At 35.5% G+C, this 72,089-nt stretch overlaps 4 protein-coding genes and 1 pseudogene across 7 annotated transcripts in view; 1 reads left to right on the top strand and 4 right to left on the bottom strand.

Annotated features, from left to right (window-relative positions):
• The first annotated feature begins 775 nt into the window (after positions 1-775).
• LOC122303296 (probable protein S-acyltransferase 19) lies at positions 776-15,616 on the top strand. Of its 4 annotated transcripts, none has more exons than XM_043115009.1 (10): positions 776-1,028; positions 1,383-1,495; positions 2,945-3,058; positions 9,147-9,475; positions 11,789-11,857; positions 11,968-12,039; positions 12,116-12,244; positions 12,344-12,424; positions 12,664-12,864; positions 14,310-15,616. In XM_043115009.1, the coding sequence occupies exons 2-10, from the start codon at positions 1,468-1,470 to the stop codon at positions 15,390-15,392; spliced, it is 2,106 nt and encodes a 701-aa protein (XP_042970943.1). In that variant the 5' UTR covers positions 776-1,028; positions 1,383-1,467; the 3' UTR covers positions 15,393-15,616. The 4 variants fall into 4 exon arrangements, with proteins under 4 accessions (XP_042970943.1, XP_042970942.1, XP_042970941.1 ...); XM_043115007.1 differs by having other exon boundaries at positions 777-1,028; positions 9,062-9,475; XM_043115008.1 differs by having other exon boundaries at positions 776-1,495.
• Positions 15,617-18,092: 2,476 nt separating this feature from the next.
• Positions 18,093-18,769, bottom strand: LOC122305632. The gene is made up of 2 exons (XM_043118216.1): positions 18,613-18,769; positions 18,093-18,485 (listed from the first exon to the last, which is right to left on the bottom strand). The coding sequence occupies exons 1-2, from the start codon at positions 18,666-18,668 to the stop codon at positions 18,227-18,229; spliced, it is 315 nt and encodes a 104-aa protein (XP_042974150.1). The 5' UTR covers positions 18,669-18,769; the 3' UTR covers positions 18,093-18,226.
• Positions 18,770-30,254: 11,485 nt separating this feature from the next.
• LOC122303297 (wall-associated receptor kinase-like 8) lies at positions 30,255-33,857 on the bottom strand. The gene is made up of 3 exons (XM_043115010.1): positions 32,875-33,857; positions 32,110-32,232; positions 30,255-31,748 (listed from the first exon to the last, which is right to left on the bottom strand). The coding sequence occupies exons 1-3, from the start codon at positions 33,773-33,775 to the stop codon at positions 30,553-30,555; spliced, it is 2,220 nt and encodes a 739-aa protein (XP_042970944.1). The 5' UTR covers positions 33,776-33,857; the 3' UTR covers positions 30,255-30,552.
• Positions 33,858-57,872: 24,015 nt separating this feature from the next.
• Positions 57,873-62,483, bottom strand: LOC122303928 (annotated as a pseudogene).
• Positions 62,484-71,544: 9,061 nt separating this feature from the next.
• Positions 71,545-72,089, bottom strand: part of LOC122303298 (wall-associated receptor kinase-like 22) — a 3,131-nt gene continuing 2,586 nt past the window's right edge. The window contains exon 3 of the mRNA XM_043115011.1: positions 71,545-72,089. This exon is cut by the window's right edge and continues 937 nt beyond it. Coding sequence (XP_042970945.1) covers positions 71,831-72,089 — 259 coding nt within the window. The 3' untranslated portion in view covers positions 71,545-71,830.

A 72,089-nucleotide genomic window follows, 5' to 3' on the forward strand; every position in this document is an offset into this window, starting at 1 on the left:
TTAAAAATATGGGCTATATGTGGGGAATTTTTTTTTTTTTTTGACTCTACATTGACTTTGATCCATTTTAATGAAGTCAGATTGGATTCTAGGTAGGCTAGAATTAGAATTGGATCCCATATTTGAATTTGGAGTCAGAGTTGGATTTTCTAGATACTAATTCCGGCAAAATTGGATCTCAACCCTAGCTAGTTAAAATCTCTATAGAATTGGGATCAAAGGAAATATAGGTGGACCTATGACCTTCAATGATTCCATTTCCTTCAGCTTGCTTTCCATGTTCAACACCCAACAAGGCCACACAAAGGATGTCGAGTTGAGGCAATCATCTCTTGTTTTGGGACTCCACGCAAGTTGGTCGGCCAATCATCAAAAACAATTTCTAGCATAAACTTGTTGGGCATCATCTCTCCACAACACTTTTCGAGTATCGTTCTTCGCAATCTCTTCTCCATTTTGCTATCTTGTTTAGTTATTGATGTGCGTGCATGCATGCATGCTATCTCCGTTCCTTTTACTTCCTTTTGTATTTGCCATTTGCTCGAGAAATGAAGGAAAGAATGACTGCGGACAAAAACCACGAAGCAAAATAACAAATAGTAAAGAAAAGTCCAAACACAAAACACAAAAAGGAAATTCCATTGGCCCTTTTCTGCTGTATGTATGGACAACAAATAAAGAGAATAAAAACAATGGATCATAGCTTTCATAGCTTATATATAGCCTAAAGACCAAAAACAGGACCACAAGAGAAGATAGCAACTTTAATTGATGGCACCTTCTTTTCCACCAAAAAGCATACACAATGCTCGACAGTCCACACACAACCCATGCTCATCATCTTGCCACTCATTACTTCATCACAACAATGGACATAAATTCACCTGTATTTACACTGATCTGTCAAAGTTGTCAGCGTGTCAACGCTTATACGCTTTTGTGTTCCTCTCTCTCTCTCTCTCTGAGGACTGTTTTTCTTCTTCTTGTTTTTTTTAATCAATATTTGGACTGGTTTAACTCCTTCAACGGTAAATGGGTTTTCATTTTCCGTCGAATTTTGTTTTCTTTACGTTACCAACTTCCACTAATTTTTTTTTTTCCTCTTTCCGCTTCGTCAGTCCCCCGGGCCCTCTCCCTCTTTCTCTCTCTGGACCGATTGAACTTCTTCCATGACATTATTCTTCCACAGTCCACTACAAATTTGTTTTCTGAGACTGATTGAGTAATGGCTACCATAATATAAAAATGGATGATCATTTTTGTTGGGTTTTCTTGAAAAGGAGTTGATTGTTTTTCGTATGTTTGGGATGCAAAGAAGTAAACACATTTTCTCTTCTATCTTCCAAAACTTTATTCTTTCCGTTTTGTGCTGATGTCTCTAGGTGGGTAGGCGTTTAGTGCTTTGGTTCCTTCGTAGGGTGGGTGTTTTTGGGTCTAAATTGGGGCAGTTATGGTGAGAAAACACGGATGGCAACTCCCTGCTCACACATTTCAGGTATCCGCATTTAGCAACTCTGTTTAAATCACTTAGCGTGCTTATTTCTTTGTATCACTCTTCTTTTCTCGATTAGGGTTTGTTGAACCACTAATTTCTTGATGTGGGTTTTTCCCCGAAATGCCAGATAATGGAATATACTCAATTTTTTGGCATGTGGGTCTGACTTTTTTCGTGAGTTTTTTATTGCTGAAATAATGTAAACGGTGCATTTCTTTTTTTTTTTGAAAAGTATGTAAATGGTGCATTTCTTTGCCCAGTATTGTTCTCTGATATTCTGCGGGTATGTACTTTGTGGTTTCGTGGCAAGCTTTCTAGATCAATTACGAGCTATTTTATTTCCCAGAGTGAAGGAAGTAAACTCTAATCTGGAGAACCTTTCTGTTACAGTTTTTTGTTTCTTTTTGGGTTTATCGTTTAGTCCTGTGTAGGCTTGGTCCGTTGTGTATTTTTTCAATTGTTTGTTATCCACTGTTCACTATTTCTTGTCAGCCAATTTCTATTTCTGTTATCCAAGAGGTAATTTACCTTTAGGAAAATGCTTTTAGGATATAAAGTAAGATAATGAACGAGAAGTATATCTTTTTTTCAAAAACATTTAATCTTAATCAATTCCCCAAATGTGCCGAAGCCTATAGTATCAGATATAGCTAAAAAATTTCATGTGGTATTGAGAGCACCATTGGGCTAGAAGCTGGGTAGAGGATGTCAATTGGCCGCTTTAGCCATTAGGTCTGCCTATTTCCTAGAACAGGGTCAAGCCAGCACCTTTAGGCATGTGTAACACCCCAATGATAAAGGTAAGGGTATGTGGTATACGGGATTCCACATTGTTTGGGAATGAGAAGTTCTTGCTCTTTATAACGTTTCAATGGGACTCCAATTGTATCATTGACTAGTCCTTTTGGAGTATTAGCCATGCGATTTGGGCCTTCTATTGGGACGTTACAGCATGCTACTAACATTTTTGCTCATTATTTTCCCGTGACCTTTGTCATTTGACAATTTTATGGACCAATATTCTCTCGTTACATTACTACCCAAGTCTAACCTGTGAATTGTATTATTGAGGAACTTATCAAAACCCAAAAACAAAAAAGGGATTTTTGAGGGAGGAAACCGTGGAAAAGAAGCTTACGACGGTTTGCTAGGAAGTGTTGAGTTGGGACCCTGAATCTTTGTTTTTTGTTAGTACATGCCCACAGTTGTTATTATTTTATCAATTGAGCTATTACTATAAACAAATTGTCAGTTTTTTTTTTTTTTTCCTTTTTTCTTTTTAGGATGTGTTGTATCATTGCATTATTTCTTGTATTAATGTTTAGACTTTGGTAATGGTTCCCTGTTGAACGGTTGATGTTTAATTTAAATCCTTTTCTCTTTAGCTACCCATATCTTATTATCGCATGTACAAAAAATGTTTTGATCATTTGGTTCTTACTTGGATAGGTTGTTGCAATTACTGTATTCTGCCTGTTAGTGGTCGCATTCTATGCTTTCTTCGCTCCTTTCCTTGGAGGCCGTACATGGGAGTACATTCTGGTTGCCACTTACTCTCCAGTGGTATGTGATTTCGTTTGATTCTATATGTTAAAGCTTTTTCTTCCTTCCCTTTCTCCGTGCACCCTACCTTCCTCTCCTTATGAAAAGTTTCATTATACTATTTTCTAAGATGCATATTCTAATTGGATGAGTAACACAGCCATGGAAGAAAAGTCAAGTTGCTGCCTTTATAGTGGTTTCAGTTTTGGCAGCTTAAGACCTTTTTGTATGTGAAGCCATCATGTGATGCCCAATTCAAGCAAGGTCCATATACTTTCAAAACTAAGTGTCTTAGGGTTAAAAGAATTTTATAAATCAAGTCATCGGTTTATCGGTCAATAGCATTTTTACATTATGGATTAGATCTTGAATTTCGGAAAATTCCCACACATAATTTGTGCTTGGTCTAAGGTTATTCTACTTCTAAGGGCGTTGAGGAGTTTTTATAAACTTTTTGATATCTTTTGATTCTTAGTTAAATAGGAGTCCTAGCTTATTAGGTGAAGTAACAGTCAACTAGTGTGTATAATTATGCTTTATGAATTCGAAGATGAATAATAAGAATTGAGTACTTTGAGTTACAAGATGTATGCGTGTGGTGTTTTTCTTCCTCTTTTCTTCTCTTTCTCTTGGGAACTTTTCATACCAAGTAATAGTCAACCAGTGTATATAAATATGCTTTATGAATTCAAAGATGAATAATAAGAGTTACTTATAAAAAAATAGATGAATAATAATAATTGAGTACTTAGAGTTACAAAATGTATCCGTGCCCTATTGTGGTCTTTTTCTTCCACTTTTCTTCTCTTTATCTTGGGAACTTTTCATACCAAGTTTATTGCAACCATCATCTTCCTTTTTATTTCTACCTTTTCAACCCCAAACCATATCCCTTCTCTCACACCTTTTGAAACCCTAAAAATTATAGATTTCTCTCTATGTTTCACATCCTTCCAAACCTATAGATTTAAAACTTCTAGTCTGTTGCTACCAGAAATACACATGCAAACGATTTGCCTTAAATAAATAGTCCTCTTTACCTTTAATGCTATCCTTTTCAAGCCTAATTCTTTATACAAACCTGAAAGACATCTGTACTATAATGATAACTCCATGAACAGACATCTGTACATATTCTGGCTTTAGCCTACCACAAAATCCGTGAACAGATATTTCAAAATCTGTCCTTTGTTGATAACTAGACCAGACCTTAATGATAGAGGCTTTCAGTAATCTTGGTGATGTAGGAAAAATTACTCCCAAAAATTTAAATTGCAGCAGAATTAGGGAAAATTGAAGAGAAGGATTGTGACGCCCCCAAATTCCGTTTGGGATCAGACGGACATTTGAAGCGTCGAGACATGCAACACAAGGTTACCTGCCCCCGTTCATGACATATAAGATGCAATAATCCTAACATGCATCTAACATTATGCAATATTCGCAGCGGATAATTTTTTTCTTTAGCAATACTATGCGCCAAACTGAAAATATCCCAATACTTAAAACATACTTCATACATAAAGATTCATTGAATAACTAAGATCACAGCACTATTCCAAAATAGTTATGATCCAAAAGTACTGGAGATGCAACTTCATCGTACAAGTAGTAGTTTAACTACTATATTAACATTAACGACGCACCGTCGTTCAGTCGACTGTGTCTAGTTGGTCAGCTCCTGATCCTCCTTCAGGTCCTGTAACAAGATCTACCATTCGGGAGGAATGGTAGTTGGGACTACCACAGTGAGATTTGATTACAAATCTCAGCAAGTTAACAAAAAAACTTTCACACAGACTAATGATGCATGGATGACAGTAAAAGCATAAATGCATAATCAAATTCATAAATAATTAAAGCATAACTTGGCGTACAACATAGCATAATTGACATAACTTAAATTGAAACATGAACTGAACTTGACTTAGCATGAACTTGCTCTGAAACTTGAATTAACATGAAAAATACATACTCCACAGTTGTTGTGGCCCCATGTATTCTACACAAACTTGACTTAACATTAAAAATACATACTCCACAGTTGTTGTGGCCCCATGTATTCTACACAAACTTGACTTAACATGAAAAATACATACTCCACAGTTGTTGTGGCCCCATGTATTTTACGCATCACAATTGTAGTTAAATACATACTCCACAGTTGTTGTGGCCACATGTATTCTACACAAATTTGACTTAACATTTAAAAATACATACTCCACAGTTGTTGTGGCCCCATGTATTCTACACAAACTTGACTTAACATGAAAAATACATACTCCATAGTTGTTGTGGCCCCATGTATTTTACGCATCACAATTGTAGTTAAATACATACTCCACAGTTGTTGTGGCCCCATGTATTCTACACATCATAATGTACTCAAGATGAAATGTGACTGGAATACGAAAGGACTGAAGTCCTGACGTAACATAACGTGACTTGAACATAACTTAGAATACATGACCAACTTGATATAGAAACATTTCGTAACATGGCATAACATATAATAGACAACATATTTAACATGACATACTTGCAACAGTGAATATTACATGACTTGACTTACATGTAATAGATGACATACTTAGCATGACATACTTGTAATGTACAGTAATACATAATAGAATATATTATGTAAGATAAAAATTGATGACAGAATAAATTTTGTATAATAGACAATTACATGATAACTTGACATGGCATGACACATATGATAACATACATACATACACTGTAGTTCTTTTACTTAGCACACATACACAGTAGACTGCTAGTAAGTTAAAAGCTAACTTACCTCGATCTCCGCGTTTCTTATAAAACTTCAAGTGCGATCACGAGGAACTGTAATTAGTAATTCTAAAAGTTAGAACTAAATCACTAATAATTTGAAATATGAAAAATACTAACTTAAAGAGTAAAATTTTCATTTTACTCTCTACATGTGGAAAAATGACCGTTTTACCCATAACTTAAGGATTTTGCATACTAACTCTAAAAGTTTCTAAAATTTACATGCCTCATGTAAATTTTATCCTAAACTTAAATATCAACTCAGAAAAATTTAAAACAAAACACAACTATGAAGAACACACTATGGTTGAAACATCCATAGGCCATTTCCCTTTATTTTTGTTGCAATTCCTTCCAACTTCAAAACTCATGCTTAAACCAAAATTTTGCAACAAACATCTTCCAATTCTAAGTTCAAAACCATACTTAAAACATCCATTTAGAAAAAGCTAATAATCAACACCAAACTTTTTTGTAAAAAGATCCAAGCACTTGAATCACAAGTTTTGACCTTAAATCAAAACATCTCCAAGAATTTCAAAAATCAAATCTTACTTCTAACATATTCATAATATCATCCTAACATCAACCATGCTTTAAATCATCAAACTAAAGTCACCAAAATCACAAAATAAAATTTGGAGTTTTTGGTTTTACACTTAGTCCAAAAACAGAAACTTTTTCCTCAACTAGTTTTGATAAATCTCTTGATCTATGACTTATAAATATATGATCTTCAAACCAAACCATTACATGGTTTAAAAAGATGTCCTAAAACATATACAAGCTTCTAATTCAAGATCACATGGTTAGAAATTAATCAAAACATAAATTTAGCCAAGAATATCCACACTTTGGCTTATCTGAATATCTCTTTGCATAAAATTTCATATCTTTGAAACTAACATCAAATATCTTCAAAATAATAATATAACATGTATATAAGATGTTTAGGATCCTCCAATAAAATTATCAAAGTCATTAGAATAGGTTTAGACCACCAAAGAGTTAAACTTTCTCAAAACAGAAACTGTTTTTCCTATTCCAGTTTCTAAGTTTCTAAATCTAAGAAAATCTTTCATCAAAACCTTTAATCATGCAAAACTCCTCAACCAATAGTCATATATACATGTTAACAATACTCCATAAAAATTTCGGACCAATATCTATCCATTAGCTTAGTCAAAAACTCCAAACTATAACATACTCTCCAGATTCACGCCCAGAATGACCTTTCTATGGTTAAAAATACTTTTGACCGACCAAATGACCATGGAATGATACGAAAAATACATCTACGGAAACTAGACTAAAAAAGGAACAACTTATATGAAGGAGACTTTATGATAAAACACTTACAAAAGCTTCGAAATGGGTGTGCAAAAGAACTCCTAAAAGCTGTCCGAGAGAGAGTGTTTGGTATTCTTTCAATGGAAAGCATAAATGAAGATAATTTCGTGGGGAGGGATGGCTGGAGATATTTGTGGATAAGATATGGAAGAGATGAGGCTGGAGTGAGAGTTAAGTGTAGGACTCTCTTACCCGAAGTGAGAGTTAAGTGTAGGACTCTCTTACCGGAGTGAGAGTGGAGTGTAGGACTCTCTTACCTAATAATATCTACAAAAATCAACTCAATATATTTTTACCCAATAATATCCACAAAATTAGTTCAAAATATTTTCTAAATGTGGAGTAGACTTGGAAGAGTAAGGTGGTTAAAATCTTTCCATGTGTATTTTAAATCTATGTTCTTAAGATATTTTCCAAATGTGTATTTTGCTTAGGTGTCATGATCTCACACCTTGATTTCCTTCACAATTCCATCTAATGGTTTCTCTTTGTGCTAAGTATCTAATACTATTCATTATGTGTGGTTAAGATCTTGCCAAGTATCCAAATAAAATTTCGCTAACCTAATTTGGACATTTCACACTGTGATTTTGAAAACACTGCATTTAGTACGTTTACCGAGATTACTATTCACTGCAAAAATAAACGTAATAAACTTAGTACTGAAAAATCCTAAATATTCAATTAAGCCTAGTGGTGTAGACTATAATGTATTCTGACACTTCTAACTATCTCAAATAATTAAAATCGCATTTCTGGCACCATAGTGAGTGATAACACTAACTATGTTGACAGGCTAAAACCTATGCGATTAGTCGATTCGTGTAAACTTACGGAATTTTCACGAGGTTCTTAAGGTCAAAAGAAATTCCACAATTGAATTTCTAGCGGGCTGTTACAAGGATACTAAGAAAAGAGGGAAAAAAGAAGCTAAGAAAGAAAAGTAGAGAACTAGTAGGGAACATTGTAATAGATTTTTAAGGGCATGAATATTCATGACTTTCTTGTATCTCTAGACAATCATGCATAGGTTTTGTTCTTGTATATGTTACCGACGTATCATGTACTTGGGCTATGCCTACTTTTTTTCATCCATAAAATTCTTACTTACGGATCAGGAAACGAATGAAGGGAACAAGAAGATGCCAAAGAGGGAACAGACAGAAAGAAGAAAGGGGAAGAAGAGAATGAGAAAAGGGGGAGGGAGAGAAAAATATCATTTTCTCATAATTTTATTTTATTAAAATATGTCTCCATTGGTTCTTATCAAAGAAATGTTTCCATTGGTCTATAAAAATGCTTAAATAGACTCATTGATGTCCTAATACAATTAGGAATTTTATTTCAAATAAACACCTACAGAGAAAATTTCAAATATAACTCCTATACAAATAGAACTCCTTGAATTCTGAGGTTAATAGATTCCTAAATCATGAACCCTAGGTCAATGCCAATTTGTTGAAGTATAAAAATTTACGCTTAAGTCATGAAAATGAAATAAACGCATATTAGTTTTATTGAAATTCAATAATTAAAAAAAAAAAACTAAATAAAATGGACCGAATTGACTCGTTGCATTCTGCATTATTTGGAGTTTTTTCTTTCCCTGACTTTTAGGTGGTTTCTCTTGTATATTTCTTGTGAACTTGGGTGTATCCTTTGGTTTCAACGATTTTTGAGTACTTGAAAAATTTAACAGAACACTTTTTCTTTCCTTCTGATTGAAAGTATAGAGCTTCACTCTGCATATCTCGTGTACTTCATATGTTGCATTATCTCAAACATGATATATTGGCATGAAAGTTTTCCTAGTTTCATTTTCTTCCAATAATTATCACACTCATGTCTAATTTAATTCCACTTGTCATGTGATCACAGGCACTCCTTGTTTTCATTCTTTATGTACGTTGTACTGCAATTAACCCAGCAGATCCTGGCATTATGTCTACATTTGATCCTGCAGTGACAAATAAACTCAATACAAATAACCAGTTATCTGTGAAAGACCTATCTAGAAAATTTGATGAAATTGCAAGCAGGGAGAATCTTTCATCTCCATCATCAGCTTCCAGAAGTTCTATTGCTGGGGCTAACTCTAGTAAGAAAGGTTCTATAAATGAAATTCGGGAAGTGAATATACCCCTGGAATCAACAAGCAGAAATTCCTGTTCTAAAATTGAAGGATTCTTCTGTGCATTATTTGTACATGAAGATTGCCGCAAACAGGAAGGGGCAGCCGAGGAGCAGGGAACTGGTGAAGATGCTTTGTTCTGCACATTGTGCAATGCTGAGGTACAGAATAATGACAAGTATGATATAGATTGTTAAGTTCAATGTTGGTTACTCCTAGCAATTTTAGTTCCGCATATTATCCTTTAATTTCTTGTTTGACAACAATGCTGCAAAGTCATATGCCATCTCTATAATTATATGCTCACCAAAAAATATTTACATTCATATCATACAGGGAGTCTTTTTTTTTTTGTTTTTTTGTTAAGTAAGAATAAAATTTTAATCTTGGCGTTGTATGTGGTGGTGTTGTGTATGGAAAAGCTGAATCACTGTGATGGACCGGTGTCATATGTGCAAAAAAGTGGGGAGTCCATTGACCACTTATGTTGTGAAGTGGCCATGAGCATATGGATTGATTTTGCTAGAGTGGGGCTACTTTGGGTGATGCCGAGAAGGGTGTTCGATTTGCTAGCAAGTTGGAGAGACATCCAAGCTAATCCTCAAATTGTAGCTATGTTGAAGATGGTCCTGATTTGTCTTTCGTAGTGCATATGGAGGGAGAGAGATGAAAGGAGTTTCAATGATCATGAATGGACAAGCTTAGAATGTTTTTTTCTTAATACTTCATTCCATTGGTCGATTGTAATAGACTTTGATGGTATGAGCATTCATGATTTCCTTGTATTTTTAGACAATCACGCATAGGTGTTCTCTTGTATATGTCCCATGTACTTGGGTTATGCCTATTCTCATTAATAAAGTTTATTTTTTATTGATAAAAGAAAAGAATAAAATTTTTATTGAAAGAACAATAGGCATAGCCCAAGTCCACAGGAAGTATACACGGAAAACACCTAGCAACCACTAGGAACTAGATATTGATATGGGGAGTCTTGAGTAATATAGGTGATAGCCACTCAACATAACCTGCACATGAACTCCAATTCCACCATCATACTGCATCTAGCTTGCCTACCACTGCGTTTTCATACATCCTTGCTAGTCACCCTGTCACACTCACGATTCTCATGTCAGATTTACGGCCAAAGTGTAAACTGCACATTGAACCTACACCCAGCTATCATTTATGAGAGAAGATTTGGTTTATATTTGGTGCTTGGTGCATGCCCCAAATGTGGTGAAATTGGTGTTGTTTTGATGTCAAATGCATTGGGTTTATGTCCCATGCAGAGATTGTGGGGGGAGAAATTCTAAAACTTTCAATGGCATCGAGATCACTCTTCCTGAGTTGAAACTGTCTTTCTGGTCTGCTCTCCGTGATTTTGGACTTCTGTAAGTTTAGGTTTTAGTTACAGGCACTGCCTCATCAACAAGGTCTGATAGTTCAAATTTGCATCTCACTCAATGTTATGAATTTGAAGAACATGGCCAAACCTTCTTATGTAGTCATCTGATAGATTGATATTTGATCATATATGATCAAACTTTTCCTTTCGATATGAACAAATAAATTGCAAAAGCCTATAATGCATGGACTTGTATGTATTGGCAGAAAGTTTCCTTCTACTTGGAGGATTTGAAGAATGTGCATAGAGTGTCTTCTGGGTTGACAGTCTATGATGACAGTATGGAAAGTAAACGCTTTGGGAACAGTTGGTTGCAGTGGAGTAGGTTACGTCATCTTCAGTAAACTTTAATATCATTTTGGCCAGGGCGTGTAGAAGATACTACTGCATCTTCATCAGTCCCTTGATAATTTCTTAGATCCAGTTATGGGCATTTCATAGGCTTCAGACGTAAACATGTACATGGAGATGGGAATCAAATACCTCCCCTCATGGAATAGCGGGTGCTTAGTTCTCCTCAATCCCTATTTTAAAACTTTGTACTCTCTTCAAAGTTTGTTTTGTTCACTAACTTTGGGCAGATTTATGATACGCTCTGTTTTTCTAATACTATTATTGCCATTATTTGTGTTGCTCTTTCTCCTCAACGGGTGTTGTGTTTCAATGGTAATGAAACCGTCCCTGTAAACATATCAGCACTCATGATTCAATTTTTCCATGGATTGGTAACCTTTTCAGCAGATTATAGGTCACCATGTTTCCTGATATAAAAATTGTTCCTTAAACCTGTTAGTTTTCCTATATTCTGAAGTCTGGTTTGTTTTGTCTCTAATATATGTGCCAGTCTTTCTTTCTTGTGTGATACCTAAGGGTCTTACATCTGTGGAAAGTCTTTTGAGCTGATAGTGTCTCCTTAATATACATCCAACCTCTTGGTTTCTGGTCAGGGTAAATACATGACATGCACATGGCCATTTCTCCAGAAATTGGCTGTCTGCTTGGGGCCTTAGAATAATATTAGTAATCTGGTTTTGTTTATTAATTAGGTATGCTTTTCATGTTGCAGGTTCGCAAGTTTAGCAAACACTGTAGAAGTTGCGATAAATGTGTGGATGGTTTTGATCACCACTGCCGGGTGTAGCTTCATATTGCTCCTAGTGCTTCTTACAATCATGTCTCAAAATTCTAATCTAGGCATTTCTTTTTTTCTTTTGAGACTAACCTCTTTATACTACATGGCTGCAGTGGCTTAACAATTGTGTGGGGCACAAAAATTATGCAACTTTTATTGCTCTCATGGCCATTAGTCTTCTTTGGGTATGTATTGCATTATCAACCATGTGGAGAGAAGACATTTTTTTTCAGTTGCTCATGACTCCTTTCTGTGGTTCAGCTTGTTATTGAAGCTGGAGTTGGTACTGCTGTTCTAGTGCTTTGCTTTGTTCACAAGAAAAGCATGGAGGCTGAAATCATTGATCGGCTTGGAAATGGTTTCACTCGTCCCCCCTTGGCAACAGTTGTGGTACACTATTGAATATGCTCTGTACCAAGCCTAATTTTTTGTTTGAATATATCATTTACACAAGAATACGCATGCTAACACTGGATCTCATTTATGCAGGCTGTATGTACTGTAGTTTCCATGCTGGCATGTATACCTTTGGGTGAATTGTTCTTCTTTCACATTCTTTTAATTAGAAAGGTTAGTGGCCAAGAACCTTTTTGTATTATGTTTTTTTCCATGATTCTCTGGTCTGCCATAGAAAACTTGGTGGTAGAGTTGTTAATATTTGGGTTGGACTGTTAGTTGTAAATTATCTTCTACTTTGGCTATTAACCTAGTTTAGAAAAGAGAGCATAGGCAAATATTGGGTCAGAGAGGCAATATCTATAGCTACATAAATGTTCTCATGATTCCTTTTCTTTTCCCCATTGAATTAGGGTATTACAACCTATGAGTTTGTTATGGCAATGAGAGCCATGAGTGAGCCACAGGGAGGGGTGTCTATTGATGAGGGGCTGGCAAATATAATGTATTCCCCATCAGGGTCTGCTACTACTGGTTTGAGCGGCGGAAGTTCCCTGGGTCCCCAATACAAGGGGGCTTGGTGTACCCCTCCTAGGGTATTTGTGGACTATCAGGTATTTACTATTGACGTTATTTTTTTTAGCCCTTCTACTCATCATCCCTACACCACACGACATTTGGTTTTTTATTTATTTATTCATTTTTGTTTTATTCTTGTTAAACTAAAGGAATTCTTCTACTCATTATCCATACACCAAATGATGAATTACCCGTCATGGGTGGAGCTGTTTGATTGCCCAGCCCAGCTGGATATCATCTAATCTAACAGGGAAAAGTAAAAAAGAAAACAAGAATAGGAAAAGGAAAATAATTACTTTCCTGATTATATAACTTATATGGAAGTGCCAACGTGGAAAGGAACCCCCTCCCCCCAAACCTTACCCTTACCAACCAATCTCTCTCTCTCTTTCTCTCTCCCCCTCCAACTTTATTGAGATTTTTGAGGGGATGTGACCCAGATACAAGACGTACACCGGAAAAGATACTAGCAAGGCATTATCCCAACTGTACATGTTTATCTACATGGTCCCATATTAATAAATTCTTATTTTACCATTGGAAAAAACAAGTTTATCTACATGATCCCCGAATATCTTGCTTTCCAGGCACAGGCCACCCAACCAGTTATTTCTCTATGAGAAGTTCTAGTTACCATGAACAAGAATTGTTAAGAGGAAATTTTCATGAATTTTAAATACTTGATTTGATAAATGTCAAACTATACTTTTTTTATCATCCAAGTTGATTGGGTACATTATTCATATTGTTGAAAGAAGTTTAAGTGTAAGCTAAGAAATGCTCTCTTATATTATATTAATCCCATTTATGGTGACTGGACAACAGATGAAATTTAGGTGTTGAACTCATCTTATTTAATCATTACAACTTTTCCAAACTTTCAAACAAAATATAATAAACACTTCAACTTTTTCAAATCTTAAAACAAAAATAATACTAAAAAATTTAATTCTAGCAATATTTTATTTAACTTTCAACTCATCTCATTTCAACTCAACTTAACTCACTATCCAAACCTCCCATTAGAGTTATTTCTTTAACACCGTTTCTTTTGGCTGATGAGATAAGACTTAAATGGACTAAAATGTCAATGACTTTCTTGTATTACCTTATAATCCTTTATAAATAAAATTCCCAATTATGTATAAAAAAAAATTATGCTGATCCCACTTTGGACATAAAAAAGAATATTGTGTCTCACTTTGTATTCTTAACGTTCTAGTTGCTATATGAAGAAATTCTTCTATTGATCTTTATATTTTTACAGTTCCCTTTAATATATAGCTTTTTGTTCACAACAATCGTTCTATGTTTCCTTCAACCATATATAGTCTTTGTACTGTGGCTTTATGACCATGCATGTGAAAATGGGTTCAAGAACTGAATGTAATGGACTCATATTTTATGGTTTAATTTTATTCCATGCTTCTAACTAGAAACAAACTTCTGACCTGAATTATTTTAAACATGGATACAATAGGACGAAGTTGTGCCTCACTTGGAGCCTGGAATGGTTCCATCAACTGTAGATCCGGATGCAACTGGTATTGTGGAAAGAGGACCAAAGTTACCCAAAAGGCCTGTCCGTATCAGTGCCTGGAAGCTTGCAAAGTTAGATTCTAATGAAGCCATGAGAGCAGCAGCCAAAGCCAGGGCATCGTCCTCTGTTCTACGGCCAGTTGATGACTGCCATTTACAGGATCCAGATTTAAGATCCAGTGGAAACATGAGCATCATAAGTAGTGTGAGCACTGAAATGGGGTCAAATAAAGAGATAAAGAATGATATGAGATTATCTTCCTTGAGGAAATCTTTTGCTCCAAGCCAAGGTAGCCGGGATGAGTATGAAACAGGGACTCAAAGTGTGAGCAGCTTCAGCAGTCCAAGCCATGTTCATGAAGCGGTAAGCCTTAGTCCTCTACCTCAAGGTCATGGTTTGGGTCGTTTTAGTGCAGTTAGCTCTTTCCCAAACTTAGTTCACGATCCTCCATTAACATCCAAGGCATCTTTTCCCAATGTCAACACCTCGACGTCCCATCCTTTGGGATCTGATGAAAAGACCATGCAGAAGGGGAGTACTGATGCTTTACTGCTTTCAGCTCCAGCTACTTCTATTCTCAGAGATATTAAAAGGACATCTGTTGTCTGGGACGAAGAAGCTGGGAGATACATGTCAATTCCAGTATCAGCTTCAGAAGCTAGAAACAAATCATCCACACAAATAGGATTGCCAAGTTCTAGTGCAGAAACAAGCATCTATAACAGAAGACCCTTTTTTCCACTGCAAGAATCTTCATCTTCTGCAGCGAAGGCTCTAGTTCCACAAGCAGAAAAGCTGATGTACACAGGAGATTCTATATTCTTTGGTGGTCCGCTTTTGAGTTTACCAGTAAGGGAAAATTTGAAGAATGAACGAATGTTGGGTTCTAGAGAGTGCCAAGAGAGATTGGCCCTTAATTTATCTCGGGAGTCTAGATTCAAAAGGGATTCAACGTCAAACCAGCTTCCCGTGTTTGTCCCAATAAGTTTCGAGCATAAGCCCCCATCTGGCTCTGGTTCATAGTAAGTAGCTTTAAGCCTATGATTGAATTTCTAACAAAATGTACGTGCAATTTTTTTCCAGTAAGGTGGGTTGGCTAGTGAATGGACTGTGAAACTGTGGAAACTTCTGTCAGGAGCTGCTCTGAGATCCCTCCAACGCATTTTGATTGGAACTGTTTGTGCAAACATGATTGTATCAAGATGTTTGAAGCAAATTCTTGAATACAAACTTCTGAATTCGCATCATTGCCTTTTAGTGAAGCTTGTTTTCTTTTATGCATCGGTTTACGCGAAGTTCGTTAATGAGAACGCAAACACTCCTACAATCCCCAAATATTCTGTCCAAAGAGCATCTAGAGTCCTTTGTGTATGTCAACTTTCTTGGACGAGTTTTGAAAATTGCATCACGATCATCTAGTCCATTGTTTTGGGTGGAATTGCGATCTTCTAAACCCTAAACCTTAAATCTTAGAATCCTAACCCTAAAACCCTAGAGCCCTAAACCCTAAAACCCTAATTTTGGGTGGTTCGTATTGGTATTGTTTGAATTTGCATTGTTTACAGCTCTAATATTGCTTCGTGGTAAACTCCATGATACTATTGAATGACTTGAAGACTGTTATTTGCTGTTACCTAGAATTAGGAGTTAACCCCACATTCATAACTAGTTAGTTTATGTACAATTCTGACAACTTCGAAAGTAATTTTTTTTTTTTCAAATATTGAATGCACATTTTCAAAAAAAGTTTTTTCTTTTCTATATATAATTATCATAGAAAAGGTATGAATTCTTACGCTCTCATCATACAAAAATGAAGGGGTGTGGAAAAAAGAATTATACTTTTTCTTGAGTAAAATGAAAAGCCAATGACCAAAGAAGAGCTGTTGATATATACAGTAAAATAAATAGACCTGGTTACATCCTTACCTGCTAACATTTCTTTTATACCTAAATTGTTAAACTCAGACGAAATTTGAGCTGGGAAGCTTGCAAGAAGCATTGTGGAAATTCAAAGGCATCCCCCATCTCCATGACACGATTTTATTATTAATGGGAATTTCGGTAATGGAAGTGCTCACTCACTTGTTAGCATTTGTTGAGACTCACTGATCAGAAGCATAGAAGTTTCCTTCTTCAAAAATGCAGAGGATACTTAGAATTAAGTATCTCGGGTCCAAACAGACCTTAGCGCAATCACAAGTGCATGCAATGCAACGTTTCAGCCACCGGTACACCTTGACCCCCAAGGATGGAAGTGGTTGGCGAAATCAACCGCTGCAATGTATGGGTGCTTGAGTGGATCTCCAGAGAGGCCAATGTTTCCATAAAGATGCAGCTTCTCCTCCATAAATCGTGTGCTGAATTGCCGCTTGAGGTGCACTTCCTCGCCAAGCACCATTAAACATAAAAGTCAGTACATGATAATTAAGTTTTATGTGCAGAGTTTCCAACTGAGACTAGTTTGCCTCCCCCCTACGGATTAATGATCCTTTGAAATACCAACTTATACCAGTGTACGTAAGGAGAGCCATTTCCAATGTGTTTCTAGCTAAGTACCATTGAACATAATAAATGTCACTTTTATCCTCTTGCATGCTTGCCAATCACCCATTAGATCGATATAAGTCTCGCTTGTATCCCGTTTCCCCTAATTAAGAATTAACCATTACACCCAAATCTATCGTTGAAGATGAATCACTTTTACTGTGAGGGTTGCAAGAAGGAAACAAACCCGCATGATCTTCATAAATATAATATTGATTGCGTAGCCCAAACAGCCAAACTCACAGGTTTAAGCTTGGTAGTGTTGAACGTACTGTATCCGGGTGTCACTCGAAGATTCTCCTAGCTATTTATCTCCCAACAAATGGTGTACATACACCAAGGTGGATGGTCGTGGTCTATAAATGGAGATGGCCGCTGATCACACGGACAGACATATATGACTGTGCCTGCATATATGACAAAGTTTCTCCAAGTTGGGGTTCCTTTCGCCGTTGGAGTGTGGACAAAGTATAGCCGACAAATAAGACGTACAGTTTCTGATAGGGCGAGTCTTTCTTAGCGCGGTGGATTCATGAGCTTAATCCTTGGTATTCTTACCCATGATCTTCTTACCCATAATTCTTGGTCTTCTTACCCATGATAAGACGGTTATCTCATACTCTCATTTCAAGTCTTCTTACCATTACGCGGAGAGTCTCCTACTTGCATCAACTTTAGGAAAATAGTTTGAATTAAGATATATTTAGATAAATTTTAAAAAAGCCTAAAAGTAGATAAAAAAAAAAAAGATAATTATAAAGTTAACAAATTATTTGAATATAATTTTTAATATTATTTTTATTTTGAAGTTTATAAAAGTCATATTAATTTTTATGTTTAAATAATGATTTGGTAATTGTTATGTGAAAAAATTTTAAGATTTGAAATTAAAAAATATTTTATGTTAGTGATGTTTGTAAATAATATTATTAGAAGTTTTAATAATTTAATGTCTCATCTCTGTGTCCAAATTGAGACTCCCACGTGTCCATATTTGGAAGGTGTCTCGAAAGAGATTAATGTCAGCTCTTACAAATTCCGAACAAAAGGAATTAATCCAACTTTCTTCTCCTGACTTGAAATGCGATTATCCATCGGAGGGATGAGATCAAGGGTGGCATATATATAATCATGAATTCCTCGCATGCATTTCTAATCATTTCTACGAATATAATATTATCTTTATATTTTTCTTCGACATTATCATTGATCTTTAACCGTTTACTTTGCTGAATTAGCAGTTACAGATACAAAGATGTTTGAAAAACAACTCTGCTATCAGATGAACTAATCAAACACAATTTAAACAACTATAGATCCTCGTTATATGAGAACCAATTAACCCGGAAGTCCTTTGTGGCCACCAGAGGAACATCTTCCATCACTTTCTCTTGTCCTTTGGGATAATAAATTCCTGTTCTCTCGTGGGGAACCCACACGTAACTACCATCACTTTCTCCGACAGAGCTCTTGTTCTTCACTTCCTCAGCTTCTAATTTCACAGTAGTCTCACGCATCATATCTGGAGAAGCAGAGCTCCTCTTATGGTGCGTTTTCCGCACCATTGGCCTGTGTTTTACAAGGAAACATTTTGTTAGCCAATACATGTAATGCTCGGATCTGTTCAAATGAAAAAACATGCAACGAGCAGCATAGTTATAGATCAAACTCACTGATTCAAATGAAAGGTTCTTACTTGAAAAGCATGGAGTTCACGGTCTGCGTTCCTCTAGCAAATGACCACCCTCCCATCTCTCTCCCTCGTCTCTGATCTCTCTCTCTATCCCAGAGATGTAGCTAGATACATGGATTACTACATAGCACGTAATGTATATGTACAGGATATGAGGATGTCATAGGGTTATCCATTTTGCTTTTCCCAATGGAGAATTTGGAATGAGTTATGGGACGTTTCTGCATACGTCGTTGTCTGTTTGACAGTGGTTTCTAGATTACGAAGATGCTTGCCCAAGCACACATGCGTCTGATGGGGACTTTGCTCAGTCATGGGCCTGGTCTTGCTCGGGCTTATCTGCTTTGCTCAAATATTCTACCTTGCCTTTGCATAAAAGGCAGGCCTGGATTTCAAATTTTCACTGGGCCGGTTTTATTTGTCTAATTACGAATTGCGATTGGTCAAAATATTCGGACCATTTTGTTTTTTGGGGGGTAAACAATTACCACGACAATGAAACATGAGTTTCTCATTCTCCCCGATTAATAGGATACGAATGGTATGGAGTCTAAAGATGAGGCAATGCCACTATTCATAATACCTAACATTGATGATGTAGAAACAACATCCCATTACTCGTACATTTCACTTTTGACATGTTTAGCGTGTTCATATATAGTTTTGGTGAAAGTCGGAAGCTTTTCTCAACATTTGAATTGCATGCCTACAACTTCTTTATCGTAATACAAATGAATTGCCTCACTTGACGGCACGAAATGATAAAAGAATTTTTGGAGTTTTGAAAAAGAAAAATGCTATTTCCAAACTAAGCTGGTGTATAGAGAGCATACCTAGCTAATTAATAAAGTATTTGCATACTAGAATTTGATTTGAAATATAAATTTTAAAATTTGAATGTTACCAACTAAATCTTACCATTTAAGTGATATAAATGAGTCAATGATGTGTTTGACATACCAATTTGATAATAAAATAACTATTTTGAAAGTGTTGGATAAATGGGGTTCTTGTACTCCTTATAAATTATCAAACAAAAGAACAATATGTTTGAAATCTCATCGTAAATGAGAGATGATTTCCAATTTCTCTTCGCTAGGAAAAAATTTGCTATTATGTTGGATTAAATTGGTGCTTCATGCAATTTGTGTTTATATGAAAAAAGTGGTTGCTAAATTCTTTAATATGAACTTTTAAAACAAAAGGACATGTGCATGCTATCCACACTACTTATAATCCTAAAAGTCCTCGAGCTCTTGAAACTACCAACTGAAATAAGAAGACATATACTTGCAGTTGCATAAGAAAGGAAGAGGAAGAAGACATACGTACAATGATAGAAAGTGGCCCGACTCTCCTATGAGCCGGGATATATACACCTATAAGACCCCAGAGTATTTTCACAATGAGTTTCACCACAATTATTATGATTTGGGTATGTACATTTGTCAATATTTGACAATATTGGAGTGACAATATTTAAACATCATTAGTAGTATAACATATATATGTGTGGGTAGAAAGCAGAGAACATATTTATACTATCACCAATACCTTTATAGTAAAAGTAAATCATATTTTCATAGCAAGAGAGTGTGGCACCCTAGACTGCCAAGTGCGATTTGGCAGGAGTTGTGATGTTGGGGTACTGGCTGCTTGAGTCACACACCTCAAGCGCTAAATGGAAGCAAGAGTGTGTGCAAGCATGCGATATAAAAGTGTATAGTTTATGTTGCACGGATGACTAACACAAGAGAAGGAGTGAATTAGGTTATATTTAAAAAATTAACAATTATAAATCAAATAGATAGTATAAAATATAAATAAAATACAAAACATCAATAAATATAAATAGTAAGGGTAAGAGAGAAGCAAACTCAGTATGTTAACGAGATTCGACTTCACTGCTTACGTCCTTACCTCAAGCTACCCCTTGAGGATCTCCAAAGTCACTATTCAACCTCATTCAGGTGGAAATGAAATCTATTACACTTTTGAACAACACTGCTACAAAGGATCCGTGTAGAACACTCTCTACACTGGCAATCACCTTACACGTGGTTCTTCAACTATTCCCTGTGTAGAACACTTTCTACACGCATAAGGGTTATACACACCCTTTTACTGATACAAGAGTTGATAGTGGGTAGGTTATCAGAAAACACTCATCAATGAGTGAAATAAGAACAATACAACGCAAACTATATATCTCTCAAAATGAACAAGATTTAAGGCTCAATACTTAGATAATATAGAATGAAAGTTTTGAATGAATGTTGTATACTCTTGGTGTTGTGAATTTAAAACTCTCAAATGATCTATTTATAAGCATATGAGACTTCATATTTAAATTTAAAAAGATTCACATGTCAAAGGCAACATCATTCATTTTTCAAAAAATTCAAATAAAAGTTTCTTCTTTTTCATTTGTCAAGGACAACATCATTTATTTTTCAAAAATTTCAAACCTTAATCTTTTTATTTTTTGCATATGACAAAAGGAGTACACTTTATTTTTCAAAATTTTCAAACAAAATCATTTACCTTTTGTATAAGTCAAAAAGAGTATCAATCATTTTTGAAAATATTCAAATAAAGCATGCACATGTGAAAAATGACAATCAATCATATTTAATATTTTCAAAATTCAAAACTTTAATCATGTCATGCACATGTGAAAGATGACAATCAATCATATTTTAAAATTTTAAAATTTAATTTTCAAAATATTCATGCACAGGTGGAAAATGTATTTTAATGTTTTATGATAAATATTAATTTTGAGTCTTAATCCTAATTTCAAATTTTTAAGAGATTTACAACATTACTCTATAAGTTTTAATATGAACTTGTTCCCTTCTTACTCATGCTTGGTTCTTTAATGTGCTTGATTCCATTGTGTAGACAACTTGAACTCGAGACTCCTTTATTCTTTGAATTCATTTGTTATTATCAAAATCTATGTGTAGATATATAATTACACAAAACTTGAAACTTTGGGTTCAACAGTTTATAAACACAGTGGAAAACAAAATAAAATAAGGAGTGTAGTCTGAACTGCTAAAAGTACCATAAACTCAAATTACAACCCCAACAAAAAAAAATCCATAATTTATTACAGTCATCTGACTAAGATAAAATTAAAAGCAACACCACAACAACAACATAGGGGAAAGTCCCTAGGTCTTCATTCCTCAGGTGAGGTCGGTCCTCCAACCTCATGATTTTCCTAATCTGCATCAAAATTTACGTTCCACGGAGCAGAACTGCAGGTGGGGACATTAGAGTGAGATTTCGCAATCTTGAGAACTAAAACTAATAGAATGACATCCAAAAACACAAGTACAGAAAAATATAAACATTTCACAATAAAGGAAAAAACGAGATCTTCCCACATTACCACAATTGAACCAAACCAAGATCATTCTCAATAATCTATAGAAAATGCCTTGCATACCTAAAATGCATATTTCCATTTTATCATGACGTCCATTTAATCATTATATCTCCCCTAGGGACCATTTATACACCCTAGCTCCCTTTGTCATACCACGGGTAATGACTGTGTGTATGATTTCGTAACGAGTGATGCCTAACTTTGCGTCCAGTGCTTACTTATATGGGCGTCCTCTAGCCTCCATTAGCAGAGAGGCCACATAGTCAGCACGAGAGCGTTATCATCACATCCAAGCCCATTGTCTCTCGGCAACAACCCAGTAGATGTCACTCAGTTTTTCAAGCTACCGAGTGACCAAAAGAGCTCCACTAAGATAATGTCCTATCTCGGCTTGGGTCATGACACACACACACACTCACAAAATATGTTTTTAATATTTTGACACAAACAAAATTTTCCAGTTTCACAGCATAATCAAATAACAGAGGAAAATTAATAATTTAATCATAGGTAAATAAATTAGAGCATAGTTAATGCGATAAAGATAAATAATGACAATTAATAATGCAGATGCATGAACAGATAGATAATGGATGACATGGCAATAATACATCAACCAATGGCAGAACAACATAGATTCACAAATCACCACTACATGCGATTCCCAATGCTTCGGAGGGCCCTTAAGCCACCTAACCAATTACATTTAGACTACAACAACATTTAGATGACAATTTATTCCACATTAGTGTTTCAAATGTCAACCTAGGATTTTACTTACAACACAGAAGGGAAAATTTTAGGATGATCGTACATGCCATCTAAGAGATACCGCAAGTGTGTGTGCGTGAGTGTAAAAAGGTGGCATTTGAAGGCTGAAGCACAGGGGTGGCAATGGCGGTGTGCGAAGATAGATATGGATCTGGACATGATGGGGATATCTATGATTGGGAAGAATTAAAGGGTGGTAGATTCGACGTAAACAGATGGTGGACGAAGGGAATCTTGCGGCAGAGGGCAACATCTGGCAGTAGAGCAAAACCCAAAATGGGTGGCTTGGGAACAAGTTAGGCAAATTTTAAGGGAAACAAGGTTGAATAGAGGGGAAAGGGCAAGAGGTGGTCAGACAACCACTAAAGAGTGATAGGGAGTGGTGGCTTGTGACAACGGAGCCTAGAAATGAGAAACAAAACGAGAGAGAGGATCCAAGAGAAAAACGAAAAAGAAAAAGAAAAAGAGAAAGAGAGGGATAGGAGAGATGGATGTCGAGATCGAAGGGCTCACCACATGTAACACCAGACGATGGGGTAGCGGCGGCAAATGAGCTATAAGAGATAGTGGTTGACAGATATGAGAAAGGGAAGCAATGATGACCGGTGTGGATGAGGGCTAGTTAAGATCCATGGCAGTTCTACCCATCCTTGAGGTTAGACAGTGGAGGATGGTGGTGGTAATGCCAAATCCGATGGGAGGGAAGAAGAGAGAGAGAGAGAGAGAGAGAGAGAGAGAGAGAGAGAGAGAGAGAGAGAGAGAGAGAGAGAGAGAGAGAGAGAGGCCAAGAAACCAGAGAGGGGGATGGAAGAGCTCAATGATGACGGAGGGTGGTGAGATGTGGATGGTGGTGGCAACAGTAAGGGATGTACGACGGAAACGTGGTGTTTGGGCTAGCTACTGAGACCCATAGAGGAAGAAAGAAAGAGGGGATGGAGTGGAGGAGCTAATGACGAGGAAGGGCTATGGTGGTCAGATAGTGTTAGAGGCCGTGGTTGCAAGGTCATAGTGGCAGGAATAAGAAAATTGGAGAGAAGGGGGTTTGGGGGTGGTGTAGCACAAGACAAGGGAAAGAGGTGGAAGAGAGAGGGGGGGGGGGGGGGGGGGGAGGGGGGAAGGGGAGAGAAGAAAGGAGAGGAAAAAGAAGTTAGTGTTTTCTATCCTTAGGCCGAAACAACATAGTTTTGGTGGAAGGGTTGGGCTTTATTTATAAGCTTATTGACTCACACAAGGGTTAGGCCATAATCTTGCCTCCACTCACACTCAAATGAACCCACTTAATCCACATATTTGGGCTTCACCCACTAAAATGACTTGTATTTCCAAACTTGTGCTTTACATGGGCTGGGCTTCACAGAGAGACAAAAATGAAAAATAGAACACACACATAAATATATATACAGATTCACCCAAAAACAGTTAATTTCAGTATTGAGTTATTTTCCTTCTTTATTTTTTTTTTTCTAGAAAACACTTTTGATTATATATTTTATATTATTTTTTTATTTTTTTAAAAATCTAAATAAAGTGGGAGGGGGCCTTGGGCCAGATCGAGGTGCGACTAACCCATGGCCTATACACGCATCAATCCTACAACTCCTTAGAATTGGGCCGACACTTTTAAATATAAACAAACATACAATGGTGTAACGCCAGTCCTTGTGCTGGGTCTTTTAGAAAATGATTTTTATAAAATAGACGCGTGTTATGGTTCATTTAAAATTTTATTTCCTTCCATGCTAGGATACCAAAGACTCAATATTTATAAATAAAATTTGTTTTTCTTAATTAAAAAGGTTACAACGGTAAACATTAATTTTCATAATTAAAGTCTCTCGTACAAAATATCATGTCTAGGCTTTCATACTCTTCCCCTTAGGTTGTGCTTGTCCTAATGTGTCATGCTCATCTTGTCCTTGGGAGGGCACCCATTAAAATTAAAATGAGTCGATGACTCATAAGCATTACTTCATATAGTTAACATATAATAATATAGATTTTTAGTCATGCATTTATCACTCCATACATATCATACGTATCTTGCATAGATATTCAATTCTTTTTGAAATGTTGCGAGGTGAAGTTTTTCTTTAAAAACGTTTTCTTCTTGTAAAATAATTCTCCATGCCTTGCTGCCTTCATTTCTTAAAGGATATTTTTATACATACATCTTTTCTTACATACATTCATGCATACGTTTTTTCATACATATATGCATTCTTTCTTAACATGCATACATTCATTCTTTCTTATCATTTTCATTAGTCGTTGCACACTGTTGCGCCCCATGTGCTGGGGTTAGTGGTCTTTTAGACCTAATTCTGCCCGTGGCCATGAGTTGGGAATCCATTTAGTCAGGGTGCAGTATTAGGTGCACTACCAGTACCACTTACTTGGCATTGCAATCTGCCTAGTCCATTCTTTCAGTACCTTTTCTATTCCCGTTCATGTGGTTGTTACGTATTTTTATACATCATGCAGTTAGTCATTTCTTTCATTTTCAGTCCTTTCAGTCCTCTACAGTTCTTTTATTCAGTTCTTACAGTTCTTTATTGTTCTTCAGTTCATTTCATTCATAAAGTCATTTCAGAAAAGTAGTTTACTTTCTTTCATAAAAGTCATTTTAAAAGCAGTTTTCTTTCATTTGCATCGTTAAAAAACGTGGGTTCGTGTATCTTTCAAAGCTTCAGTTCGTTTCCTTTCGTAAACATACATATAATACGTACCACATATAACATCCATCCACATGCATATAGATACATATTTTGGGTGCGTGAAAAGGGGCTGCCAATGAAGGCCGTTACTTACTTATACTTGAAAACTTATGCTTAGCTTTCTTTTTCATAAAAAGAGTTTCGTAGAGAAAACCTTTCATTCGTAAATCAGTTTAGAGAAAAAGCGTTTCATTTTCATTTTCATTCATTTAAGAAAACTCTAAAAGAGTATGAATGCAATACTTACCTGGAGTTCATGTCATACTCATTTCATGCAGTCCATTCGTATGCGTGTCAGATGGAAACCTACATGCATACACATAACCTTACGTCATCATCTATGTAATGCATAAACAACTATACTAGAAATAGAACTATGCCTCACTTGGATCACTCTCTATCCATCACTGGGCTCTTACGCGCCATTTATTATGCTAAAACCTTCAAGGTCCTATTCCTTAAAGTGAACTTTCGTAATTCACCTTAGGGTTAAGACACTAAGACCTTCATCTTATTCTTCTATTTTCACATTCCAACACATGATTTTGACCGACAGAGTCATGTGTTCCAACCTTAGACGATATATTCGTCACTACCTTCATGCAATTAGCCCATACTCAATCCTCATTCTCATCCATACAAGCAACATGACTTTAAGCTGACTCTGAGGCTTAAACATCATGCAACCATACTGAGGATAGATTATCCATTACATATGGTAAACCTGTCCAGCACACGTGTCTCACCAGAGGTACATGTCTCTGATCCCTTTTATAACCTAAGACCAACTTATAATTCCAATGAATGTCCGCTTGTATAAATAAGTTTCATATTCTGATACCAACTTGCTCAGACCAGGTCGATATGACTCTTCCTACTTTCCGGCCTTGTACAAGTTCATTCCGACACTTAACAAGAGGATTGCATCCACAAATGCACCTTTGGCACGTCATGTAGCTCAAGACAAATTCGGAGTTACAGCACGACGCTTATCATGCTTCCGCTGAACTGCTCTGATACTTTTCCACCACTTCCCAAGCCATAAGTCAACCACAAGGTGACACCCGTCACCTCAGACTACATGCCATGTCACAGCTACTTCGGGACACTATTACACATTTTTCGACGCTACACAATACACTCTACGCTCCTTAAATACGCAACCATCCTTTTATACGAGACACGCCTTACGGTGCATCACTACACAACGTAGAGCACATGCCACATGCACTCTCTTCACTCTATGCCACACAACACTACGACGTACGTCACATGGTGCGTCACTGCATTACATGGGTGTGAGGTATATGCCGCATCACAACTACGACATATACCTCACACCCATACTCATAGCACAGTTCACAACACTACACAATTATGTCTAACATTTTATTAAACAACTACACTTCACAACAACTCTACAAAATTAATAGCACAGTCCACAACTTAATAACTAACATATATCATAAATAATGAGGAATAGATGGTTATACCATTGACGAGATAACCCGTGAGTCACTCGTTGTCCGTTACGATCAAAGCGTTGAATGAGTCGTACGTGGCGGTTAAACCGTGTATGGTGGCTGTTAGCCACGTACAGTGGCTGTCCAGTATGTAAAGTGGCGGTTTGGGCTTGGGAATAGCTAGGCGTGGTCTTGGAAAAGCTCAAGGTGGCCTCATGGTTGTTTGAGGTGGCGGAGCACGGCATCATCATGCCGTGAACAGTGCATATGAGGGTATAAGAGTGTGTGAGAGAGGTGGGGATGGGTTGGACATCATGATTAGGCATGGAAGAGCTTGAAGGGGTGGCTGGAAGGTGGCTCACGACAGCGGATCAGCCACAAATAATGTAAACCGAGCATGAGAGAGTGGGGAGAGCGAGAGCTGTGTGTAGCTCGGTTGGACATGAAAATGGTTGGGAAAGGTTGTGGTGGTGAGAGGAACACAGTGGTGGTGGTAAGGTGGCGTGGGTAGCTGTGCATAGCGGTGCATGGTGGTGAAACCGAGTGTATGTGGGTGTATTGACCCATTAGAGAGAGAGAGAGGTAGAGGCAAATGGAGACCATGGAAAGGAAGGCCATGGAATGAGGATTTCGTTGGTGGTGGTCATAGGCCAAGGTGGCTGTGTATGGGGGTGCTACGGTGGAGAACTGGGTGTAAAACCCATTTTAAAGGTGATGCCGTGGAGGGAGGAGGAGGGCATGTGGGAGGAGATGTTGGCCAGAGGGAGAGGGTCAGTTGGTAATTGGTGGTGAGGCCATGGTTTGTCGGCGGTGGTTGGGCTGGAGGAGAGAGCGTTTCGGCTATAATGAAGCTGTGCACGTCGGGTGCTAGGGAGGGAGAGGAGAGAGAGATGAAAAGAGAAAAGTGAGTGGAAAAAAAGAGGGACTTGGGTATTTAATCTAGGCCCTTCACTTTGGGATCTACAAAATGATCTATTGGTGTGTTTAAATACCGATTTGAAAACGCGTAAGTGTAAAATAAAATACTGAGAGGAATTAAAATAGAATATTATTTTACAAATTAAAGTTTATAAAATAATATTTCTTTATCATTAATTAAAATGATGAAGTCTCGTTAATTACACAAAGAGGATAAAACCATTTAAATTAATTTGAAGTTTTTAACGTAAAGTTAAACATCGTAATATTTTTAAATAACATAAAATATTTAATTTAAATAATTATCCACAATTATAATATTTTTAGAGCTCATCAAATAATATAATTGTGTTATTTTTAAAACAAGTTTAGTCCAATAATACTGGAAATATCACATATAAATATTTTCAGAATATTTAAAATATTTGTAAGTTTTAAAATATCTATCTTATTTTGAAATCCGTTTAATATATTTTAAAACACGCCATCGAGGCTAGTAATTAAAGAAAAAAAATAAGGAGCGGGTTATCACAAATGGTGACTTAACTCGGCTATGAGCATCTTAATTAGAGGTGGAATAATGATATTTGCAGTCATGGTGGATCTCACTCTTTTTTACTATTAATTTTTTAATGGTGAATTTCACTCATTTTCAAAAGGATTGTGTGCTATCTACCTAATATATGACTGTATCTAACATTACTTTGAAGGATACACTGCCATGGAAAACTAGCATTGACGTCGAATCATTTGTCATCGAGTGTGTATGGGAAGAAAATTTTTTGAAGCACTATATATCAATTCCCCAATCCAATTTAATACCACTGGAAATGATATATTTGGGTTGAGTTTGTTCTCAAACCACCACAGATATATCAAGAATGCATACCTACATTCTTCATCAGCGACTATGTCTTAGGAATGATCTCTTCCTTTATTTTTGTACGCAGTGCATTATTGCATATGATTTGAGGAGATTGAGGTTTGGCAATACAAGTTAGTGTGCTTGAAACTAGTTGATCCCTTTACTGATCTATATTTGTGATCACAAGGGGACTGGTACACTACACCAATTGAGACAGCTTTCTCATATTCGGACCACATTGAGGTAGAGTTGTTGCAACCCATGGCAACAAAATAATTATAATTACTGGAGAGGACAAAAGGACATTTGGCTAACTTCACCACATTATTTGTGTTTTCTGGAGCATTATTTGTGAAGCTGCAAGGCCAAAGTTCTCGTGTGTTTATATGGAAGTTGCCTAAGAGGCCAATGAAATTGCCAAGTAAAGAAATTGATCAACTAAACCCAGTCATGTAGTAGCCTCTATTGATTTGTCACAATGAGGTGCAAAAGATCCACAGACATAATGGCCCTTTGAGAATGCAGCATGATCATTTGAATGTTAAAAATGAGGAAAATCTATCTACATGATGCCACATCTTCTGAAAAAGGATCTATCCCTGCCATAAATAAACTTAAGCCTCGTATTCCCAAAGATCTTACTAGCAAGGAGTCAACCAACCGTCCTTACTCATGAGCACACTCCTATAAATGAAAAGAAACACCATTCTGATAAATTGAAGAACCTAATCTATGTATGAAGCTTTTCTATTTGATTATGCGCTATCGGCCCCACAAAACAGTTTCAGATTCCCCCATTCATTATAAAATAGGACATCTGACTGCATTTACAACTCCTATCATGCTAGCTCTCTTTTTCCTATGGGTAGTACCGGATGAAAAAAGAGGATCCATGCATGTCAAAAAGATGAAAGATGACCAAAGCAAAATCACATCGTAACAATGTTTACCAGTACTAGAGTTTGTGTTTGGCATCCTGAAATTAGTATCAAACCACCACTTATGTTTGTTTAATCAAGGATGCATACTTGCATTTATAAATTTGCTACTTGTGTCACAAAATTTGGGATCGCTATCCACCCCCACATGAGAATATCTTTTTTTTTTAAAAAAAAAAACCATCTGCCCGCATGCTTGGATTAGATGAATTTCCTACCCAGGCCTATAAGGGGATAGACAGATGGGCTGGATGCGGGAGCCCACCAAGCAACCCTAGTTATGCCTTCTAATATTGAAATGTCCAACATCTGCAGGTTAAACTCTTGAAGAAATGTTTTGAAGAGCCCAAAAACCTACTGCAATCTATGTTGGAAAGCAATCGTCAATGTGGCAATTTCCATCTCCTACTTAGAAAGGGGAAGATATATATGCTAACATTGCACATTGTGCTTGATAATTAGTGCTACACTAAAACATTACACTAAAAAGTAGTGAGTTGAAGATAATTACTAATCAATAAACTCTTAAATAGAAGGGATAATAAGAAATTGCTATCCATCAACCCTTGAATTTATTATAACAAAAAAAATAATATATGGCTGGATGATCTAGTACTACTGGTTGATAGGTAATACACACACACCACACTAGAGTGGTGCAATCGATGGAAATAGGATTATAGCGCAATACCTAACATAATTTTCCAAAAAATATAATTTACAACTTGTCTTCAATGGATACCAATTCTTAAATGACAGTACTCATCAACACTAGAAAACGAAAGCCATGTCGTACCCTACAAGATGAAAAAATATATACATATATATATATATATATATATATATAATTATAACACAATTGTTTTTTGTTCCCCGATTAAGAAGAAATTGGTAAAGGATGGCCATGATCACCACCATCCGCACATGATGTTAACGTTGTTGATGTAGAACCAACCCATTGCTCGTACATTTCAGTTCTAACATTTTCAACCTCTTCATATTTTTGCTGGTCAAGGTTAGAAATGCCTTTTCTCATTGTTTGAACGGCCACCAACTCCATTGAAACTTCTTTCATCGTAGGTCTTTTCTTTCCGCTCAAGTTCAAGCACCTTTTCACAAGATTTGCAACCACAACAACCTCTTTTTCACCTTCTTTCAAAACTCGATCATCAAGAATATCAAACAAATTGTTTTCTTCCATTGAACGAATGAAAAATGAGGCTAAACCTTTGGTATCTTCTGTTCTTATTGAAGAGATTGCTTTTTCTCCCGTTAATAGCTCAACGAGGACAACGCCAAAACTATAAACATCACTTTTTTCTGTAAATTGACTAGTTTGAAAATACTCAGGATCCAAGTATCCAAAAGTCCCTTGTACTTGTGTGGTCAGATGGGTTTGATCAATTGCAACAGATCTTGAAGTCCCAAAGTCTGCTACTTTAGCTCTATACTTTTCATCTAAAAGTATGTTTGTAGACTTGATATCTCGATGGTAAATGGGTGATGAAGCTGCTGAGTGCAAGTAGAAGAGAGCTCCGGCAATATCTGTGGCAATTTGTAAGCGCATATCCCATGTTGGGGGAAACTCCTCATTTTGGTTATTGAGATATTGGGAAAGAGTTCCATTAGGAATGAACTCATAAACGAGTAGAGGAACTTCTGTCTCCAAACAACAACCAAGTAGTTTAACCACATTTCTATGGTTAATTCGTGAAAGAATAACAACTTCATTAATGAATTCTTCAAGCTTTCTTTCATCAATTATCTTGGACTTTTTTACGGCAACAATGCTTCCATCTGGTAGCATGCCTTTGTAAACTGTACCTTGTCCTCCTTGGCCAAGCATTCTGTTTACATTAAACCGGTCAGTGGCCTTCTCCAACTCCTTTGAATCAAACAATTTAGTGGTCTGAACATTGATTTCATTCGAAGATAATTGTTGTCGTAACAAAAGTCCACCATTCCTCTTAAAGAACTTCTCCTTTTGCTTAAACATCTTTCTTTTATTTACTACTCTGTAGGACCACCATCCACCGATAAGCATTACTACTAGCCCAAGGCTTGTACTAATTCCTGCACAACTCAATGAAATAGTAAAAAAGATTACACTCAATTAAATGGGAGAAAGATTACTCACAAAAAATGTATTAGGGCTCAATTAAATGCTCGAATAATTACTGATGGATTGAATATATATATATATATATATATATATATATATTATATGTTACTCATGTGTATGTGTATATCTTGAATAGTTATAATTTGTAAGTTTGCATAATTTTATGCCATAGGTGTAGGGTAGTACTGTACCTAAAAAACTAAATAAGGTAGGTTTTTTAAGGTTAAGTAGTTTTAGGCAGGTGGTGCTATAATGATGGCATACTTATATATAACAAGGAGAGAGAGAGAGATCGAGATTAAGAAGACATACCTATAATGATGGCATACCTGGCATTCCTATGAACTGGTATACAGTTATAAGACCCCACAGTATTTTCACAACGTGTTTCATTACCACAATTGTTAAGGTCTGAGTTTGCACATTCATCAATATCTGAAATTGGAGTTACAAACACATGAATCAGCAGTATAAAACATATATGTGCACACAATTAACATATATGTGTGTTAGAAGCAGAGAATATATATATATATATTTTACACTCACCATCTTTATAGTAAAAGTAAAAACCGTATTTTCCTCGTAAGAGAGAAATAAATGAAAAATATAATACACGCACATCCAAAAACAGTTCATTTCTTATGACTCTACTCGGAGGATTTGTTTCGCCATTAATGATTTATTTATTTATTTTTAAAGAAGACTACCAAAAACAATACTTTCGATTTTATATATATATATATATATATATATATGATAATTTCACCTTTTTGCTAAAAAAATCTCAATAAAGGGGGAGGGGAGGGGTGACTATCCGGCAATCTATATTTCATCAAATCTACTGGTCTTTAGAATTGGAACGACATTTTAAACACAATAAAAATAAGATTTTATAAAAATAAATTTATAAATTGATGTAGTTTTATATGAAACGTTGGACCTATTTTATTATAAAAAAATTTTATAATCTAAGATATTACGTCAAATCATATCAATTTATAAATTTATTTTGATAGAATCTCTTTATTTTTAAATTATTTCTCAAGGTATTATAGATATATATGAGAAGTTTACCTTGACATCCTTTATGAAGATAGGGATTTCCACTGAAGCCGTCATGGCACGAACATGTGTAAGTACGGCCTCGATTAAAAGAAGGATAAGGGCTGCTGACACATCTAATTGATGAATCCGAGCGTCTATTTGGAAGCGAAGTGTTTGAAGGATTATCAATCCCCCATTCCAGTACCACTGGCAGTGGGAAGTACGCATTTGGGGTCGGAATTTTGAATTTCTTCCCAAGCCACGAGTTTTCTACCAAGAATGCATACCTGCATGATCCATTCTTCAACTTCATCTCGGAATGAGCTCTTGGCTCTATTTTTGAAGTGAATGAATGGACATCTGTGGTGATTGATGTCACGCAGCAGTCAGTGTCCCATAACCTTATAATTTTTCCATTTCTTGATGATATTCTTTGGTGATCGCAAGGGGACTGGCACACTGCACCGGGTGAGACTTTCTCATCTTCGGACCACATTGAGGCAGAGTTGTTGCAACCCATGGCAACGAAAGAGTTGTACGCGCTGGAGAAGACAAATGGACTTCCTGCTAACTCGTCTTTGGATATGGTGCTTACATTATCAGCACAACTCGTAAATACCGGATAGTTGACCCGAACTATGTTAACATCTGATAGAATGATGATCTCTAGCACCTCCAGGTTGAACTTGCTTAAGAAAGGTTTGGGTTTACCGTTGAAAGTATCACTTTGATTACATACGATTTTAAACCATTTGGAAATATAGCAACCAGCACCTATTCCAAATGGGTACGGAATTTTAACATCATTCCCACTGCATCTTTCTGGACATGATGGACTTTTGGTTATACTTGCTGCTTGTGCGAATGCATAGACTGAGCATGATAAGAGAATTATCTGAAACCCCAATCGCAGTAGTAGTACTGCTGCCATCTCTCTCTCTCTCTCTCTCTCTCTCTCTCTCTCTCTCTGTGATGATGATGACGGAGAAGAATGGGAGTGTGGAAGAAGAATGGGAGTGTGGCGACGCAGGTAGCAAACCCACCAAGGCCCCGGTTTTTATAATGAGATTCTTATTCTTAATCGAGATGTTTCTATGGAATTTGCCTAAAAGAAGAATGTTACTATCCATGAAATTATTGTACTTGGATCGAAGTAGCTTTTCAACTTGCCGGCCACGACTATTTCTCTTCTTCCACTTTAATCACAGTGGAGTAGGGTAAAAGGTTTTGATTTTTGAATAATCCCCCACAAAAAGCAGTTGAATAATGTCCTAAACTTTAAAACAATAAAATTAAAGCTAGCTAGCTGTTGCATTTATAAAATCATGTAATGTAAAATCGTTCAAACATTTTAAATTAGAAACTATACATACATTTTTCAAACATATCACTATATATATATATATATATATATATATTTATGTCATATTATATATTATATAATATATGATACAACGAAGATCTAATTAAATTTAAAACAAAAGAATCAATATTAATACTAAATAAAATAATTATTAAATTAAAATACAAAAATACGAGATACCACGCTAATTGACTTAATTAGAACACTTACAATTAATTAGTATTGCCATAATATTGACTATGTCAACCACACGTGGCACATGAGATGATAACTATATATAACATGGAGAGAGAGAGAGAGAGAGAGTCTCGAATACAAAGCAGGCACAAAATTCATCTATCAAACGAGATTTGATGAGAAAATCAATTAATTTCTAACAACCAAACATACTTATTATTTTATTAAAAAAAGTTTCCAACTACCAAACAGAGCATGCATTATTACTACTGAGGTCACAATTCCTGGTTAGATAGGATGGCTAACGAGTCATACATCAGAACCTGGTTTCCTTTAGTTTAGCAGCTAGATGTACTTTATTAATTCACGTGTTTCATGCGCTTTGAGGAAGTGAGATGAAATAATATAATTTTAAATGAAAGTTAAAAATTGAATAAATTATTATTAAAATATTATTTTTTTAATATTATTATTATTTTAAAATTTGAAAAAGTTAAATTGAGATTTGAAAAAGTTATTGTTTATTATATTTTATGTGAAAATTTATAAAAGTTATAATTATGAGATGAGATGAGATGGTTTCTGAATATAAACAATCTCTAAAAGAGCATTTCTTGTAATTATTTTTACACTATACACTGCACACTATACTTAATTTTCTATTATTATTATTTTTTATTTTAATCTTGCTAAACTAAAATAATTCTTCTACTCTTCATCTATATATCACATATTTAGTAATAGAAAAAAAAAACTTTATCCATAAAAGTGTTTTATAAATTGAGGTAGTTTGATATGATATGTCGAATTATAAATTTATTTTTATTTTAAACTATATCTAACGTATCATATAAAGTAAAATCATTTTATAATTTATATTTATGAAGTCTCTTTAAAAATATATATGACAATTCTCTTAATAAAATTATAGAGATATGATATAGATCAGAAAACTACACTTTATCCCTCAAAATTATCGTTTATTTTGCAATATTACCTTAATATTATATATAAGGTACGTGGCAGGCATGCATGGATCTAATTAGCCAACGGAGATGATGATAAATTGTGAGTTTTGTTTGAAATTGAAATAATTAATTTGAAGGTTATATTATAAAATGGATGATAGATGGAGATGGAGTCGATGATCAGAACAAATTTCCCCTGTATATATATAGCAACCTTCAAGTATTGAGACTTGAATATTATTTTATTTCAAAGTAGCTTTTGAACTTGCCGGCCGGTACTGAGTACTGGTCTTTTTCTTCATCCCCTTTTCGTTTTTTAATACTATATATAATGGAAATTTACCCAAGTCCGAAGCGATTAAAGCTGGTCGTCTTTGTTTTCTCCTATGGAAATTATAGAAATTATATAATATATATGCCGCCCTCTTGTATTTGCAGTTGCTGACTATCGTTAATTTGCACTATCTCTTGTTAATTAATTTCTAATTAAACTGCTAACATAATTTATTTCTAAATGCGAAATACTTATAATTATCATCTTCTGTATTAACTAGATCATAGCTAGGTTAGAATATTAAGAGAAAATATATAATTTTGTATATTCTAATTTGTATATATATATATATATATTACAATCGTACAGATCAGGCCGGGTCAATTTATAATTGAATAAGGTATAACGTGAATATATAAAACAAATGCAATCAATACATAAATAACTAAATATTCTAACTGACTTAATTAGAACACTTGCAATTAATTGGTATTGCCATAATATTGATATATAGTATATTAAATTATGGTAATATCACGTTAATATAATCTAATGATGGATCGAATTAGCCAATTAATACGTATATACCAACATGAGTAACAAAAATAGTTTGCATATATCATGATAATTGTGTTTATTTGTTACATCCAGTCGAAAAAGTAATTTTGCAACATACATTCATTTTTACGTAGTCTTTGCGTACTTCACTAGTATAATTGGCCAAATCAATTATTTTATATTAAAAAAAAATAATGCAGCTAATCATATTAGTGAAGTGTATAAAGAATACATAGAAATTATTACACATATATAAAACTTTTGCAGCCGAAATGTATCTTATGTTTTCATTTTCTCTTCATGTTTTTCCTATATGTATTACTTCAGTACTTCTTCAGATATAGTTGATAATTGAGATCAGGCTGCTAGAAATTAGACTATGTCAACCGCATGTGGCACATGAGTTGATAACTATATATAACATGGAGAGAGAGAGAGAGAGAGAGAGTACTCTCGAATACAAGCAGCCACAAAATTCATGAATCGAACAAAATTTGAGGAGAAAATCAGTTAGTTTCTAACAACCAAACATACTTATTATTTTATTTAAAAAAGTTTCCAACTAGGCAACTACCAAACAAAGCATGCATTATTGCTACTGACGTCACAACCTGGTTATATAGGATAGCTCACGAGTCTGCATACGAAAGTTTCCAACTAGGCAACTACCAAACAAAGCATGCATTATTGCTACTGACGTCACAACCTGGTTATATAGGATAGCTCACGAGTCTGCGCGCATACGTCACAACCTTGTTCCCTTTAGGTTAACAGCTGGATATACTTTATTAATTCACGTGTTTTATGCTGTGGCTTGTTTGGATAATGAGATGAAATCATATAATTTTAGATAAAAATTAAAGTTGAATAAAATATTATTTTTAATATTATTATTATTTTAAAATTTAAAAAATTTGAATCAGTATTTAAAAAAGTTGAATTATTTATTATATTTTATATATAAATTTAAAAAAATTGTAATGATAAGATAATACAAGATGAGAGGGTTTCCGAATACAAACAGCCCTTAAGAAAGCCTTTCTTGTCATTATTTTTACACTATACATTATACTTAATTTTCTATTTTTATTATTATTTTTATTTTAATCTTGCTAAATTACATGAATTCTTCTACTTATCCTATATATACCACATATTTTAATCTTGCTAAGTTAGGAATAAAACATGGATTAATTGATGTAATATTAACAAAAGAGAAAAAGGCTTTAGAAGTGTTTTATAAAAGTAAATTTATAAATTGAGAAAGTTTGATGTAGTATGTCGAACTATAAATTTATTTTTATTTTAAAATAAATTTAACATATCATATGAAATAATGTCATTTTATACAAGATTGCTCATTATTTAGCCAGAAATGTTCTTTCTTTAGCTATTTCTGATGTCATTGTAGAAATGGTGCCTTCATGTATTAGTCATCTGTTATGATGTTTTAGTTTAAATGCAGAACATTTCCCTTTCCAAAAAAAAGGAAAAAGAAAATTATAGAGATAAGATATAGATAAGAAAACTATACTTGAAAACTACACTATCGATCCCTCAAAATTATCGTTTATTTTGCAATATTACCTCAAAATAGTACTTAACTACGTACCTACCTAATAATTTGAAACATAAATTTCAATATTTAGACCACTATATAGAGGATCGATGGACGATATATACACACACACACGTAATATTGTTTTATTATCGAGTAGTAGTAGAGGTAGACATTACTAATTAAACCCTATTATATATATATATATATATATATATATATGTAAATCATCTCAAACACCAATTGCAGTACAACTGCATTCATCTGATCTTCATCTAGTCTCTTTTCCACCCTGCATGCATGATGAGCGTACATCATGGATTAATTAATTGGGGGTGTGATAATGCATCTAGCAAACCAAAGCCCCCAAGGCCCCATGCAGCTTTTATAATTAAAGTTAGTATCCATGATCTTATATATAGCTTTAATTATTGAGACTAAAGTATCCAATAAAATAAATAGCTTTCGAACTTGCCGGCCATTACTCACTATTCCTTTATTTTATCTCTTCCCCTTTGATTTGTTTTTAGTGTGAATAATAGAAATTTACATAAAAAGATTCTTCTAGTGGGACCAAAGCATTTTATCCTATACCCCCAAAAGGCAATTGGGACCAAAATATCATTCTTCTAAATTGGGATAAAAAAAAAAAAAAAGAAAAAATCCAAAAAAGTAGTTGAGCATGTGTGTTCGGTCCAACTCATAACCGGTTTGATCCTGATTTTCATGTTTTGAAAACAGTTAAGAACTGAACTAGATCGGGATATATATTTTATATAATATATACAATCTTTCCTATAGAATTTTTTATAATATATTATATATTATATGCTAATAATTGTAATGGGGATGTGGTAATGCATCTAGCAAAGCCAAAGCCCCCAAGGCCCAATGCAGCTTTTATAATTAAAGTTAGTATCCTTGATATTATATATATTGTTATAAACTATCTTAAATTGTATGACCACATTTATCTAGTCGTCATATGCATAGTGTATAGTGCTAGCATAGTACCAACATAATGAGTTAGCCTACATATGCATAATGCATAGTACTAGCATAGTATCAGCATAGTATCAGCATAGTGAGTTAGCCGACATATGCATAGTGCATAGTGCTAGCATAGTATTAGCATTGTCCCCTTTGTACGCCTATATATATCATTGAATCTTTTAAGAAATTCATAAGTTTCATAACCTATCTGAGCTCTATTTCTTTCTCTCTCCTTTTGAAAGTTTTATAACACGTTATGTCTTTCTCTTTTCAATGATTTCATAACACGTTATCAGCACGAAAGTTCTGACGATTTTGAAGCTAGTAGTCCTCTACTTCAAGTAAGTTTTTCAATATATTTTTGTAGTTTTCAAAATGAATATGAAATGTTACATTACTTAATGAAAACTCTATACTTATGTTCCTGATTTATATATGTAAAAAATGTCAAATCTTACAAAATTAGAATTCGTTGCTCTTGACATTTCTGGAAAAAATTATTTATCTTGGATCCTTGATACTGAGATCCATCTGGATGCAATGAACCTGGGAGATACAATTAAAGAAGGAAATCAAGGGTCCTTGCAGGACCGTGCTAAGGCAATGATTTTCCTTCGGCACCATCTTCATGAAGAATTAAAAACTGAGTATCTAACGGTAAAAGATCCACTTATTTTGTGAAATGATTTAAGGGAGAGATATGAACACCAGAAAACTGTAATCCTGCCAAAAGCTCGTCATGATTGGATGCATCTGAGGTTGCAAGACTTCAAGAGTGTTAGTGAGTATAACTCTGCACTCTTTAAAATTAGCTCGCTATTGAAATTATGTGATAAAAAAATCACTGATAATGACTTGTTAGAGAAGGCATATACTATTTTTCATGCCTCGAATGTGCTCCTGCAGCAGCAGTATCGAGAGCGAAAGTTCAAGAAATATTCTGAACTTATATCTTGTCTTCTATTAGCTGAGCAAAATAATGAGCTTTTATTAAGAAATCACCAGTTACGTCCTACTGGTTCTATATTATTCCCCGAAGTGAATGATACTAGATTTACATCATTCCCAGAAGCGAATGGTGCATCTTTTCAAAAAAAAAAAAGAGGACGTGGACGTGGTAAGAAAAACTATAGAAGTAGAGGTCCTAGAAGTGACCACACTAAAAGGGATAATAACAGATATACACCGTACCATCAGAAGTGGTTCAACTCAGAAAATGGCAAAGGTCCTCAAAACAAATTTTTAAAGAAAGATGAAGATGGATGCCATAGATGTGGTATGACTGGACATTGGGCTCGTACCTGTCGTACAGCTAAGCACTTGGTTGACTTATACCAATCTTCTATAAAAGAAAAAATAAAGAAATTTGAAACAAATTTTGCTGAACCATCATATGCTTTAAATTCTATAGATGGAGAAGATATTACAACTCTTGATATTTTTGATTTCTTTGAGGATTCTAGTGGTAGAGTTGATCATGAAAGTGTTCCTTTTTAATTAATGTATTTCCTTTATCTTTTTATAAAATATTTTTATATTCTGCAATGTTTTGTAGTAATGAAAGTTTTATTTATTCTTTTATACTTGTTATAAATTATTGATAATATGATTTATCTGAGAATGGAAATGGAGCATCCCTGAAAGATCGCCCTAAATCAATAATTTTATTGAGTATCTCATATGAGTGATAATTGTACCAAAAGCTCATTATGATTTATGCACCTGAAGTTGCATAATTGAAATTGTGGAAAGAATATATATTTGAATGAACGTCTCGAATGTGCTCCTGAAGTAGCAATATCGAGTATGCTCCTGAAGTAGCAATATGAAATGCAAACGTTCACAATATATTCTAAATCTGTATCAGGTCTTTCAGTGACTGAGCAAAATAATGAGCTTTTAATAAGAATCATTATTCACGTCTTACTAGATCTACATCATTCCCTAAAGTGAATGATAATGAATTTATATCATTCTATTCCCTGAAGTGAAAAGAATGATGCGTTTCATTCAAAGAAACTAAGAGATTGGACGTGATAATGAATATCTTTTCGGGCCAGAAGCTCGTATTGGAAAAGCTGTAAGCTTTCTCTTTGAGATGATATTATACAAATTATTGAATCAAATATTATGATGCATCAAAAGGTGATATGATTCAAAATATTTGTATCTTTTCATGGTTATCTTGATCATCCAAAATCAATTTCGATAAGTCGAATGATTTTCATATGAATGTCTATAAAAGAACCAGAACATTCTTTTACTATAAAGTTTTACCACCAGATGTGGAAAGAAAAATTTGCTTGAAGCAAATAAGATGAAATTATTCGACGTTATCTTGATTATCATATGTGAACCAGAAGTTCAGATGATAATTAAATTTTGGATACAATAAGATAAAAATGTCTCATTTTCTAGCTGCTAAAATCCCAGCGAGGATTGAAGTCCCTGTAGGACAATTAAGAAATTCAGCAGTCTAAAGACATGTATAAAGGCATGTGAGACTTATCGATACAAAAGATAGAGTATCTCAAAAGAAAAAGGCACAAATAATTTGGTGCTCCTGAAGAGGTCATACCCACAAAACAAGCAATAAAGTCCATCCAAATTCTCTGTATAAAATTCTCCTATATAAACTCTTGAAGAGTGCCTCCTGAAGAGGTTTTTCATAAAAATGTCTTCCCTTGAAGAGGGACAGGTACCTAAAAATAACGAGATCTCGTTACATTTCATGAATAATGGAGAAATTATGGATAGAAATAAAATTTTTGTCGACAACGTATTTCCATATGAGATGGCAATTGACATTACCAGAAGTAATGATGAAAGTGAATCAAGAATCGTCAAAGAATACGATGTAAAATATTGGCCAAATTTGAAAGAAACAATTCCTGCAGAATTGATTCACTAGTAAAATATGATGCATCGGGACTTATAGTCCAAACACCTAAAGAGGTGATGCTTGTTGATGTCAGTGGGCATTTATGGAAAGGAAATAAAAATGTGATATATAAATCACGAGTCAGTTTCTCAATTCCTGCAGAATTGATATCACTAAGTAAAATGTGATAAATATGGATTTAAAATCCAAACACCTAAAGAGGTGATTTTTGAATATCAGTGGATATTTATATACATAATATAAAAAGCCTGAAACTTTTAATATGAAAATGTGATATACAAATCACAAGTTAGTTTCTCGAAGAAACAATATTGATATGATTTTAAAGTGATTGAAATCACATTGAGATTTTTATTAGCTTGAAAGTTACCGAGAGTTTGGATATGCATGATTAACTGCATATTTATATAGATCATTGGATCATGATATATATATATAAATCCCTGAAGGATAGAAAATGTCTGAAACTTCTAATACGAATACATCTGGAAATATGTATTCTATCAAGTTTCAAAGATCCTTATATGATCTAAAGCAATCCAAACGCAAATGGAAACAAGCTATTATTGCAGTTTATACATATGATTTAAATGTCATTAAGGCTCCAGAAGAGCTCATGAAAACTGCACATATTTGAAATATAAATCTGAAACTCTTGCGGCTTCAAGGGGAAGATGGATGATGTTATTAGTCATGAAATACCATCTTTTAATACAATTAGTATTTCAGATTCATATTATAGGTTTGATATGAAGTGTGCATTATTAAAGAAGAAATAAAAGAGAACACACAGAACATCTACTAAAAGATAGAAACACAAATATGAATATTTGTGAAATATTATTTTATTATCTCGAAGCAAGAATTACAGAAATTTGAGGCACTTTGCCTCATTCTTCAAACGCTCTTGTTCTTCAAGAATCTGCATGGCATCCCTATCTAAAGGGGTGGGCAATCAAAAAGAAGATTTAAGCAAGGATTTTAAATTCCTATTCTCTTACTTTATTGATTCTATCTTCATGTTGGATTCCAGAAGAAGTCGCTGAAGTATAGCAATATTCTCGTGGAGATTGTCAACTCCACAAGTTCTGGATTGCAGTCGCTGAGAAAATGCGACAATGGATGATGAGTATCGGGTACCGAGACTCACAAGTTCATATATAGCTTCATTATCTGACCTATGAGTCAGATCATTATATTGCATGATAGCACCCGTGGTAGAAGCAGGAACAGCTGATGAACGAGGTGCAGAGTACCTCATATATTGGCCATGAGAAGATCGCTGAGCCATTGCAGGATAAGAATACAGAAAGAGATTGCAGAGTAAAAATGCAGTATGGTTACAGAAAATTGAAGAAGATGAGATGCGAATGAAGATGAGCTGAATATCTCTTTTATAGAAAAAAATTATGATACAGCATCTCTCGTGAAATAAGAGAAAATAGACGAAATATAACTTCATAGCTCTGCGGCACCTGACAGCTGCGACGCCTGACAGCACGCCTGACACCTACAGAGGAGTTGAAAATCCGCGGTGCTTGTCTGATCTTAAAAGGCTGACCACCGTTTTATTAAAAAAATGAGGTTAGCGGTTTAATGTTGATGAATTCTCCACTAACTGTGTTATTTACAAGAACTCCAGAAGAGTACAACTCCAGAAGAGTAGTTATGAGCAGAAAGATCCAGTTGTGATTATTTTATCAACATGGATCAAGTCCACAGTTAATTGGATGTACAGATGCGAGTTATCTTTCAGATACACACAAGAAGATCATTGCAATTCATGAGAAGAAAGTGGAAATTGATATCAAGAAGGTACGGTCAAGTAAAAATCTGGCAGATTTATTTACTAAAGCATTACCAACTGCAACATTTAAGAAGATTATGCAGAACATTGGAATGCGGAGGTTTGAAGACTTGTTATCATGCACTTTTCAGGGGAAGTAATGTTTTGAAAACTTGTGCTGATTGTATTCTTTTTCCTTCGCTAAGGTTTTATCCCACTGGGTTTTCCTTTGCAAGGTTTTAATGTGGCAATCCTAAAGCACTCGGCGATACACATGAATACTGTACTCTTTTTCCTTCGCCATTGGTTTTTTCCCACAGGGTTTTTCCTTGGCAAGGTTTTAAAGAGGCATATTCTTTAAATATGGTCATCCAAAGGGGAAGTGTTATAAACTATCTTGAATTGTATGACCACATTTATCTAGTCGTCATATACATAGTGCATAGTGCTAGCATGGTACCAGCATAGTGAGTTAGCCGATATATGCATAGTGCCAGCATAGTCCCCTTTGTACGTCTATATATATCGTTGAATCTTTTAAGAAATTCATAAGTTTCATAACCTCTCTGAGCTCTATTTCTTTCTCTCTCCTTTTGAAAGTTTTATAATACGTTATGGCTCTATCTTTTCAATTATTTCATAACATATATATATATATATATAGCAAACCTTCAATTATTGAGACTAAAGTATCCAATAAAATAAATAGCTTTTGAACTTGCCGGCGATTACTCACTAGTCCTTTATTTTATCTATTCCCCTTTGATTTGTTTTTAGTGTGAATAATAGAAATTTACATAAAAAGATTATTCTAAATTGGGACCAAAGCATTTTATTCTATCCCCCAAAAGGCAATTGGGACCAAAATATCATTCTTCTAAATTGGGGAAAAAAAAAAAAAATCAAAAAATTGGTTGACGCAGTGTGTTCGGTCCAGCTCATAACTGGTTTGATCCTGATTCTCATGTTTTGAAAACAGGTAAGAACTGAACTAGATTGAGATATATATTTTATTTAATATATAAAATCTTTCTTATATATATTTTTTATAATATATTATATATTATATTCTAATAATTGTAATGGGGGTGTGGTAACGCATCTAGCAAAGCCAAAGCCCCCAAGGCCCCATGCAGCTTTTATAATTAAAGTTAGTATCCTTGATATTATATATATATATATATATATAGCAAACCTTCAATTATTGAGACTAAAGAATCCAATAAAATAAATAGCTTTTGAACTTGCCGGCGATTACTCACTAGTCCTTTATTTTATCTCTTCCCCTTTGATTTGTTTTTAGTGTGAATAATAGAAATTTACATAAAAAGATTCTTCTAAATTGGGACCAAAGCATTTTATTCTATCCCCCAAAAGGCAATTGGGACCAAAATATCATTCTTCTAAATTGGGGAAAAAAAAAAATTCAAAAAATTGGTTGAGGCAGTGTGTTCGGTCCAGCTCATAACCGGTTTGATCCTGATTCTCATGTTTTGAAAACAGGTAAGAACTGAACCAGATCGAGATATATATTTTATTTAATATATAAAATCTTTCTTATATATGTTTTTTTATAATATATTATATATTATATTCTAATAATTATAATATATATGAAACTTTTATCTTAAATATGAATATTAATATTAAGTTATTAATATAAACTTACTTTTCATATATGTGTGTGTGTGTATATATATATATATATATCAAGGATAAATATATTTCTGGTATGATAAAATATAATATATTTTTTTTATAAATATATTTGATCATATATACTTGTATAAAAAGTCTAAAACTTATATAGACTATAGTTAAATTCAATACTATACTAGTATGTGTTAATTATTATAAAATAATTTACTTATACTATAATATAAATAGATTAATAGTTTGGTACATGTAAATATCATAGTTACTACCATATATAATTAAGTATAGAAATAAGTAAGACACTAGTATGAAAACATGTAATTAGACTCCATAGTATAAGTCTAGAATAGAAATAAATTAGACAATAAAAAGGGGTAAAAAAACTGAAAAACTGATTAAATCAAACTGAATCAGTCCGCAACCAGAAAAATCAAAAATGATTTTGGGGAATAATCGGTTCTTAAATTTTCAAAACCTATTTATATCGATTTGATTATAAAATAACTACAAAACCAAAAAGGTTCGTTATACCCATCCTACTATAAATTTTCAAGAGTACGCCAACGTTTGAACGTCTTCTATATATACTTGGAGCAATAAAAATTGCTGCTTTTGCAAAAATAAGTTATCGGGTAACTCTTAAGTTATGATTTGGAGAGTGGAATTTCCAAAGATTAATGGACGTGTTTTGTTGAGAATTACACAGATCAGACAAAATCTTTCACTTATTACAATGGAACTCAGTATGTCATTTTTTTTTTAACAAAACAATATCAAATATATTTTTTTATGAGTGTTACAGGTACAAAAACTTTTCATAAAATTAAACATATAAACTGACGTGATTTCATGTGATCTTTTGATCTAGTTTACGATAAACATAACTTTTCAATCCAATGTTTCACATCAAGGCACGAATTTTGTTTGTTTAATTTTGTGTAATATTTTTGTAATTAAAGTATATATTTCCCTTTTTCGGTAGATCTAAACCAAATGTAGTCTCTTTCATGAATTTGTTGATTAAATTTTAACCCAAATCTAAATACATCCTAAGAACACATCTATTTACGGAACAAATCTCTATTGCTCTTCGCTTGCTTCCCACACATCTAGTTGGGGAAAAAATCTCTACTACTCTTCACTTGTTTCCCTTTACAAAGAAAAACTCATCACATAGTAGTGTGGCATCCTGCTAGAAGAAAAATCAAAATACTTGTAATATCTGGTTTATGTTATTCTTGAGTATGGCATGGCATTTAGTGGAGGGGTACGAGGGCGTGTATATGGTTTTGAGGTGCCATATATATTGTTAAGGACGTGTTTCATATCACCAACTACACGGATACCTGCAACGTAATAAGAGGGCAGCACAGGGTATCCAGTGGAACTCCGATGCCTAAGTTAGATTAGCAATCTCAAATAAAGTGTATGAATGAATGTATGTCAATGTGTTACCATTAGTTATTATTTATAGAGGCGGGCCTAGTAAAGATAACCAACCTTCAAAATATATCCTGAAAACTCTCTGTGTTAATTGGAGAGATCTCCTTCCAGATCGGTCGAAGGCATAATCTATTATCATCAATGTATATCCATAAGACCCATTCTTGGGCTTGTTGGGCTTTCACTACATATGATGGGCTTATTAGTTAGTGGGTACCAAATATCCTCTCCAAATACACCGCTAATTTTTCTTCGTAATCTTCATGTGAGAAATTAAATATTCTACGTTCCATTCTACCCTGCTAGTTGTAGGACAGGTGGCGACCCCAGGGACCTTACTCCGCTGAGGGCTTACACTAACTAGGGTATGGGCTCGTACAAATAGTGAATTCCTTGCATGTCCAATACGTGACACATGTCTACAACTGTTCCCACACTTTTACTCCTCACTTTCAAGAATGATAACCGACGGTGCACATATATACATTCATCTTCCCAGGATTCCCTTATCATTGCCTCCTTTCATTTCTTTGAGTTACCTTCACTTTTCAAATCCTTCTGCTTCTTCTTTACATTCCGTTCTCTAAGTCTCAGAAAGCTTGTGCCCCTCCACTTTCTCGAGCTCATTTTCTTCAACCCAGACTTCCAATGGCTCACCGCAGCTCTTCCTGTACTTCCCAATGAAGTCCTGTGCAAACCCCTTCTAGGGTTTCCACCCATGCTAAGGCTGAATCCTTCGAGGGCTAAACTCCTCCCTCCTTTGAGGGTTTTACTTAGTGTTCTATCATCACTACCCATGAGTTGATGAAGTGGAGGACCTCGTATCATCACACCTAGCATGCATTTTTAAGCTCTTGTGTGGTGTTCTGCATGGTTCTGAAACCCTTGGGGGAGAAATACCCTGATTGGAAGGCCTACGAATTCTTTTCTTTTTACTTCGTAAGCTGACTACCAAGTAACATTTGTTGCTTTCATGTTTGTTCTCAATGCTTGGCAACCTTTGAACCCCGCTACTCTAATGCCAAGTCTTGGACCAAAAAGATTTTCTTTCTTGTTGGGAATGGTTGGGAATTCCCAGCCTTTGAGAAAGATGTTCTGGATTTTTCCATTCGGGCAAATTGGGGAAAGGTTCTTGATGACAAGAAAATCTTGATTGACCTTATCGGTCATGAATAGGAAGGCGTTGATGCAATCTTTAATTGGGCTATAGAAAATGATAGCAAAGGCAAAGAAGATACCTTGTGGACAGAGAAGTTGTTGTCTCCCACCAATATTAATAGATTTTTCTTGTTGTTCCTCACCACTCCCATGTAAATGGGCATAAACTAGAGGTTGTGAAAAGGGCTTCTTCCAAAAGAATGCCTGCTTTTCTGACTTCTTCTGAAGTTCCCATGAAGTGCCCTCGCCAAGTAGAAGGTGAGGTGCCTACTAGCTGCCCAAATGAAGATGTTGAGGGCGAGGCTACTGACATAAGTCTATATAGGACCACTGATTATGGCGCTATGCCCAATTTAGGGAGGGAGGCGTCTACAACACCCATATTGCCGCTTGCATCTCCCAGGCTGGATGATCTTGATAGGCTTAAGGGACATGCCCTTGTTGATTTGGCTATGGCCTTTGACTTTGAACTGTCTGTCAAAGGGTCAAACTCAATGGGTGCTCCACCTTTCGAGTTTCCTTCTTTTATTGTTTCTACGCCCAGTGGCGGCGAATCCACCTTTGAGATATTTAATGCCTTCTTTATATGCATGGATGTGATTGTGACTTCTGAGATGACACCTATTACAGTTGACATCGACCAAGCTTCCTACCCCAACACTTTACCTTCAACTATTTCTAGGGGTGTGACCCCATCCACAGACAATGAATAGGTCTCTATCCCTTCACCCCCCCCCCCCCAACCCCTCTCCTTCTTCTATGGCGACGTGGAAACTTCAACCCCTAGGGAAGGGGGTGGGTAGTCAAGGGGAGATCAGGTCGTAGGTGGTAATGAAGAAGAAGATGTGAGTGCAGATGAAGGGGACCTTGATGCCACTTTAGCCCATAACACTTCTAGATTAGGAGTGGAGACCATTGCCACGCCCTTTATGCCAGAGATAGAAATCATTATTCCCCTTGTTGTACTAAAGATAGAAATCACTACCACCTCCTTTGTGTTGTTGACACATCCCCTCGGAATGGTTCAGGTGGAGGACCATCAAGCTAGGGAAAAGAGGGTTGAGTGCCCTTCTCACTTGAGTTCGCTTCCTTCGAATGGGGATGTGATGGAGATGTCATGACGCCTGTAGGACTTCTCGACTCTAGTACAACTTTGTCTACTAAGTTGTTATCATTTTCCTCTTTTACTTGTATGTGTGTGACTTAACTTGTTGTTGTATCTTATAGGGTGTGGACAGCTTGGTAGCTGGATTGTTAATGACCACGCCGATTTGGAGTTTGAGGTTCGACAGTGGTGAAAGCTTGCCTTCTATGCTAAACGAGAGATTTCTCAACTGCTAGTTGAGAAAATTGAGGGTCTGATGGGCACATTCGCTCTTTAGAAGGTGAACTCGATATCCTCCATGATGAGGCATCTGAGTTTTGTGGACAGTTACTTCATTCTGGGTCCCTTAATGCTAAGCAAGGCTTCACCCTACAATTGGCAGAATTTGAACGTCACTCAGCTCGCGCCTAATTGTATGGTGTCAAGGGGTATTGGAATCTTCCCATTAGAAATTGATCGCCGTCAAGCAATGCTATTCTGAGCATGCTCAGGCGCTAGCTGCTTCTATGGAAAGTTGCAAGTAGCTTTCCCTCGAGCATTCATAGGCTAAGGTGTTACTTGATGCAGCTTTTAGGGAGTTTAACGCCCAATTGTCGTAGAAGAAGGAGTCTTATGGAGACCTACGCAAGAGGTTTGATACCTATAAGAAAAATCGAGAGACCTTTGATGCAAATCCAAATAGATAGAACCAGGCTCTGATAAATCTGGATAAGAAGATGGGAGAGCAAAAGAAGCTGCTACAAGAGTTAGAAGCCAAATTGACTGCTTGGAGGGACAAGGTGGTTCACTTGCATTTGCAATTGGCCTCTGCCAAATTTATTAATAATAATTTTCTTAATTATAAGTAAAAGAAAATAAAAACATGTATAGATCCAAATGGACAGTTTATCGATTGGTAATTAGCAAGCATTTTCTTTTTATATATATATATATATATATTTAATTTTATCTTTTTCTTCATACTAGTCTGACCAGTCTAGTCCTGCTTTACACTTTACTGAAACCCATCGAACAAGAGTCAAGATATAATACGGGGAGTAAATGAAGAAAACGACAGAGATGATGATGGACAAACGTACGACGACGACGACGAAGACTTCCTGGGCTAGAACGACGACGAAGACCTAAAGCTTATTTTGATTATAGATAAAGATGAAATAAAAATTGAAATTTAAATAAAATATTATTAAAATATATTTATTTAATTTTTAATTTTTAAAAGTTAATAAATATTTTAATTTAAATAATTTTATTACTACTAACAAATTATTTAATTATTATGAACCGATATTCTGATATAAAGTATCCAAATGAGCTATTAAGAGCTCTACAAGCAAATAACTACAAACAATCCGAGACAAGATGGAATATTGCTAGAATATCGAAATTCAATAGAAATAGACCGAAAAAGGTTGAAATGGCCCGACTTTAATCCAGGATGAAACACCCACCTAAGCCATGCCGGTTAACATTCCCCGCATGAAAAATTTCAGACTTTTGGCCCAAACGGAAAGAAATGGAAATAAAAACAGTGGTCGGAAAAATGACACTATTTAATGGTGGTCCTTACTTTGTGGCTCCCATAAATTTCACTTGCTTGCCCACTTGTTGCATTCTGTCATAGTATTTTAATGGATTAGTTAAAGTTACATGACACTTTTGATTCTAGAATAGCTATTTTTCTTTATATAATAAAATAATATAAAATGAATTTAATTTTGACTATTCATATTAAATTTTTTTATTAAATTATCTATTTATTTATTATATAGTAATTATTAATTAATAATTTAAAAAATAATAAAAATTTTTAATTATTAAATAGTTTTATTTTATCATATTTTATCATTCTGCCTATTATATGTTAATTATTAATTATATTTTAAACAAAAAAGAGAAGGTCTAGTCCGGTGAATTAATAGTTACTTAGAAAATATAGACATTTACTTGAATGTAGTTAATTTATTTAAAACCGTGCCCCCCAAATATCTCCTGGTAAATATTGCTTTCGTTCAACTTGAATATAGATGTGAAAGCAAGGAGAGAAATAAATAATAAAATATACATTTGGTGTATCTACGGTAACTAGCAAATTTGAAAATAATTTTGGTGTTTACTATAGCTGTTTTGGACGTGTCTCACTTCCAATCTCCCACAACTCAATCGTTCTTCTTTTATGAAACTCAAGGGGGGCTCCCCCTGTAAATACTCGGATGCTAAAGTCAGATTAAAGAGATTATTCTTTTAAACCTTAAAGATTACCTGTATATATAGACTCGTTTGCCGTATATATCTCATCCAGGATTTACTGGAACAGATCAGGGCTTAGGATTTTGAATAATCCTATCACTTGTTACTGTTTTTATCCTTTCGTTAAAGGTGGTGCCATGTATGTCTCTTTTTGAATTCCTTTTAACCATCCTTTCGTGACTTTTGGGCTCATGCTGGGTGATGAGACGTGGATGGTGGCGGCAACAGTAAGGGATGTACGACGGAAACGTGATGTTTGGGCTAGTTGCTGAGACCCATAGAGGAAGAAAGAAAGAGGGGATGGAGTGGAGGAGCTAGTGACAAGAAAGGGCTATGGTAGTCAGACAGTGTCAGAGGCAGTGGTTGCAAGGTCACAGTGGCAGGAAGAAGAAAATTGGAGAGAAGGGGGTTTGGGGGTGGTGTAGCGCAGGAAAAGGGAAAGAGGTGGGGGGGGGGGGGGGGGGGGGGGGAGGGGAGAGAAGAAAGGAGAGGAAAAGGAAGCTAGGGTTTTCTATCCTTAGGCCAAAAATACATAGTTTGGAAGGGCTGAGCTTTACTTATAAGCTTATTGACTCACATAAGGGCTGGGCCATAATCTTGCCTCCACTCACACTCAAATGAACCCACTTAATCCACATACTTGGGCTTCACCCACTAAAACGACTTGCATTTCCAAACTTGTGCTTTAGATGGGCTGGGCTTCATAGAGAGACAAAAATGAAAAATAGAACACACACATAAATATATATACAAATTCACCCAAAAACAATTAATTTCAATATTGAGTTATTTTCCTTCTTTACTTTTTTTTTTCTAGAAAACGCTTTTGATTATATATTTTATATTATTTTTTTATTTATTTTTAAATCTAAATAAAGTGGGAGGGGGCCTTGGGCTAGATCGAGGTGCGACTAACCCATGGCCTATACATGCATCAATCCTACAGCTCTTTACAATTGGGCCGACACTTTTAAATATAAACAAACATACAATGGTGTAACACCTATCCTTGTGCTGGGTCCTTCAGAAAATGATTTTTATAAAATAGACGAGAATTATGGTTCATTTCAAAATTTTATTTCCTTCTGTGCTAGGATACAAAAGACTCAATGTTTATAAATAAAATTTATTTTTCTTAATTAAAAAGGTTACAACGGTAAATATTAATTTTCATAATTAAAGTCTCTCGTACAAAATATCATGTCTAGGCTTTCGTGCTCTTCCCCTTAGGTTGTGTCTGTCCTAACATGTCAAGCTCATCTTGTCCCTAGGAAGGCACCCATTAAAATTAAAATGAGTCGATGACTCGTAAGCATTATTTCATACAGTTAACATATAATAACATAGGTTTTCAGTTATGCATTCATCACTCCATACATATCATATGTATCGTGCATAGACATTCAATTCTTTTTGAAACGTTGCGAGGTGTAGTTTTTCTTTAAAAACGTTTTCTTCACGTAAAACAGTTCCCCACGCCTCGCTGCCTTCATTTCTTAAATGATATTTTTATGCTTACAGCTTTTCTTACATACATTCATGTATACGTTTTTTCATACATACATGCATACATTCATTCTTTCTTATCATTTTTATTGGCCGTTGCACACTGTTGTGCCCCATGCGCTGGGGTTAGTGGTCTTTTAGACCTAATTCTACCCGTGGCCACAGATTGGAAATCCATTTAGTTAGGATGCAGTATTGGGTGTACTACCAGTACCACTTACTCGGCATTGCAATCTGCCCAATCTATTCTTTTGGTACCTTTTCCATTCTCGTTCATGTGGCTATTACGTATTTTTATACATCATGCATTCAGTCCTTTCTTTCATTTTCAATCCTTTTGTTCCTTTTCAGTCCCTTCAGTCCTCTACAGTTCTTTTATTCAGTTCTTACAGTTCTTCAATTCATTTCATTCATAAAGTCATTTTAAAAAAGTAGTTTTTCTTTCTTTTCATAAAAGTCATTTTAAAAGCAATTTTCTTTCATTTGCATCGTTAAAAAACGTGGGTTCGTGTATCTTTCAAAGCTTCAGTTCGTTCCCTTTCGTGAACATACATACAATACGTACCACATATAGCATCCATCCACATGCATACAGATACATACTTTTGGTGTGTGAAAAGGAGCTGCCAACGAGGGCCGTTACTTACTTATATTTGAAAACTTATGCTTAGCTTTCTTTTTCATAAAGAGTGTTTCGTAGAAAAAATCTTTCATTTGTAAATCAGTTTAGAGAAAAAGCGTTTCATTTTCATTTTCATTCATTAAAGAAAACTCTAGAAGAGTATTAATGCAATACTTACCTAAACTTCATATCATACTCATTCCATGCAGTCTATTCGTGTACGTGTCAGATGGAAACCTATATGCATACACATAACCTTACGTCATCATCTATTTAATGCATAAACAACTATATTAGAAATAAAACTATGCCTCACTTGGAACACTCTCCATCCATCACTGGGCCTTTACGCACCATTTATTATGCTAAAACCTTCAGGGTCCTATTTCTTAAAGTGAACTTTCGTAATTCACCTTAGGGTTAAGACACAAAGACCTCCGTCTTATTCTTCTATTTTCACATTCCAACACATGATTTCGACCGACAGAGTCACGCATTCCAACCTCAAATGATATATTCGTCACTACCTTCATACACTTAGCCCATACTCAATCCTCATTCTCATCCACATAAGCAACATGACTTTAAGCCGGCTCTAAGGTTTAAACGCAACCATACTGAGGACAGATTATCCATTACATATGGTAAACCTCTCCAGTACATGTGTCTCGCCAGAGGCACATGGATCTGATCTCTTTTATAACCTAAGACCAACTTGTAATTCCAATGAATGCCTGCTTGTATAAACAAACTCCATACTCCGATACCAACTTGCTCAGACCCGGTCGATATGACTCTTCCTACTTCCCTGCCCTGTACAAGTTCATTCCGATACTTAACAAGAGAACTGCATCTACAAATGCACCTCTAGCACATCACGTAGCTCAAGAAAAATCTGGAGGTATAGCACGACGCTCGTCATGCTTCCGCTACACTGTCTGATACTTTTCCACCACTTCCCACATACTCTCAATCATAAGTCAAGCACACGGTGACACTCGTCACCTCGGACTACATGCCATGTCACAGCTACTTCAGGACACTGTTACACAGTTTTCTGCGCTACACAATACACTCTACGCTCCTCAACTACACAACCATCCTTTTATATGAGACATGCCTTATGGTGCATCGCTACACAACGCAGAGAACATGCCACGTGCACTCTCTTCACTCTATGCCACACCACACTACGACGCATGTTACACAGTGCATCACTGCATTACATGGAGTACCCTTCACGTGTACTCCCTTCACACACTATGCCACATCACAATTATGGCATACGCTTCACACCCTATGGCATACGCCTCACACCTATACTCATAGCACAGTTCACAACACTACACAATTATGTCCAACACTTTATTACATAGCCACACTTCACAACAACTTCAAAATACTAACAACACAATCCACAACCTAATAACTAACATATATCATAAATAATGAGGAATAGAGGCTTATACCATAGACGAGATAACCCGTGAGTTGCTCGTTGTCCATCACGACCAAAGCGTCGAAGGGGTCGTACATGGAGGTTAAACCGAGCATGGTGGTGGTTAGCCACGTACAGTGGCTGTCTATCACGTACAGTTTGGGCTTGGGAAGAGTTAGGCGTGGTCTTGGAAAGGCTCAAGGTGGCCTCATGGCAGCTGAGGTGGTGGAGCACGGCGGCATCACGCTGTGAACAGTACATCTGAGGGTATGAGAGTGCGTGAGAGAGGTGGGGATGGGATGGACATCATGGTTAGGCATGGAAGAGCTACAGGGAGGTGTGGTGGAGTTGTGGCGATGAGGTGGTGGCTGGACAATGGTTCATAGCGGCGGATCGGCCACAAATAGTGTAAACTGAGCATGAGAGAGTGGGGAGAGTGAGAGCTGTGTGTAGCTTGGTTGGATATGAAAATGGTTGGAAAAGGTCGTGGTGGTGAGAGGAATACGGTGGTGGTGGTAAGGTGGTGTGGGTAGCCGTGCACAGCGATGCATGGTGGTGAAACTGAGTTTATGTGGGTGTATTGACCCATCAGAGAGAGAGAGAGGTAGGGGAAATGGAGACCATGGAAAGGAAGCCCATGGAGTGAGGATTCCATTGGTGGTGGTTGGAGGCCAAGGTGGCCCTATATGGGGGTGCTACGGTGGAGAATTGGGTGTGAAACCCATTTCAAAGGTGATGCCGTGGAGGGAGGAGGAGGACACGTGCCGGTGGGAGGAGATGTTGGCAAGAGGGAGAGGGTCAGCTGGTAATTTGCAATGAGGCCATGGTTTGCCAGTAGTGGTTGGGCTGGAGGAGGGAGTGGTTCGGCTATAATGAAGCTGTGCACGTCGGGTCCAAGGGAGGGAGAGGAGAGAGAAAGGAAAAGAGAAAAGTGAGGGGAAAAAAAGAGGGACTTGGGTATTTAATCCAGACCCATCATTTCAGAATTTACAAAACGATCTATTGGTGTGTTTAAATATCGATTTGAAAACGCGTAAGTGTAAAATAAAACACTGAGAGGAATTAAGATAGAATATTATTTTATAAACTAAAGTTTATAAAATAATATTCCTTTATCATTAATTAAAATGATGAAGTCTCGTTAATTATTCTGAGAGAATAAAACCATTTAAATTAATTTGGAGTTTTCAACGTAAAGTTAAATCTCGTAATATTTTAAAATAATTTAAAATATTTAATTTAAATAATTATCCACAATTATAATATTTTTAGAGCTCATCAAAATATTATAATTGTGTTATTTTTAAAACAAGTTTAGTCCAATAATACTGGAAATATCAAATATAAATATTTTCAAAATATTTAAAATATCTGTAAATTTTAAAATATTTATCTTATTTTGAAATCCGTTTAATATATTTTAAAACACACAATCGAGGCTTGTAATTAAAGAAAACATAAGGAGTGAGTTATCACAAATGGTGACTCAACTCGGCTGTGAGCATCTTAATTAGAAGGTGGAATAATGATATTTGCAGTCATGGTAGGTCTCACTCTTTTTTACTGTTAATTTTTTAATGGTGGATATCACTTATTTTCAAAAGGATTGTGTGGTGCCTACCTAATCTATCACTGTATTTAGTATTACTTTGAAGGATAAACTGCCATGGAAAACTAGCACTGACGTCGAATCATTTGTCATCGAGGTGTGTATGGGAAGAAAAATTTTTGAAGCACTATATATCAATTCCCCAATCCAATTTAATACCATTGGAAATGATATATTTGGGTTGAGTTTGTTCTCAAACCACCACAGATATATCAAGAATGCATACCTACATTCTTCATCGCTGACTAAGTCCTAGGAATGATCTCTTCCTTTATTTTTGTATGCAGTGCATGATTGCATATGATTTGAGGAGATTGAGGTTTGGCAATACAAGTTAGTGTGCTTGAAACTAGTTGATTCCTTTACTGATCTATATTTGTGATCACAAGGGGACTGGCACATTGCACCAATTGAGACAGCTTTCTCATATTCGGACCACATTGAGGTAGAGTTGTTGCAACCCATGGCAACGAAATAATTATAACTACTAGAGAGGAAAAGGACATCTTGCTAACTTCACCGCATTATTTGTGAAGCTGCAAGGTTGAAGTTCTCGTGTGTTTATATGGAAGTTGCCTAAGAGGCCAAGGAAATTGCCAAGTAAAGAAATTGATCAACTAAACCAAGTCATGTAGTGGCCTCTATTGATTTGTCACAATGAGGTGCAAAAGATCCACAGACGTAATGGCCCTTTGAGAATGCAGCATGATCATTTGAATGTTAAAAATGAGGAAACTCTATCTACATGATGCCACATCTTCTGAAAAAGGATCTATCCCTACCATAAACAAACTTGAGCCTCATATTCCCAAAGATCTTACCAGCAAGGAGTCAACCAACCCTCCTTACTCATGAGCACACTCCTATAAACGAAAAAGAAACACCATTCTATTAAATTGAAGAACCCAATCTATGTATGAAGCTTTTCTATTTGATTATGTGCTATTAGCCCCACAAAACTGTTTCAGATTCCCTCATTCATTATAAAATAGGATATCTGATTGCGTTTACAAATCCTATCATGCTAGCTCTCTTTTTCCTATGTGTAGTATTGGATGAAAAAAGAGGATCCACGCATGTCAAAAAGATGAAAGACGACCAAAGCAAAATCACATCCTAACAATGTTTACCAGTACTGGAGTTTGTGTTTGGCATCCTGAAATCAGTATAAACCACCACTTCTGTTTGTTTAATCAAGGATGTATACTTGCATTTATAAATTTGCTACTCGTGTCACAAAATTTGGGATCGCTACCCACCCCCACATGAGAATTTCTTTTTTTATTAAAAACCATCTGCCCGCCTACTTGGATTAGACAAATTGCCTACCCAAGCCTACAAGGGGACATGCAGATGGGCTGGATGCGGGAGCCTGCCAAGCAACCCTAGTTATACCTTCTAATATTGAAATGTCCAACATCTACAACTCTTGAAGAAATTTTTTGAAGAGCCCAAAAACCTACTGCAATCTATATTGCAAAGCAATCGTCAATGTGGCAATTTCCGTCTCCTACTCAAAAAGGGGAAGATATATATATGCTAACATTGCACATTGTGCTTGATAATTAGTGCTACACTAAAACATTACACTAAAAAATAGTGATTTGAAGATAATTACTAATCAATAAACTCTTAAATAGTAGGGATAATAAGAAATTGATATCCATCAACCCTTGAATTTATTATAACAAAAAAATAATATATTGCTGGATGATCTAGTACTATTGGTTGATAGGTAATAGACACACACCATATTAGAGTAGTGCAATCGATGGAAACAGGATTATAGTGCAATACCTAACATAATTTTCCAGAAAATACAATTTACAACTTGTCTTCAATGGATACCAATTCTTAAATGACAGTACTCACCAACACTAGAAAATGAAAGCCATGTCATACCCTACAAGATGACAATATACATACATATATATATATATATATATAATTACATCTCAAGTGTTTTTTGTTCTCCGATTAAGAAGAAATTGGTAAAAAATGGCCATGATCACCACTATCCACACATGATGTTAACGTTGTTGATGTGGAACCAACCCATTGCTCATACATTTCAGTTTTAACATTTTCAATCTCTTCATATTTTTGCTGGTCAAGGTTAGAAATGCCTTTTCTCATTGTTTGAACGGCCACCAACTCCATTGAAACTTCTTTCATCGTAGGTCTTTTCTTTCCGCTTAAGTTTAAGCACCTTTTTGCAAGATTGCAACCACAACGACCTCTTTTTCACCTTCTTTCAAAACTCTATCATCAAGAATATCGAACAAACTGTTTTCTTCCATTGAACGAATGAAAAATGAGGCTAAACCTTTGGTATCTTCTGTTCTTATTGAAGAGATTGCTTTTTCTCCCGTTAATAGCTCAACGAGGACAACGCCAAAACTATAAACATCTCTTTTTTCTGTAAATTGACTAGTTTGAAAATACTCAGGATCCAAGTATCCAAAAAGACCTTGTACTTGTGTGGTCAGATGGGTTTGATCAATTGCAATAGATCTTGAAGTCCCAAAGTTTGTTACTTTAGCCCTATACTTTTCATCTAAAAGTATGTTTGTAGACTTGATATCTTGATGGTAAATGGGTGATGAAGCTGCTGAGTGCAAGTAGAAGAGAGCTCCGACGATATCTGTGGCAATTTGTAAGCGCATATCCCATGTTGGGGAAAACTCCTCATTTTGGTTATTTAGATATTGGGAAAGGGTTCCATTAGGAATGAACTCATAAACGAGTAGAGGAACTTCTGTCTCCAAACAACAACCAAGTAGTTTAACCACATTTCTGTGGTTAATTCGTGAAAGAATAACAACTTCATTAATGAATTCTTCAAGCTTTCTTTCATCAATTATCTTGGACTTTTTTATGGCAACAACGCTTCCATCTGGTAGCATGCCTTTGTAAACCGTACCTTGTCCTCCCTGGCCCAGCATTCTGTTTTCATTAAACCGATCAGTGGCCTTTTCCAACTCCTTTGAATCAAACAATTTAGTGGTCTGAACATTGATTTCATTCGAAGATAATTGTTGTCATAACAAAAGTCCACCATTCCTCTTAAAGAACTTCTCTTTTTGCTTAATCATCTTTCTTTTATTTAATACTATGTAGGACCACCATCCACCACTAAGCATTACTACTAGCCCAAGGCTTGTACTAATTCCTGCCCAACTCAATGAAATAGTGAAAAAGATTACACTCAATTAAATGGGAGAAAGATGACTCACAGAAAATGTATTAGGGCTCAAGAAGTCGTGTATGCATGCAAGTAATATTGTCGATTATGCTCGAATAATCAGCAGACTTAATTATCTTTCAAATATATATTTTTCTAAGGAAATTGATCTTCTGTAGTATTTCTTATTTAGGCAAATGAGAATTATAAATATAAGTTGTTGGTCTTTTTCAAAAATTTAAGAGGGTCTTTCACTACTGCATGATGCATATATGGGACCGAGTCAAGTGGGCGAAGGAACTGGAAAGCTCCGGCCAGCTCTAATTGGTTGGAAGGATGGGAACGGCCTTTCACTACCGCATGATGCTATAGATCATTTGGCTGAAAGTAGAAAAGAATTTCAATGCTAAAGTATACACTATGTTAGAAATGATATGCCGTAAGCTATAAATATTAATAGTGGTTTATATATATAATACTATATAAATTAATTCCTATGAACTGGGATACAGTTATAAGACCCCACTAGGGCTGCAACCCGACCCTGTGAAACCGGGTTTGAACCCGACCCAGCCCAAATGAACCCGTTGAAGGCGCCAAACTGACTCAACCAAATCCGAATAAAATAGACTCGGGTCGAACCCGTGTGACCCGTCCTTTACGCAAAATTATTAAAAAAAAAAAAAAAACACAAACAGACAACTTTAGGCACATCGATTCATCTCAGATCTGAGGAAAAATGACTATCAATATCTCAATCTCAAATTCTTCTCAATCTCAAGAAAAAATCCCAAAAAACAAAACATGAAAAGAGTAAAATTTGGCAGAATTCATTCGGAGATGCAGTCATTTGCGACTCTGCAAAAACTCGATGCAGTCATCTACAGAAGCCGTCTCCAGAAACTCGATGCAGTTGTCGAATCGTCGATGGCTTCGCTGTGGTGAGTCATTCGGAATCTCGGATAGCACCTCTTTTTATTTTACCGATGGGAGAAAAATAAAAGAGAAAAAAATGAGATTTCTCGGGAAACAAACAGAGAGAGAGAGAGAGAGATACGGGAACCTCCGATCAATCTTCCCAGAGCTGTATCTCGCCATCCTCGTTGTTCCCCATCCTGTACGACGCTGTCCACAACCCATTTCAGCCATCTTCGATCACACTCTCCGATTACACTTCTTCTTCGATTTGCTTTCGGAGAATGGTGAAAATGTTGAAATTATTGAGGCAATCATCTCGGCAGCTAGGGTTTCATACGCACGCTATTTATAGTCGGACGGGTTGACACCAACCTAAACAACCCGTAATTTAGTTGGGTTGGAAACCGAGCAGATAAGGGACCGATCAAATACGGGTCGGGTCGGATTATTTGAAACGGGTTGATCGGATTTTCGGATCATCTGCACAGGCCTAGACCCCACAGTATTTTCACAACGTGTTTCATTACCACAATTGTTATGATCTGAGTTTGCACATTCATCAATATCTGAAATTGGAGTTACAAACACATGAATCAGCAGTATAAAACATATATGTGCACATAATTAACATATATGTGTGTTAAAATCAGAGAATATATATATATGTAAAATATATATATTTTACACTCACCATCTTTATAGTAAAAGTAAAAACCGTATTTTCCTCGTAAGAGAGAAATAAATGAAAAATATACTACTCGCACATCCTAAAACAGTTCATTTCTTATGACTCCACTCGGGGGATTTGTTTCGCCATTAATGATTTATTTATTTATTTTTAAAGAAGACTACCAAAAACAGTACTTTCGATTATATATATAATAATTTCTCCCTTTTGCTAAAAAAATCTCAATAAAGGGGAAGGGGAGGGGTGACTATCCGGGGATCTATATTTCATCAATCCTACTGGTCTTTAGAATTGGACCAACATTTTAAACACAATAAAAATAATATTTTATAAAAATAAATTTATTAATTGATGTAGTTTTATATGAAACGTTGAATGTATTTTATTATAAAAAAGAAATTTATAATTTAAGATATTATATCTAATCACATCAATTTCTAAATTTATTTTGATAGAATCTCTTTATTTCTAAATTATTTCTCAAGGTATTATAAATATATATGAGAAGTTTACCTTGACATCCTTTATGAAGATACGGATCTCCACTGAAGCCGTGATAGCACGAACATGTGTAAGTAGGGCCTCGATTAAAAGAAGGATAACCGCTGCTGACACATCTAATTAATTAATGAATCCGAGTGTCTATTTGGAAGCGAAGTTTTTGAAGGATTATCAATCCCCCATTCCAGTACCACTGGCAGTGGGAAGTACGCATTTAGAGTCGGAATTTTGAATTTCTTCCCAAGCCACGAATTTTTTCTACCAAGAATGCATACCTGCATTCTCCAACCACCTCCTCGGAATGAGCTCTTGGCTCTGTTTTTGAAGTGAATGAATGGACATCTGTGGTGATTGATGTCACGCAGCAGTCAGTGTCCCATAAACTTATAATTTTTCCATTTCTTGATGATATTCTTTGGTGATCGCAAGGGGACTGGCACACTGCACCGGGTGAGACTTTCTCATCTTCAGACCACATTGAGGCAGAGTTGTTGCAACCCATGGCAACGTAAGAGTTGTAAATGCTGGAGAAGTCAAAAGGACTTCCTGCTAACTCTTTTTTTAATATGGTGCTTGCATTATCAGTACAACTCGTAAATACCGGATAGTTGACCCAAACTAGGTTAACATCTAATAGAATGATCTTTAGCACCTCCAGGTTGAACAGCCTTAAGAAAGGTTTGGGTTTACCGTTGAAAGTATCACTTTCATTACATACGATTTCAAGCCATTTGAAAATATAGCAACCAGCACCAATTCCAAATGGGTACGGAATTTTAACATTAGTCCCACATTCTTCTAGACATGATGGACTTTTGGTTATATTTGCTGCTTGTGCGAATGCATAGGCTGAGCATGATAAGATAATTATCTGAAACACCAATCGCAGTAGTACTGCTTCCATCTCTCTATCTCTGTGTGTGTGTGTGTGTGATGATGATGACGATTGACGAAGAAGGAATGGGAGTGTGGAAGAAGAATGGGATTGTGGCGAAGCAGGTAGCAAACCCACCAAGGCCCCGGTTTTTATAATGAGATTCGCGTTCTTAATCGAGATGTTTCTATGGAATTTGCCTAAAAGAAGACTGTTACAATCCATGAAATTATTGTACTTGGATCAAAGTAGCTTTTCAACTTGCCGGTCACTACTTTTTCTCTTCTTCCACTTTAATCACACTCGAGTAGGGTAAAAGGTTTTGATTTTTGAATAATTCCCCCACAAAAAGCAGTTGAATAATGTCCTAAACTTTAGAACAATAAATTAAAGTTAGCTAGCTGTTGCTTTTAGCTTTTATAAAATCATGTAATCTAATTAAATTCGTTCAAACATTTTAAATTAGAAACATTACATACATTTTTCAAACATATCGCTATATATATATTTATGTCATATTATATATTATATAATATATGATACAACGAAGATCCAATTAAATTTAAAATAAAAGAATTAATTTTAATAACAAATAAAATAATTATTAAATTAAAATATAAAAATACGGAATATCGCACATTTAATTAAAACACTTACAATTAATTAGTATTGCCATAATATTGACTATGTCAACCACATGTGGCACATGAGATAATAACCATATATAACATGGAGAGAGCGAGAGAGTCTCGAATACAAAGCAGACAGAAAATTCATCAATCAAACGAGATTCGATGAGAAAATCAATTAGCTTCTAACAACCAAACATACTTATTATTTTATTAAAAAAAGTTTCCAACTACCAAACAGAGCATGCATTATTACTACTGAGGTCACAGCCTGGTTAGATAGGATGGCTAACGAGTCATACATCACAACCTGGTTTCCTTTAGGTTAGCAGCTAGATATACTTTACTAATTCACGTGTTCCATGCACTTTGAGGGAGTGAGATGAAATGTTATGATTTTAAATAAAAATTAAAAATTAAATAAATTATTATTTTTTTAATATTATTATTATTTTAAAATTTAAAAAAATTGAATTAAGATTTGAAAAAGTTACTATTTATTATATTTTGTATAAAAATTTATAAAAATTATAATGATGAGATAAGATGAGATGGTTTTTGAATACAAACAATCTCTTAAAGGGCATTTCTTGTAATTATTTTTACACTATACACTATACACTACACACTATACTTAATTTTCTATTATTATTATCATTATTTATTTTAATCTTGCTAAACTAAAATAATTTTTCTACTCTTCATCTATATATCACATATTTGGTAATAGAAAAAAAAGACTTTATCCATAAGTGTTTTATAAATTGAGGTGGTTTGATATGATATGTTGAATTATAAATTTATTTTTATTTAAAAATATATCTAACATATCATATGAAGTAAAGTCATTTTATAATTTATATTTATGAAGTCTCTTTAAAAATATATATAACAATTCTCTTAATAAAATTATAGAGATATGATATAGATCAGAAGACTACACTTTATCCCAGTCGCTTCTGATAACCTGAAACAAGTTAGAGAGAGAAGCTTCCACCACTCTCTAAAAAGAAAACTCAGAGCGTTCCAAGAGGGAGGTGAGAGCCTCGGCTCCCTCCTCCCTCCCTCCCTCCCTCCCTTCCAGTTTTACTATTTTTATTTAGTTTGTTTGCTTTGTCCACTTGTGGAATAAGATTGGTCGGTGTTGGATGCTATGAAGACGTAATGTCGTGGCTCATATGCCTAGCTCAAGATCTCGGTAGTTCATGGAGGCTCCTGCGGACGTGTATGACCCTTGGATCGGAAAGAGGAGGAGGTTCTCGATCGGTGGAGAGGTTGCTCCCGATCGGTTAGATTTAACCTGGACTGGGCAGATTTTGGGCCTAATGCATGAAAATGCTCTGTTTTCAGAGCATAAAATAGAGGAATAAATCCTCCTGCAGACGTGGCTTCCCAGTAGACAGTAGCTTCACGGTGGACATTACCGAAAGGTAACGATGACCTCTGTAGTGGCAGTTTGCGGTGTAGGTAAGGGGGGGGGGGGTGGAGTACTTTGTTTTCCTGGGTGAGGGGCGGTTGGCGGTGTTGGATGGGACAGACAGAAACGTGGACTTGCGATTGTACAGAAGTTGGTGCTTGTGCATGCAGTTCCAGTAATCTTCTTGCAGAAGCCGGTGCTTGTGCGGTGGTGTACTTGATGAGGAAAGGGAGGCGGCGGCTTATAGACTTTAAAGAAACTCTAAGAGCTCCCACTAGCAATCAGATTTGGTCCGTGTGTTTTGATGTTTAATAAGCTCATGAGTTTAGACTCAGCCCATTTGTTTTGATTTAGACTGGGCCATGTGCTTTGTATTTTTTAGGTTTCTGTTTTGTTTTATTTTATAAATAAAAAGAAATAGGATATTGGACTTGATGTCCATTACAATAGAGTCCCACTCCTCCTTTGGAGAAAGGTAGGTGTTCATCTCACTCTTCGATTGGAGGAATGTGAGTGGTTGTACTCCTCCTTCTTGGGAGGATGGAACGTGATAGTACCTCTACTCTTCGGAAGAGAGGTCGTTTAGTTCTATTTTTTAAAACAGAGTATTTTCTCTATTGATTGTTGTCAGGAAAGAGTTTATAGAAGTTTAGACAATATCCGTCATAAAGAAATTTATAAGTGGGGGGTCCTAACAAATGAGCAGTTTTGGCTGGTATCTTGGGTTTTTCTCGGTATTAATTAGTCACAGTTGTAACTTCGGTTTCATTAAATAAAATTAAGTCTGTTTAAAAAAAAAACTACACTTTGTCCCTCAAAATTATCGTTTATTTTGCAATATTACCTTAATATTATATATAAGGTACGTGGCAGGCATGCATGGATCTAATTAGCCAACGGAGATGGTGATAAATTGTGAGTTTTGTTTGAAATTGAAATAATTAATTTGAAGGTTATATTATAAAATGGATGATAGATGGAGATGGAGTCGATGATCAGAACAAATTTCCCCTGTATATATATAGCAACCTTCAAGTATTGAGACTTGAATATTATTTTATTTCAAAGTAGCTTTTGAACTTGCCGGCCGGTACTGAGTACTGGTCTTTTTCTTCATCCCCTTTTCGTTTTTTAATACTATATATAATGGAAATTTACCCAAGTCCGAAGCGATTAAAGCTGGTCGTCTTTGTTTTTTCCTACGGTCTACTTCGAAGTAGCTTTTGAAATTGCCGGCCACAACTCATGACTCGCGATCGTCCTTTATTTTATCTAATCCCCTTTGATTTGTTTTTAGTGTGAATAATGGAACTTATCCTAGTCCAAAGCGATTTTATTTTATTCTCCCAAAAGGCAATTGGGACCAAAATAGCATTCTTCTAAATTGGGGAGAAAAAAATAAAAAAAATAAAAGAACTAGTTGAGCTGGTGTATTCGGTCTACTCAGTAACCAGTTCAGTCTTGATTTTCATGTTTTGAAAACCGGTAAGAATCGAGGGATATATATTTTATATAATATAAAATATTTTTTATAGAATTTTTTATATTATATTATATATATATATATATTAGATGTTAGTAAATAAAATATAAAATTTTAATCTTAAATATGAATATTAATATTAAGTTATTAATATAAGCTTACTTTTCATATATATATATATATATATATATATATATCAAAGATAAATATATTTTTTGTATGATAAATTATAATATATATATTTTTTATAAATATATTTTTATACATGATCATATATACTCGCATAAAAAGTCTAGAACTTATAGAGACTATAATTAAATTCAATACTATACTAGTATGTGTTAATTATTATAAAATAATTTACTTATATTATAATATAAATAGACTAATTAATAGTTTGGTACATGTAAATATCATAGTTACTACCATATATAATCAGGTATAGACATAAGTAAAACACTAGTATATTAACATATAATTAGACACTATAGTATAAGTCTAATATAGAAATAAATTAAACACTAGTAAGGGGTGAAAGAAACCGAAAAACTGGTTAAACTGAGTTGAACCGGACTGCAACTAGAAAAATTGAAAGTTCTAATTTTGGTGATGAACTGGTTCTTAAATTTTCATAACCTGTTTATATTGATTTGGATCCAAAATATGTACAAAACCAAACTGGTCCCAACCGGTTACACCGATCCTACTCTAAAGTTGAACAAATGAAACATGGAGTTGAGTCAAGAATATGCCAATGTTTGAATGTCTCCTATATATACTAGGAGCGATAAAAGTTGATGCTTTTGCAAAAATGGCAAAACAACATAAATTCACGAATAACAATTATAAGCGATTCCCAATGCTTCACAAGGCCCTTCAACCACCTAACCAATCACAATTAGACAACAACAAAATTTAGATAACAATTTATTCTACCTTAGTGTTTCAAATGTCATCCTAGGATTTTACTTACAACATGGAAGGACAAATTTTAGGATGATTGTACATGTCGTCTAAGAGATAATGTGAGTGTGCATGCGTGAGTGTTGAAAGGTGATGTCTGGAGGCCAAAGCATAGGGGTGACAATGACAGTGTGCTGCGACATATACGAATCTGGACATGATGAGGGAGATCTACGATTCGGAAGAATTAAAGGGTGGCAGATGTGACGTAAACAGATGGTGAAGGAATAGAATCTCGTGGCAGAGGGTAGCAGCTGGTAGTAGAGCAAAACCCAAAATGGGTGGCTTGGGCACGAGTTAGGTAGATTTTAAGGGAAACAAAGTTGAGCAGATGGGAAAGGGGCAACAGGTGGTCAGATGACCACTAAAGAGTGATAGGGAGTGATGGCCTATGATGGCGGAACCCTAGAAATGAGAAACAAAATGAGGGAGAGGATCCAAGCGAGAGAGAGAGAGAGAGAGAGAGAGAGAGAGAGAGAGAGAGAGAGAGAGAGAGAGAGAGAGAGAGAGAGAGAGAGAGAGAGAGAGAGAGAAGGGAAAAGAGGGATGGATGTCGAGATCGAAGAGCTCACTATGGGTAATGTCTGACGATGGGGTAGAGGGGTAGATGAGCTACGAGAGATAGTGGTTGATAGATCTGAAAAAGAGAAGTAATGATGACTAGTGTGGATGAGGGTTGGCTGAGATCCATGGCAGTTCTACTTGTCCTTAAGGTCAGATGATAGAGGATGGTGGTGGCAATGCCAAATCTAATGTGAGAGAGAGAGAGAGAGAGAGAGAGAGAGAGAGAGAGGGCCAAGAAATCGAAGAGGGGGACGGAAGAGCTCAATGATGATGGAAGGTGGTGAGACGTGGATGGTCGCGGCGATAGTAAGGGATGTACAATGGAAACGTGGTGTTTGGGCTAGCGGTCGAGACCCATAGAGGAAGAAAGAGAGGGAGGGGATGTAGAGATGGAGCAGAAGAGCTAGTGATGAGGAAGAGCTATGGTGGTTGGACAATGGCAGAGGCGGTGGTGACAAGGTCATAGTGGCAGGAAGAAGAAAATGGGAGAGAAGGGGATTTGGGGGTCGTGCGGTGTAGAAGAAGGGAAGGCAGGGAAGGTGGGGGGAAGAGGGAGAAGAAAGGAACAGAAAAGGAAGTTAGGGTTTTCTAACCTTAGGCTAAAACGACATAGTTTTGGTGGAAGGTTTGGGCTTTTCTTACAAGCTTATGGACTCACATACAGGCTGGGCCATAACCTTGTCCCCACTCACACTCAAAAGAACCCACTTAATCCATGTATTTAGACTCCACCCACTAAAATGACTTGCATTTCCATACTTGGGCTTCACATGGGCTGGGCTTTACAGAAAGATAAAAATGAAAAATAGAACACACACATAAATATATATACACATTCATCCAAAAATAATTAATTTCACTACCGAGTTATTTTCCTTCTTTATTTTTTCTAGAAAATGCTTTCGATTATATATATTAAATTATATTTTTATTTTTTTTAAATCTAAATAAAGGGGGAGGGGGCCTTAGGCCAGATCGAGGTGTGACTAACCTATGGCCTATATATGCATAAATCCTACAACTCTTTAGAATTGGGCTGCCAGTTTTAAATATAAACAAACATACAATGATGACTCAACTCAACTATGAGCATCTTAATTAGAAGGTAGAAAAATGATATTTGCAGTCTTTGTGGATCTCACTCTTTTTTATTATTACTTTTTTAATAGTGGATTTTAATTTTTTTCAAAAGGATTGTGTGGTGCCTATCCAATCTATAAATATATCTAGCATTACTAAAAATGATAATCTACCACAAAAAACTAGCTTTGACATCAAATTGTTTGTCATTGAGGTGGGTATAGGAAGCAAATTTTTTGAAGCACTATATATCAATCCTCCAATCCAATTAAATAACACTGGAAAGGATATATTTCGGTTGAATTTATTCTCAAACCACCACCGATATATCAAGAATGCATACCTACATTCTCCGCCAGCTACTATGTCCTAGGACTGATTTCTTGGCCCTATTTTGTATGAAGTGTATGAATGCATATGATTTGAGGAGATTGGGGTTTGGAAGTACTAGTCAGTATGCTTGAAACTAGTTGATCCCTTTATTGATCTATTTTTGTGATCACAAGGGGACTGGCACACTGCACCAATTGAGACAACTTTCTCATCTTTGGACCACATAGAGGCAGAGTTGTTGAAACCCATGGCAACGAAATAGTTATCACTACTAGAGAAGACAAAAGGACTTCTTACTAACTTCACCACATTATTTGTGTTTTTTGGAGCATTATTTGTGAAGCTGCAATGCCCAAGTTCTCATGTTTTTATAAGGAAGTTGCCTAAGAGGCCATAGAAATTGCCAAGTAAAGAAATTGATCGACTAAATCAAGTCATGTAATGGCCTTAATTGATTTGTCACAATGAGGTGCGAAAGATCCATAGATGTAATGGCCATTTAAGAATGCAGAATGATCATTTAAATGTTAAAAAAGAGTAAAATCTATCTACATGATGCCACATCTTTTGAACAAAGGATCTATCCTTGCCATAAACAAACTCAAGCTTTATATTTCGAAGATCTTACCAGCAAGGAGTCAACCAACCCTCCTCACTCATGAGCACACTCCTATAAATGAAAAAGAAACACCATTCTGATAAATTGAAGAACCCAATCTATGTATGAAGTTTCTCTATTTGATTATGCGCTATCACCTCGGCAAAACCGTTTCAGATTCCCTCATTCATTATAAAATAGGGCATCCGATTGCATTTACAAATCCCATCATGCTAGCTCTCTTTTTCCTATGTGTAGTGCCAAATGAAGAAAGAGGATCCACACATGTCAAAAAGATGAAAGATGACCAAAGCAAAATGACATCCTACCAACATTTACCAGTACTGTTTAGTAACACCACTTTTATTTGTTTAATCAAGGATGCATACTTTCATTTATTAATTTTCTACTCGTGTCACAAAATTTGGGATCACTACCCACTCCCACATCAGAATATCCTTTCTATTAGAAAGCCTGTCTGCTCATTTGCTTGGACCGGACAAATCGCCCCCCCAGGCCCATGAGGGGATAGGCGAATGGATCGGATGTGGGAGCTTGCCAAGCTAGTTATGCCTTCTAATGTTGAAATGTCCAACATCTGTAGGTTAAACTCTTGAAGAAATGTTTTGAAGAGCCCAAAAACCTACTACAATGTATATTGCAAAGCAATTGTCAATGTGGCAATTTCCATCTCCTAGTTCGAAAGGGGAAGATATATACGCTAACATTGCACATTGTACTTGATAATTAATGCTAGAGTAAAAAATAGTGATTTGAAGATAATTATTAATCAATAAACTCTTAAATGGAAGGGATAATAAGAAATTTCTATCCATTAACCCTTGAATTTACTATAACAAAAAAATAAAATATGGCTGGACGATCTAGTACTAGTTTTTTTAATAATAAAATAAAAAGAAAAAAGAAAAAAAGAGGACGGTATTCCAATTTTATTGATAATCTTTACTTATGGTGGAGGAAAACCGTAGTTATAACCTGACACTTGGGGGTTACAAATAAGCATAAAAACCAAAACTCAGGAATAAAAAACCTAAGACCCAACCATAATATCCAATTACAGACAGATCAAAAGAGGAAAAGGAAAAACAATCTTTAAAAACCGACTTGCAAAAAAGCTCATACATAAGTGGTAAAAAAAAAAAAAAAAAAAAAAAAGGAAAAGGACAAGCAAGAGAAAATACCTCATTTCGATAATCTCAAATAAGGAAAGCCAATTCTATCCATTCAAAGAAGACCGTGCAACTGGCTAGGCAAAGCATCCCTCTCATCAATCCAATTCATAGTAAGACCTACAGCTCCTTGCTTAGCAAGGAAATTAGTCATAGTATTACCTTGATGAAAAACATGGGTCAATCTATCATCTAGGCAATCAAGGCACACAGGGAGCTCATCCTGAAAATCCTCAAGATACCAAATATTACAATTACCCCCTATAACGCAATTGACTAGAAGTTGGGAGTCAATCTCGCTACGAACCTGAGAAAAACCATATCGACCGCACCTCCTAATACCTTCCAATAAGCCTCTCAATTTAGCATAATTATTTAAACCCTGACCTAAAGCCACGGAATAAGCGATACACACCTGACTACTACCATCTTGAATAACACCCCCAGCACTACCTGGTCCCGAATTACCCAAATTACTACCATCAATATTAAGTTTCACCCAGCCCTACTGAGGCCGAAGCCACTTCACCGTCCCCTTTTTTAGTTGAGGAGGAAGGATCGGGATATCTAACCTCCTTAAGATATCAACATCCTGCTTAGGAAGTCTCAAAGATTTCATAGACACTTGCATAATATGACAAATCCAAAATTAATCGAATTAGCCATATCAGCATTCCCATCAAACCTAGCTTTGCAACGTCTATCCATAACTTACAACAAGATACTATGGATGGAATAAGGCCAAAAATGGTCCAAATATGAGAAGAATGGCGAGCACAATGAAACCAAAAATTGACTTGCTCCTGTCATGTATGAAAAGAACCCATGCGCACACCTAAATGGACCGCAGCCAGGCGCCAAACTTGTCTCGCAAAATTTCTAGTACATAAAATATTATTAAGATCCTCAAGATGATCCAAGGAGCAAAAATTACATTTAGAATATGATCTAGTGTCGGTTGATAGGTAATACACACACACACACCACATTAGAGTACTGCAATCGATGGAAATAGGATTATAGTGCAATACCTAACATAATTTACCAGAAAATACAATTTACAACTTGTCTTCAATGGATAGCAATTCTTAAAAGACAATACTCACCAACACTAGAAAATGAAAGCCATGCAGTACCCTACAAGATGAAAATATATACATAAATATAATTACAACACAAGTTTTTTTTTGTACCCCGATTAAGAAGAAATTGGGAAAAGATGGCCATGATCACCACTATCCACACATGATGTTAATGTTGTTGATGTAGAACCAACCCATTGCTCGTACATTTCAGTCCTAACATTTTCAAACTCTTCATATTTTTGCTGGTGAAGGTTAGAAATGCCTTTTCTCAACGTTTGAATGGCCGCCAACTCCATTGAAACTTCTTTCATCGTAGGTCTTTTCTTTCCGCTCAAGTTCAAGCACCTTTTCGCAAGATTTGCAACCACAACG

Source organism: Carya illinoinensis, chromosome 3, assembly GCF_018687715.1.
Source record: "Carya illinoinensis cultivar Pawnee chromosome 3, C.illinoinensisPawnee_v1, whole genome shotgun sequence".
In the NCBI taxonomy this organism is placed as follows: domain Eukaryota; kingdom Viridiplantae; phylum Streptophyta; class Magnoliopsida; order Fagales; family Juglandaceae; genus Carya; species Carya illinoinensis.

What these genes read in the sequence shown, in the direction of transcription:
- LOC122303296 (XM_043115006.1), top strand. Translation starts at nt 1,451, where the DNA reads ATGGTGAGAAAACACGGATGGCAACTCCCTGCTCACACATTTCAG. An exon ending in CCCCCTTGGCAACAGTTGTG is followed by an intron (nt 12,245 to 12,343) that starts GTACACTATTGA and finishes TCATTTATGCAG; the next exon opens with GCTGTATGTACTGTAGTTTC. An exon ending in GGGTATTTGTGGACTATCAG is followed by an intron (nt 12,865 to 14,309) that starts GTATTTACTATT and finishes TGGATACAATAG; the next exon opens with GACGAAGTTGTGCCTCACTT.
- LOC122305632 (XM_043118216.1), bottom strand. Translation starts at nt 18,668, where the DNA reads ATGGGAGGGTGGTCATTTGCTAGAGGAACGCAGACCGTGAACTCCATG. An exon ending in GTGAACTCCATGCTTTTCAA is followed by an intron (nt 18,486 to 18,612) that starts GTAAGAACCTTT and finishes TGTAAAACACAG; the next exon opens with GCCAATGGTGCGGAAAACGC.
- LOC122303297 (XM_043115010.1), bottom strand. Translation starts at nt 33,775, where the DNA reads ATGGCAGCAGTACTACTACTGCGATTGGGGTTTCAGATAATTCTCTTA. An exon ending in TCTTCATAAAGGATGTCAAG is followed by an intron (nt 32,233 to 32,874) that starts GTAAACTTCTCA and finishes CTCCAATTTCAG; the next exon opens with ATATTGATGAATGTGCAAAC. An exon ending in CAGGTATGCCATCATTATAG is followed by an intron (nt 31,749 to 32,109) that starts GTATGTCTTCTT and finishes TGAGTTGTGCAG; the next exon opens with GAATTAGTACAAGCCTTGGG.